The 72,089-nt window shown below is 38.3% G+C and overlaps 1 long non-coding RNA gene across 2 annotated transcripts; it reads right to left on the reverse strand.

Annotated features, from left to right (window-relative positions):
• Window positions 1-25,595: 25,595 nt before the first annotated feature.
• Window positions 25,596-28,870, reverse strand: LOC113358700. 2 transcript variants are annotated; one of them, XR_003364711.1, is made up of 2 exons: window positions 28,063-28,870; window positions 25,596-26,092 (listed from the first exon to the last, which is right to left on the reverse strand). It is a non-coding gene; the product is annotated as an uncharacterized LOC113358700 (long non-coding RNA). The 2 variants fall into 2 exon arrangements; XR_003364710.1 differs by having other exon boundaries at window positions 28,142-28,869.
• Window positions 28,871-72,089: the final 43,219 nt, after the last annotated feature.

Genomic DNA, 72,089 nt, shown 5'->3' on the forward strand with positions numbered 1-72,089 from the left:
ACTTCACAGTTTTGCCAAAACCCTAATTTTGGCTGCGCCTAAAATATGCCAAAGCCATGACGGCCCTACCACATGTCGCTGGCTGCCAAACGAAGGGTTGCAACAATCAACGGCTACCCTTCCATCTGAGATGCAGATCTCAGCCATCCAAGTTCGCCACCTAACGCATGGTAACTTCCGACCTAAGGCCAAACATCACGGTTTGGCCAAAACCCTAATTTTGGCCATGCCTAAAATATGCCAAAGCCATGCCAACCCTACCACATTCCGCAGGATTCCAAACGAAGGATTGCAACAATCAATAGCCACCCTTCAATCTGAGATGCAGATCTCAGCAGTCCAAGTTCGCCACCTAACGCATGGAAACTTCCGGACCAAGTCCAAACATTAAGGTTTTGCCAAAATCCTAAATTTGGCCGCGCCTAAAATATGCCTAAGCCATGTCGGCCCTATTACATGCCGCTGACTTTCAAACGAAGGCTTGCAACAATCAACGACTACCCTTCAATCTGAGATGCAGATCTCTGCCGTCCAAGTTCGCCACCTAACGCATGGCAACTTCCGGCCCAAAGCCAAACATCATGGTTTTGGCAGAACCGTAATTTTGGCCGCGCCTAAAATATGCCAAAGCCACGCCGACCCTACCACATGCCGCTGGCTGCCAAACGAAGGGTTGCAACAATCAACGGCTACCCTTCCATCTGAGATGCAGGTCTCAGTCGTCCAAGTTCTCCTCCTAACGTATGGAAACTTCCGGCCAAAGGCCAAACATCACGGTTTTGCCAAAACCCTAATTTTGGTCGTGCCTAAAATATGCCAAAGCCATGCCGGCCCTACCATATGCCGCTGGCTGCCAAACGAAGTGTTGCAATAATCAACGACTACCCTTCCATCTGAGATGCAGATCTCAGCCATCCAATTTCGCCACCTAATGCATGGAAACTTCTGGCCCAAGGCCAAACATCACGGTTTTGCCAAAACCCTAATTTTGGCCGAGTCTAAAATATGCCAAAGCCACGCCGGCCCTACCACATGCCGCTGGCTTCCAAACGAAGGGTTGCAACAATCAACGGCTACCCTTCCATCTGAAATGCAGATCTCAGCTGTCCAAGTTCGCCACCTAATGATGTGTTTTCAAAGTTGTTGTAGTAATAAGTTTCGTTCAAGACTTTTGAAAGCAGATTTTAGACGTAATTTTAAATAAAAATTATAGGAAACTTAAATAAAAGTGTTATGAAAGATATGGAGAAGATTGGGGCTAATTACCAATATCAAAGTGATTTATATTCTCTAATTATAATTATGCAAATCCTTCATTCAAATTGATTCTTGATATTGCAAAAGTTGATTTTTTAGAAATAACAATTATAAATCGAAAGTATGGGACATCAAAACCCTAGGCTAGCATGCTCCATCAATTCAAATAACAATTGTTTAACAAAAACTATTTTATCTATTTATTTATCAAGGCAAATAATCATATAATAATTGCATAAATTAAATAAAATAGAGATTACCACATTTCATTGGCGAAATAGCTTCCTCAGTCGCCCCAGAGGATGGTTTCTAGCTCATCATATTGGAAACACACTCAAAGTATTGATTCATGCTCAAAATTTGTTTACAAAGATGAAATGGAGAGAAAATAATGAAAATCGGGTGTTTGCAACGTTTATAATTGTTGCAAAACACTGTTACAAAGAACGATAAAAAAGAACTGTTGTTGTTGTATCTCTGCGACCCTCGTGTGGCTGTCGTTGTCACTGTTGATAAACGACTGCCTCTGGTGGTCTTTTGTTCTTCGTGTTCTCCCTAGCAGCAACAGAAAATTTTTCTCTGCAACACGATCAATCTCCTCTGTTGTTACTCTAAACTCCCCCAAACTCTCCCGACTGCAAATTCTCTGTCCCGGCAATCTATTTATACTCCTCAGCCTCATTTAATCACGTCATAATTCTCAATATTCTTCATTGAACTCGGGCAGTAAAGAAAATATTCTGGGAATATTTTCTTCCCTGATTTAGCTTCTCACGCGTTTCTACATCTGCAAAATCTCCTTATTTATCTTTGTCAAGGTCCAAAGTGTTGCTCGAGTCATAAAACATGAGCAGAACACGTTTAAATTCTCAAAAACTCATGCAATCCCGTGAACTGTTCCTCTCATGCACGTGCTTCCCTGTTTTCTTCTCACGGATTTTTCAGCCAAATTTGATCGACCAAAACACTTGTAATAGCTTTGTATATGATGAGTGCTAAAAAGTGCATATTTCTATATATTTTTCTTGGCATTTAACTCATCTTTTGTGCATTAATTCTACATTTTATCCCATATTCTGTATTTTCTTTGTTTTCAAGAATAAATATTTTTATTAACTAATTTTGCATTTTTAGGTAATAAATAAAGTTTGGATGAATAGCGGAGCGAAAAGAGCAGAAAAGTAGTGAAAAGCCGGGAGGAATTACACAAGGAAGCCGCGAAGAATGTTGTGCACAAGACCAAAAGGCTAGAAGTGGGCTTGAAGAGGAAGAATTGTTCTTAAAGAAGATATGGGCTTGGCATACCCAAGGCCCAAAACCCTCACCCAAATCCATTTCATATATCCATACCCGTTTCCTTTTCTAGCCGTCAGATTGGATCATCTCAGCATCCTATGGTCGCAGCATCGCCAGTACATCAAAGTATGAAGCTCCTGTCTAACACTACAGCACCTAACTCCATCTTGAGCCGTCAGTTTCGTTGTATCACGCATCCGACGGTCGATACCAGCCTCTTCACTTGTAGCCGTTAGATTTATCTATCATTTCCGCATCCCACAGCTCAGCTTCGCTGGACATCGAATTGGCTACACCCGCTTCACACTGTAACAACCTACACCTATACCCATCGCCAAACACTCCCCTCCTTCTTTCCATCGAACCCATCTTCTTCCTCCCACTCCCTCTGCAACTACTCCACTGTCACCACCTTCTCCATCATCACCACCATTCCCTGACACCACCAAACCACTCTACTCCACCCTAAAAGCGAAACCCATCATTTCCCCTATCTTTCTAGTCGCCTACTTCATCAATCTCGCACCTTTCCTATCTCTGAAACCCTAGGTTAGAGATTGATGAATTAGGTGAAGCTAAAGAAGAAATTGAGGTGTGGGAATGAAGCAGTGAAGTCAGAGGAAGATTGGGTCGACGTTGTGGGTAAGATTTGACCCATCAAATTAGGTGAAATCGAAACCCTAAATTCACTGTTTTGGGATTTTTTTTTGGATAAACCCTAATTTTGTAAATTAGGTATGTTTGAGAATTTGGTGTAACTATAAATAGAGTTGTGATGTGTGTGAAAGGGGGTATGCCTGGACTAGCCAGTGTGTCACCCAAGAGCACTGGAATAGCCAGTGTCTCAAGGGTTGTAGTTCAATGCTCTGTTTATGTTCAATATTTGAATTCATGTTTCAATTATCTTGTATGATGTATGTTTGTGTTAGCATGTTAGTCATGAGCTAAGTCTCACTAGCTGAGGCTCAGATGAAGCTTTAGTGGACTGTTAGGTAGTGGAATGTTAGGTTAGAAGCCTTAGTTCACTGAATTGATTGAGCAATGGGAGAAATCAGTGCTCACTAGTGCTTGTGATTGATTGTACTGTCAAAAGACAGTCAATACTAGGAGCACATCAGTTGAGCAAGCTGATTATCTTGCTATTCCCTTTTTGTATGCTTAGGATCTTAAGTTGGCCTTAACTGTCACTTAGTTCCATTAGGGATTCAACCTAGAACTACATTATTTGGCTCGGTCACAAGGGTGGATTCAAAGCCGTAGCTTAGCCCACAATTTGTTTTTACAGTCACTTGCAACTCTAATTCTGTTATTCTTATTGCTCAGTTGAGTTTTCCTTGCTGTTTTATTTAGCTTTTGCACTTCACATCTTGCTGTGCACTGAAATCAGTGCACTGCCTTCCCTGCCCTTGGCTCATAGCCTTGGTTAGATGTTTTACCATCTCTGTTTCACTGTCACTGCAGCCTTGTGACCTTGCATTTAGTTTTGCATCAATTATCAGCATAGTGTAACTTCATTGCACACTCCCAAGTCCCTGTGGAATGACCCTGTTCTTGCACACAAGCTACAACTGACCCTGTGCACTTGCAGGTATCACTGTAGGCATCCATTTATTGTCTAATTTTCTACATCTTTAAATGCCTACCAAGTTTTTGGCGCCGCTGCCGGGGACTTGGCGCTGTGTGTTAATTTGTTCTTTGCTGTTTTGTTGCATTCACTTTCATCTTCATATTTGCATCATAGTTCATTGCATTTGCATCTTTCCCTGCATTGCATACTCATTTGCATATTGTTCACTTACATTCCTGCATCATAGCTTGCATCTTTACTCACTTTCTGTTTTGAGCCAGCAGGTACCTGCCTATCCTGCTGCTTTTGCTGTGGAGCTGCTGCTGCTGCTGCTCCTGTGCTTGCTGTATTCCTGCTCTCCTGCTGAGCTGCTGTGCTTGTGCTGCTGTGGTGCTCCTGCTTGTGCCAGGCCAAGACTGCTGCTGAGCTGATGTGGCCCATGTTGCTGCCTGTTGCTGCTAACTGCTGCTGCCTTCTGCACCTGTTGCTCTGCTGTGGCCCTGTGAACCTGCAAAGCCTGCTGTTGTGTTGTTGCTGCTGCTGCTGATCTGCTCCTGCTGCTAGGCCTGAAGTGGTGCTGCTGCCATTCATAAGCCAAGCCCAACTGGGCCTTGAGTATTGAAGCCAAAGCTTAGGATGATCCAAAGCCCAACTGGGCTTTTGCAACCAAACTGAGCAGCTGGGCTGTGCTTAAGCAAGTAAGCCTAAACCCATTAAGAGAACCCAACCTGTGGGCTTCCATTTTTAATTTGTGGGCTTGTAATAATTTTTTCCATTTTTCTGTTGGGTTTGTAATTAATTTCTTGTGGGCTTGTTTGTTTAATTTCTTGTGGGCATGGTTTTAGATTGATTTGGGCCTGTTGTTTAAACTAAAGAAAACTGAACTTTTGAAAGCCCAGTTGGGCCTCATATTTTAGTTAGTAGCTAGCCAAAGCCCAACTAAATTTCTGGGACTGTGGGCTTAACATCCATTTGAAAACAAAACATTTACACTGTGGGCTTGACCCAAAAACAGAAAACGTTTTCAAAAGCCCAGTTGGGCCTCGACCTTTGGCTATTTAAGAGCCCAAATTTCAAATTGTTACCTGGGCTTGTTTCTGAACTGTGGGCCTGAACCAAAGTTCAAGTGGGCCAAAATTTCAAAATTCCAAAAACCAACAGTGAGCTTTACTCGCCAGCAGTGGGCCTGTTTTTCAAAAACGTAGCTGGGCTTCGCAAAACCCAACAGTGGGCTTGGTCTCCTTATCCCATTAAAAACCAAATGTTTTTCTCCCATAAAAACCAAAGTTTTCCAAATGTTTCCCTAAAAACCAAAATTTTTCTTTTTCCCATCAAAACCAAATGTCTCCCGACAAAACCAAATTTTTCCCAAAAGTCCAATCCCATTAAAAACCAAATTTTCTTGTAGATAGTTTCTTAGTTAAATCTTTTGTTTCTTTTGTATATATAGTGCTAATCCAATATGATCTCGGCTAAAAAAATGTTGGATTTTTGCCTTGAATAATGGAGTTCTAATTTTGCTTTCGCCGAAATCGGGTATTCTCTTTCCTTTTTCTCTACTCAGCATAATCCTCTCCATATGTTGTATTATAATTCTTTATATCTTTTGAAACATTGAGGACAATGTTTAGTTTAGGTTTGTGGGTATAAAGTAGATACCACGATAATATGCCATAATTGAAAACAAGAACTCCTTCTTTTTGAAAAAAATGAAAAAATCAAAATAAAAAATTAAAAAATGATAAAAAAACATAAAAATGGAGCTCATTTAACTTGAAATGTTGACTCTTGTGCAAATATGTAATTTTTAGGAGTCTTAGTCTAGATATTTAGGCACCCTGATTCTAGCACAATTCACATAGTGATAAGAAATTTGCACGCGCACGATCTACCAATACATGTATAGCCTCGATCTTCAAGGTGTTTGATAGGAAGTTAGATTGCCAATCACTTTAGAATACTGAATGAGACTTGACTAGCTTGTTCTTTGGTTGGCTGGGATAGAAGTTGGAGAATACGTTAAGAAAAGCAACCATAGAATTTGACCGGATGCATTCGATAAGGGCCACCTCTTGCTAAGAGTCATGTAATTATGTTTTTCTTTTTGTTCATGTATCAAAAGTGTCACTATGTTGTAAAGATCAAAGTTATTTCTTACAAAAAAAAAAAAATATTCAATCAAGTATTTATTTATTCCATGTTTTGTCATGTTAAAGACAATATTCTCTCTTGTTCCAAAAATAAAAGAGAGTAATCAATGTAAATAAGAGTCATGTAAAGAGTCATCTTTTTGTTGTAAATAGTCTTGTAATAAGCAAGGAGGGTGCAGCCATCGATGTATAACGCGGGTAAACTGAAATATCACCAACTCATTGGGTGAATATTCACAATTCTCGTAAAGCCGGACAGCTAGCTTGGCTTAGAATTCGGTTCTTAGCCTAAAAACTATCTCTTGGTGATTAGTAGTCATAACTTCAGATCTTTCTTTACACATGTGTAGATACACTTTACACTCTTATCACATGTCTTTATTTGTTATCAGTGCTAGGATTGTGCCTTTGATAGCTAGATTGACATCTCCATTTTGCTGTGAGCTTAAACTGACTTGCACATGTCACATTTGATGGAATCTGAGCTTATATTTTGACCTAGAACTTTGTAGGTACGTTCTAAGCAAACCTTCACGAGACTTCACTCGTCCACTAGGGACACTTAGTGGTTTAAAAGGCTTAGTGCATACGCTAAATGCATTTGAGAGACCAGCGACAGTGGTATAGGTAGGATTTCCTTAGTTTTGTTTTACTTGAGGACAAGTAAAATTCAGGTTTGGGGGTATTTGATGAGTGCTAAAAAGTGCATATTTCTATATATTTTTCTTGGCATTTAACTCATCTTTTGTGCATTAATTCTACATTTTATCCCATATTCTGTATTTTCTTTGTTTTCAAGAATAAATATTTTTATTAACTAATTTTGCATTTTTAGGTAATAAATAAAGTTTGGATGAATAGCGGAGCGAAAAGAGCAGAAAAGTAGTGAAAAGCCGGGAGGAATTACACAAGGAAGCCGCGAAGAATGTTGTGCACAAGACCAAAAGGCTAGAAGTGGGCTTGAAGAGGAAGAATTGTTCTTAAAGAAGATATGGGCTTGGCATACCCAAGGCCCAAAACCCTCACCCAAATCCATTTCATATATCCATACCCGTTTCCTTTTCTAGCCGTCAGATTGGATCATCTCAGCATCTTATGGTCGCAGCATCGCCAGTACATCAAAGTCTGAAGCTCCTGTCTAACACTACAACACCTAACTCCATCTTGAGCCGTCAGTTTCGTTGTATCACGCATCCGACGGTCGATACCAGCCTCTTCACTTGTAGCCGTTAGATTTATCTATCATTTCCGCATCCCACGGCTCAGCTTCGCTGGACATCGAATTGGCTACACCCGCTTCACACTGTAACAACCTACACCTATACCCATCGCCAAACACTCCCCTCCTTCTTTCCATCGAACCAATCTTCTTCCTCCCACTCCCTCTGCAACTACTCCACTGTCACCACCTTCTCCATCATCACCACCATTCCCTGACACCACCAAACCACTCTACTCCACCCTAAAAGCGAAACCCATCATTTCCCCCATCTTTCTAGCCGCCTACTTCATCAATCTCGCACCTTTCCTATCTCTGAAACCCTAGGTTAGAGATTGATGAATTAGGTGAAGCTAAAGAAGAAATTAAGGTGTGGGAATGAAGCAGTGAAGTCAGAGGAAGATTGGGTCGACGTTGTGGGTAAGATTTGACCCATCAAATTAGGTGAAATCGAAACCCTAAATTCATTGTTTTGGGATTTTTTTTGGATAAACCCTAATTTTGTAAATTAGGTATTTTTGAGAATTGGGCGTAACTATAAATAGAGTTGTGATGTGTGTGAAAGGGGGTATGCCTGGACTAGCCAGTGTGTCACCCAAGAGCACTGGAATAGCCAGTGTCTCAAGGGTTGTAGTTCAATGCTCTGTTTATGTTCAATATTTGAATTCATGTTTCAATTATCTTGTATGATGTATGTTTGTGTTAGCATGTTAGTCATGAGCTAAGTCTCACTAGCTGAGGCTCAGATGAAGCTTTAGTGGACTGTTAGGTAGTGGAATGTTAGGTTAGAAGCCTTAGTTCACTGAATTGATTGAGCAATGGGAGAAATCAGTGCTCACTAGTGCTTGTGATTGATTGTACTGTCAAAAGACAGTCAATACTAGGAGCACATCAGTTGAGCAAGCTGATTATCTTGCTATTCCCTTTTGTATGCTTAGGATCTTAAGTTGGCCTTAACTGTCACTTAGTTCCATTAGGGATTCAACCTAGAACTACATTATTTGGCTCGGTCACAAGGGTGGATTCAAAGCCGTAGCTTAGCCCACAATTTGTTTTTACAGTCACTTGCAACTCTAATTCTGTTATTCTTATTGCTCAGTTGAGTTTTCCTTGCTGTTTTATTTAGCTTTTGCACTTCACATCTTGCTGTGCACTGAAATCAGTGCACTGCCTTCCCTGCCCTTGGCTCATAGCCTTGGTTAGATGTTTTACCATCTATGTTTCACTGTCACTGCAGCCTTGTGACCTTGCATTTAGTTTTGCATCAATTATCAGCATAGTGTAACTTCATTGCACACTCCCAAGTCCCTGTGGAATGACCCTGTTCTTGCACACAAGCTACAACTGACCCTGTGCACTTGCAGGTATCACTGTAGGCATCCATTTATTGTCTAATTTTCTACATCTTTAAATGCCTACCAGTATATGTCCCAGGAACAATTCCATAAATTTTCAGCCATTTAGTCTCCCTATAACACCTCCAAATTCTTGATTGAAATTTGACAGTGATAAACATTATTTTCCCGCCAATTTTAAAAATTTGAATTTGAGAAAGATGAGTGTTGTGGACAAAAATGGGCTACATATATCCGTGGGTGACACTTAGCAAAAATGGGGGTCCGTATAGCAATTGTCCTCCAGGGGTCCAAATAGCACTTTTTGAGCAACTTTTTCCACACAATTGTATTTCTCCAAAAATACCTACACAAACATAAAAACACCATAATAAGTACAAAATCAAGCACTAGCAATAGAGACACTGAGGACAATTCAGACACAAAAATGTGTCTATCAAATACCCCCAAACTTATTATTTGCTAGTCCTCGAGCAAACCTAATCTAGAAAATAAAAATGACTACACTTAGCACGTGCAGCAAACCGTTAAACCGCTAGGTGGCCCTAGCGGCGGAGTGTTGTCTCCGGAGGGTTTACCAGAGGTGTACCCACAAAACAATTACTCCAGACCCTAGATATCTACACAGAACCTTGTAAGGCACTAAAGAATCTCCTTGGTTGGCATACTCTCATTGACTACAGGAGGAAGTACCCTGATGCGAAATTCCAATTGTTGTACACGAGTTTGCACTCAGCATAATAAAATTCATATATAAGTGACAGAGCTCTACTCAGATAGTTTCTGTACATCATAACCGGAGTCAACCAATCACATGGAAAGATTAAGAAGATGGATAAAGAGATGGTTAAAAGTGAACGGTGTTTCCCATATCTGTCTGAAGGCCTCTGCCAAGATGAACCTATCCTAATGGACTGAGATACCGGTATGACTAATATCAACACAACTGGCATATACAAGGGGACCAGTGGTCGATAAACCTAACTTTAGGTCAACACAACTGGCATATACAAGGGCACCAGTGGTCGAATTTATTGAATTTATTCCGGTTGGTCTAATGGTCTGGTCTCATATTTTTTTTTTTGGTATCTCAATCACTCTATTCCACCCTAGCAAAGGTAACAACTTGAATCGTGTTCCCCACCAAATCACTTAAAAGAAATAAAAACAGAAGGATTAGGATTCAACGAGATATGGCGAAACTACCATGTTTTTTTTTATTCTAACACCCGAGCTCTGTGCTTTTATGAATAGAGTTTTTAGATGTTTCCATCTAATCAGATTGGTTCCTCAACTCCTACAACCAAGATGTTTCCATCCACTTAGATTGGTTAGTGCCATCCTTAATAAGCATAAGTTTCTAGGATATGGAGTTTATTTATTGCAACTAAAAGCTAACAAAAAGATTCTTCCCCACCCCCAAACTTAAATCTGATATTGTCCTCAATGTTTCTAATGAAAGATCAATACCAAACAGTAAAGTAACATGAGGAATTAGTAAAGAGAGAAGTCGGAAAGATAGTACCTGGGTGAAGAGAGAAATCAAAAACTAATATACAACAACATATAATCGCCTAGATGGTCTATCAAGGGTAAACAGGGTCCTCCAGAAGGACCTCCTCAATATCACCTGTAGGAAAGGGCTCTAATAAGGGTTTCAATCTCTGACCGTTAACCTTCGAAGAACTACTACCATCCGGTGTCTCGATCTTAACAGATCCATGAGGAAAGACAGTGCGAACAATAAAAGGACCCGTCCACCGAGAACGTAACTTCCCAGGTAAAAGATGCAAGCGGGTATCATACAGAAGAACTTTTTGACCTGGAGAAAATGACTTTCTTAAGATATTTCTATCATGCACAAGTTTCATTTTGTTCTTATACTCCTTAGCACTATCGTATGAATCTCTACGAATCTCTTCCAACTCATTGAGCTGGAGTTTCCTATGGGCTCCTGCCTTGTCAAGTGAAACATTTAGCTGCTTAACAGCCCAATAAGCTCTATGTTCTAACTCCACAGGTAAGTGACATGCCTTGCCATAAACAAGCCGATAAGGCGACATTCCAATGGGGGTCTTAAACGCAGTACGGTAAGCCCATAAGGCATCAGTAAGCCTAGACGACCAGTCATTCCGATTAGGATTAACTGTTTTCTCAAATCTACGTTTTATCTCCCTATTGGAAACTTCTACCTGACCACTAGTCTGTGGATACGGGGTAGCTACCTTATGTGTAATACCATATTTCTTCATCAAAAGCCTAAAAGGTCCATTACAAAAGTGCGACCCACCATCACTAATTATAGCTCGCGGTGTACCAAAATGTGTAAGTATATTATTTTTCAAGAACTCAATCACAACCCTATGGTCATTTGTTTTACACGTAGCCGCCTCAATCCACTTTGAGACATAGTCTACAACGACAAGGATGTATAAGTTACCAAAAGAATTAGGAAACGGACCCATAAAGTCAATACCTCAAACGTCAAAGACCTCGACAACTAAAATAGGGTTCAAGGGCATCATGTTCCTACGGGAAACGGTTCCTAATTTCTGGCAACGCTCACAAGTCACACAGTAATTGTGGGAGTCTTTAAACAACGAAGCCAATAGAATCCACACTGCAATATCTTAGCAACAGTTTTCTTAGCACTAAAGTGACCCCCACAAGCATGATCATGACAAAAGGAAATAATACTGGACTGGTCACTCTTAGGTATACATCTCCTAATAATCTGGTGTGGACAATACTTAACAAATAAGGATCATCCCAAAAGAAGTGCTTAACCTCAGCTAAAAACCTAGAACGATCTTGTTTACCCCAATGTTGGGGCATTCGACCTGTAACAAGATAGTTCACTATATTTGCATACCAAGGTAATTGGGTAATAAAGAACAATTGTTCATCAAGAAAGCTATCCCTTATAGGAAGGGAATCATCAGGGGAACTAACAACTAGTCTAGACAAGTGGTCTGCTACAACATTTTCGGCACCCTTTTTGTCTCTAATGTCTGGAGAAAACTCTTGCAACAAAAGGATCCACTTAATCAATCTAGGTTTTGTATCCTTCTTAGACAAAAGATATTTCAAAGCAGCATGATCAGTATATATGATGATCTTAGAACCTAAGAGATAGGGTCTAAACTTGTCTAAGGCAAACACAATGGCTAAAAGTTCCTTCTCGGTAGTGGTATAGTTCAACTGGGCATCATTCAGAGTTTTGCTAGCATAGTAAATCACATGAAGTAATTTGTTTTCTCGCTGACCTAGCACAACACCAATAGCATAATATGAAGCATCACACATGATCTCAAAGGGTAGGTTCCAGTTGGGTGCCTGGACTATGGGGGCGGTAGTGAGTAAATTCTTAAGCTTCTCAAAAGCCTCTAAACAAGCATCATCAAAGACAAACTTAACATCTTTTGCAAGCAAATTGCAAAGAGGTCTAGAAATTAGGCTAAAATCCTTAATGAATCGACGATAAAAACCTGCATGCCCTAAGAATGACCTAATATCTCTTACAGTTTTTGGGACCTGTAAAGTCTTAATAAGGTCAACTTTGGCTTTATCTATATTTATACCCTTAGAAGATATGATATGCCCTAAAACAATTCCTGAACGAACCATGAAGTGACATTTCTCCCAATTAAGCACTAAATTGTTTTCCTTACACCTAGTCAACACTAGTGACAAATGATGTAAGCACTCATCAAAAGACGAACCAAACACTGAAAAATCATCCATAAAGACCTCTAAGAACCGTTCTACCATGTCAGAAAATATGCTCATCATGCAACGCTGAAAGTCGCAGGGACATTACAAAGCCCGAAAGGCATGCGACTATACGCAAAGGTACCAAAGGAACAGGTAAAAGTGGTTTTCTCCTGGTCTTCTGGGGCAATAACGATCTGATTATATCCAGAGTAGCCATTTAAAAAGCAGTAGCGACTATGCCCACCTAATCTCTCTAGCATCTGGTCGATGAAGGGAAGGGGAAAGTGGTCCTTCCTAGTGACCTTTTTTAATTTCCTATAGTCAATACAAACACGCCAACCCGTGGTCACTCGGGTCGGGATTAACTCATTGTTATCATTCTGGACTACTGTAATACCGGATTTCTTGGGTACAACCTGAACGGGGTTGACCCACTTACTGTCTGAAATGGGGTAGATAATGCCTGCATCTAACAACTTAAGGACCTCGTTTCGAACTACCTCTTTCATATTAGGGTTTGTAGATCTGATGCATACAAACAGTGGGACTTATACTCTTAATGTCAGCTATGGTCCACCCTAAAGCTTCCTTGTTGTTTTGAAGGACGGTTACTAGCCTACTTTCCTGGTCACTATCCAAGACGGAAGAAATAATCACAGGTGAAGTCTCAGACGGGCCTAAAAACCTATATTTCAGGGAATATGGCAATGGTTTTAGGTCCAACTTAGGAAGCTCTTCTAATGAAGAAACTAGGGTAGACTTAGAAACTGGTAGTGGTTCGACTTTAGGTTTCCATCCATTACTAGTATCTAACAAAGGGGTTGAATCTAACAAAGCATTCACCTCATTAATTACATTATCATCATCAAAATCAATCCCAAAGTGAGCTAGGCATTTCTCTAATGGATCTTCTAACAAAGTGTTTGGTAATGACTCCTCGACTAATGTTCCTATCATGTTCACCTCTTCTATGTTCGAGTCATCTAGTTCAGAGGGTAGCTTACTAATATTAAAAATGTTCAGCTCAATAGTCATATTACCAAAAGACAATTTCATAATACCATTTCAAAAGTTAATGATCGCATTGGATGTAGCTAAAAACGGGCGACCTAAAATTACCGGTATCTGGTTTTCTGGGTCACGGACAGGTTGGGTATCTAGGATAACAAAATCCACTGGATAAATAAACTTGTCAACCTCTATGAGAACATCCTCGATCACACCACGAGGAATTTTAACAGACCTATCAGCTAACTGAAGTTCATCTGGGTAGGTTTCATCTCACCAAGTCATAGCTTAAGGTACACATGATTTGGTAGTAAGTTCACACTAGCTCCTAAGTCAAGCAACGCTTTCTCAACACGGTATTTACCTATTGTGCAAGAAATGGTAGGGGACCCTGGGTCTTTATACTTAGGAGTAGTGGTATTCTGAATAATAGAACTCACCTGACTAGCTAGAAAGGCTTTCTTCTGGACATTAAGCTTTCGCTTTCGCGTACACATATAATTGAGAAACTTGGCATAAGAGGGAATCTGCTTAATTGCATCTAGTAGTGGAAGGTTGATAGTTACCTGCTTAAAAACCTCCAATATATCATTAAAATTGGACTCCCTCTTAGTTGGAACTAGCAGCTGTGGGAATGGGGCTCTAGGGACAAAGCCGGGCTAAATATGACCCTCATTGGTATCTTTAGAGACTCTATCAGTCTCCTCAGTTTCTGGTTCAGAAGGGTGAACTACAACATGTTCACTATCAGGCATGAAAACCTTGTTGTCTATCACTCTACCACTCCTAAGGGTTTTAATAGCATTCACATGATCAGATGGTCTTTCACCTATTTCATTAATTCCTCTAGGGTTGGGTTGAGTCTGACTAGGAAACTTACCTCTTTCTCTTAAAGACTCATTTATCTGACTAACCTGGGTTCTCAACTCGGAAATAGCATGAGAGTTAGCCTGACCTATTCTCTTATTTTCTTCTAAACCTTGAGTAACAGATTGCTGAAACTGCACAGTGTTACGAGTTAACAAAGCAAGAGACTCTTCTAAACTCATAATCTTCTTATCCGAAGGGTTATGAAACTGTGCCTGAGCTGAAGGATTCTTAGTATAGCCAAAACCTGGGGGAACCTGAGCATTACTAGACTGACCTTGATTCTGGCCCTTGGACCAAGAAAGGTTTGGATGGTTTCTCCAGCCAGGGTTATAGGTTTCTGAATATGGGTCAAACTTCTGTCGGTTATCAAACCTAGTGTTGTTATAAAGAGCATTGGATTGCTCTTCAACAACATGGCTTTCCCAAAAAGGCTCATTTCTTCCACTACTACCACTAGAATGACCTAATTCTAAGGCTTCTAACCTTTTGGCTATAGCTTCTATTTTGGCATCTGACTCATGAGATCCTTCTACCCTATTAACATTTCCTCTACTTAGAAGAATTGTTTTCTGGGGTTCCCTACTATTTTCCCATTGTTGGGTCTTATCAGCGATTTCATTCAAAAATGTCATCGCTTCATCAACAGTTTTATTCTCAAACCCACCTGTGCATAAGGACTCAACCATGGTTGTTGTTGAATAATATAAACCCTCGTAGAGGATCTGAACTAACCTAACCTTCTCCAAACCATGATGAGGACATTGAGATAACAAGTCATTGAACCTTTCTAAGTACCTATATAAAGATTCTCCCTCTTGTTGGGCAAAAGTACATATTTGTGTCCTAATAGACGATGTTTTATGCCTTGGGAAAAACTTATGTATAAAGGCAGAAGTAAGTTGGTCATAGGTTTCAATTGACCCAGAGTCCAAACTATACAGCCAATATTTGGATTTATCTTTTAAGGAAAAGGAGAATAACCTAAGTTTCAACGCATCATCACTTAGGTTTTTAATTTTCAGAGTACTACAAACTTCCTCAAATTACCTAACATGAAAATAGGGGTTCTCATTCTCCTTCCCTAAAAGCATTAGGAGCATCTGTAAAGTCCCAGGTTTCAGTTCATAATTTGCCTCGGTTTCAGCTAACTTGATACAAGACGGACGAGAGGTCCTAGTTGGGTTTAGCAAAGCTTGAAAAGTTGCCATTTCCGGCACTACCAAAGGACTAGGAGTATTAGGGGTACTTTCCTCACGAAGAGACAGATTCTCAAAATTGAAGTTTCCAAAAACAGGGCTCTCAAAAGAAGAGTCTTCGAGCTCCCCACCTTCACAAGAAGAACTACTAGGTTTGTCACTAATCAAACGACCTAGAGTGTTTCTTTTCCAAGCCCGTTTAAAAACTTCAGGCATACACTAGAAAAACAAAATCAAAAAGAAAGTCCTAAAAAGGAAGGGATGTTCTATGCAAACACAAACAAGGCTGACTCCACCACAGCAAACCTACTGATTTCTAGCAAACAAAAAGCATGATGGCTCCACTTAGATTGTTTCTAGACCAGCTTTTAATCCTTCGAACGGGAATTCGTTACAATTTAAGCAAACCCCTCTGGAATCAATCCGAGTTAAAGTAAGTTGAATAGAGGCGAGGGAAGATCGGTGGAGCTTTGATACCCAGGGCCTCACCGGTATTACAAGGCGGCGCAGTCACGCATTCAACTTACAAAAACCGTCAAGAACTTCGAAGTATGCTTAAAAGAGTAACCAATATTTTTCGAATGACATTCCTGTTAAGCTCGTTACCCTATCGGTCTCGTTCTAGTCAAAATTTTAAGCTTAGGTTCGCGTTTGGTGTCGTTTTCCTAAGGCGGGCAAGAAGAGAACGGTGATGAAATCCGAACTCTTATCTTGTATGGCCAGTTCTTGCCCTTTACTAGGAAATTAAAACAATCGTTTTCAAGTCCTCAACATATATGCATAAGAAGGAAGAGAAGTAACTCGCTGACAGGGGATCCGCGAGTGTTTCGACAAACTTACCTCCCGCACCAGACGGGGTATGAACCTTTGTAGTCGACTCGGGCCACGACTCCTATGTCATGTACGAACCCGAGGGGCCGAGGTGATATTGTAATCAACGTCCTTCTCTGCAAACAGTTTATATTTAAACTACCCTTACGTAGGGTTTAAAAAAATAATGTCCCAAAATTTAAAGTCCAAAGTCCAAAAATATAAAGTGCAAAAGAAAAAGAAAGTCTAAAAAAATAAAAATGTCTTCTTTTTTCTCTCTTTTTTTTTTAAAATAAAAAAAAATCTTCTTCTTTCGCTTTGCCTTTTACTCGAAGTCTTTAAGTGTTCACCAAAAGCTTTCGCAAAATTTTCTTTCGCTCCAAATTCCGAATTCTGTAAGAAAAAGACAAAAACCCAAAAACGTAAAGAATAACAAATAAAAAAAAAACCTTAAAAAAAAAATCTAAAAACTCTAGCCTAAAGACAAGTCCGCGTCGGTGGCGCTAAAAATTTATATGACTTTCAAAGTTGTTGTAGTAATAAGATTCGTTCAGGACTTGTGAAAGCAGATTTTAGACTTAATTTTAAATAAAAGTTATAGGAAACTTAAATAAAAGTGATATGAAAAATATGGAGAAGACTGGGTCTATGGATTCCACTAATTACCAATATCAAAGTGATTTATATTCTCTAATTATAATTATGCAAATCCTTCACTCAAATTGATTCTTAATATTGCAAAAGTTGTTTTTTTAGAAATAACAATTGTAAATCGAAAGTATGGGACATCAAAACCCTAGGCTAGCATGATCCATCAATTGAAATAACAATTGTTTAACAAAAACCATTTTATCTATTTATTTATCAAGGCAAATAATCATATAATAATTTCATAAATTAAATAAAATAGAGATTACCACATTTCATTGGCGAAATAGCTTCCTCCGTCGCCCCAGAGGATGGTTTCTAGCTCATCATGTTGGAAACAGACTCAAAGTATTGATTCATGCTCAAAATTTGTTTACAAAGATGAAATGGAGAGAAAATAATGAAAATCGGGTGTTTGCAACGTTTATAATTGTTGCAAAACACTGTTACAAAGAACGATAAAAAAAATTGTTGTTGTTGTATCTCTGCGACCCTCGTATGGTTGTCGTTGTCACTGTTGATAAACGACTGCCTCTGGTGGTCTTTTGTTCTTTGTGTTCTCCCTAGCAGCAGCAGAACAATTTTCTCTGCAACACGATCAATCTCCTTTGTTGTTACTCTAAACTCTCTCAAACTCTCCCGACCGCAAATTCTCCGTCCCGGCAATCTATTTATACTCCTCAGCCTCATTTAATCACGCCATAATTCTCAATATTCTTCATTGAACTCGGGCAGTAAAGAAAATATTCTGGGAATATTTTCTTCCCTGATTTAGCTTCTCACGTGTTTCTACATCTGCAAAATCTACTTATTTATCTTTGTCAAGGTCCAAAGTGTTGCTCGAGTCATCAAACATGAGCAGAACACGTTTAAATTCTCAAAACTCATGCAATCCCGTGAACTGTTCCTCTCATGCACATGCTGCCCTGTTTTATTCTCACGGATTTTTCAGCCAAATTTGATCGACCAAAACACTTGTAATAGCTTTGTATAAGTCCCAGGAACAATTCCATAAATTTTCAGCCATTTAGTCTCCTTATAACACCTCTAAATTCTTGATTGAAATTTGACAGTGATAAACATTATTTTCCCGCCAATTTTGAAAATTTGAATTTGAGAAAGATGGGTGTTGTGGACAAAAATGGGCTACATATAGCCGTGGGTGACACTTAGCAAAAATGGGGGTCCGTATAGCAATTGTCCTCCAGGGGTCCAAATAGCACTTTTTGAGCAACTTTTTCCACACAATTGTATTTCTCCAAAAACACCTACACAAACATAAAAACACCATAATAAGTACAAAATCAAGCACTAGCAATAGAGACACTGAGGACAATTCAGACACAAAAATGTGTCTATCACCTAACGCATGGCAACTTCCGGCCCAAGGCCTAACATCACGGTTTTGCCAAAACCTTAATTTTGGCCACGCCTAAAATATGCCAAAGCCATGCTGGCCCTACCACATGTCGCTGGCTGCCAAACGAAGGGTTGCAACAATCAACGGCTACTCTTTCATCTGAGATGCAGATCTCTGCCGTCCAAGTTCGCCATCTAACGCTTGGAAATTTCCGTCCCAATGGAAAACATCATGGTTTTGCCAAAACCCTAATTTTGGCCACGCCTAAAATATGCCAAAGCCATGCCGGCCCTACCACATGTCGCTGGCTTACAAACGAAGGGTTGCAACAATCAACGACTACCCTTTCATCTGAGATGCAGATCTCAGCCGTCCAAGTTCGCCACCTAACGCATGGCAACTTCCGGCCCAAGGCCAAACATCACGGTTTTTCCAAAACCCTAATTCTGGTCGCGCCTAAAATATGCCAAAGCCATGCTGGCCCTACCACATGCCGCTGGCTGCCAAACGAAGGGTTGCAACAATCAACGGCTACCCTTCCATCTGAGATGCAGATCTCAGCCGTCCAATTTCGCCACCTAACGTATGGAAACTTCCGTCTCAAGGCCAAACATCACGATTTTTCCAAAACCCTAATTTTGGTCGCGCCTAAAATATGCCAAAACCACGCCGGCCCTACCACATGCCGCTGGCTTCCAAACGAAGGGTTGCAACAATCAACGGCTACCCTTCCATCTGAGATGCAGATCTCAGCTATCCAAGTTCGCCACCTAAGGCATGGCAAATTCTGTCCCAAGGCCAAGCATCACGGTTTTGCCAAAACCCTAATTTTGGCCACGCCTAAAATATGCCAAAGCCATGCCGGGCCTACCACATGTCGCTGGCTGACAAACGAAGGGTTGCAACAATCAAAGACTACCCTTCCATCTGAGATGCAGATCTCACCCGTCCAAGTTCGCCACCTAACGCATGGCAACTTCCGACCCAAGGTAAAGCATCATGGTTTTGCCAAAACCCTAATTTTGGCCACGCCTAAAATATGCCAAATCCATGCCGACCCTACCACATGCCGCTGGCTGCCAAACGAAGGGTTGCAACAATCAACGACTACCCTTCTATCTGAGATGCATATCTCAGCCGTCCATGTTCTCCACCTAACGCATGGCAACTTCCGTCCCAAGGCCAAACATCACGGTTTTTCCAAAACCCTAATTTTAACCGCGCCAAAAAGATGCCAAAGCCATGCCGGCCCTACCACATGTCGTTGGCTGTCAAAAGAAGGGTTGCAACAATAAACGACCACCCTTCCTCCTGAGATGCAAATCTCAGCGTACAAGCTTTCCACCGAACGCATGGAAACTTTTTTCCTAATTCCAAGGCCTAATTTTGGCCGCACCTAAACTATGCCAAAGCCCTAGTTTTGTCCGCGCCTAAACTACGCCAAAATCCTAGCTCGGCCGCGCCTAAACCATGCCACTAGATGCAAACGAAGGGTTGCAACAATCAACGTCCACGCTTCCTCTTAAGATACGAATCTCAGCCATACAAACTTTCGACGATACGATTTGTGGCAATCTCTTGGCCATGATGCCAAAACCCTAATTTGGCCGTGCCAAGAGCATGCAAGCGCTGCAACCATGCCGCTGGTTGCCAAACGAATGGTTGCAACAATCTAAGGCTACCCTTCCTCTTGAGATGCATATCTCATCCGTATAAATCTTCCACCAAACGATTCATGGCAATATCTTGGCTGCGATGCTAACTCTTGGTCACGGCACCAACCTGGCTACGATGCCTATTCTTTGGTCACGACACCAACTTGGCTACAAACACCAAATCCTTTGGCAACGCCACACGTAGCAACATGCTACGCGTTTTCCACTAAAACACTCGAGACATCAAAACATGTAACAAACTGGGGGATGCTCATCAGGGTATTGGTATGGCGGTTTACAGCGTGCGGCGTACACTACGCCCGTTACATCAAAGTGTCATAAGGGTGAGGCGGTTAGTAAATACAAGAAGTAATGGTGAAACGTTTCCTTTATTATGGAAACATCAATTCCAGGCGTTACCCGTTACCATTTTCTTCCATTTACTCAACCGTTTCCACTTCTTACGAGACCAAGGTACGTTTCGTTGCGACTTGTATAAATAAGTCTCACCTATTTCCACCAAAGACAAGTTTTGGTCAGGAGAATACAACACTCAGAAATCACTTGTTAGCTTTCCCACATGTTAGCTTTCCACTCTCTGATACAAGTCGTCAAACAACTACTCTTCCCGAATCAATTATTCTGGTCTCAACACTCTCCTCGCTTCCCTCCCTAGACCAACCCTTCTCCTTCACTTTGTGACCGAAGCAAGTCTGGAACGACCATTTATTGGTTTAGGCCGGATTTGTAAAGATTGATCTCTCCAATCAAATTACTCCCTTGCAGTACATTGTTTAGGGTTTAGACTCGTTTCTCACCCACACACTCAAAATTACCAAAATCAGGAGAAACTGTTTTCACCCGCAAACAATTGGCGACCACAGTGGGAGATTAATCTCTCAGTTAAAATATCAATTTCCAATTCCCAATTTCATTCTTCAAACCAGATTTTAAGATGGTGAAAGCAAACGATCTGCTCGGGGATCAATGGCTCAGTCACCAAACGGCTCAGTTACCAGTTATCACATGACAAGGGGTGACTGGGGACTTCTAAGACGGTGAAAGCAAACGATCCTCTCGGGGATCAATGGATCAGCCACCAAACGGCTCAGTTACCAGTTATCACACGACAAGGGGTGACTGGGGACTTCTAAGATGGTGAAAGCAAACGATCCGCTCGGGGATCAATGGCTTAGTCACCAAACGACTCAGTTACCAGTTATCACACGACAAGGGGTGACTAGGGACTTCTAAGATGGTGAAATAAAACGATCCGCTCGGTGATCGATGGCTCAGTCACCAAACGTCTCAGTTACCAGTTATCACACGACAAAGAGTGACTGGGGACTTCTCGCGGTCAGGACGGCGTTGCCCATAAAACTATGGCGGACATGCCTATGGCTAGGGTTTGCACCAACAACAGAAGAGCAAATAGAAAGAAGAAACACGGAGATACGTACCTGGAATATATATGCCTGCTTTATTGCTACCAATATGTCGCTAGCACCAAGACATAGAAACGAAGCCAATAATACGAGTGCTAACAGCTTGTGCCCTTCCAGCGCCGGCAGCTTGCATCTTTTTCAGCGCTAACAGCTTGGTCCTTTCAGCACCGGCATCTTGCGTCTTTTCCAGCGGTAACAGCTTGCGTCCTTCCAGCGCCGGCAGCTTGCATCTTTTCCAGCGCCAATAGCTTGCGTCCTTCCAGCGCCGACAGATTGCATCTTTTACAGCGCTAACAGCTTGCGTCCTTCCAGCGCCGACAACTTGCATCTTTTCCAGAGCTAACAACTTGCGTCCTGCCAGCGCCGGCAGCTTGCATCTTTTCTAGCGCTAACAACTTGTGTCCTTCCAGCGTCGGCAGCTTGCATCTTTTTCAGCGCTAACAGCTTGCGTCCTTCTAGCGCCGGAAGCTTGCATCTTTTTCAGCGCTAACAGCTTGCGTCCTTCCAGCGCCGGCAGCTTGCATCTCTTCCAGCTCACAACTTGCGTCCTCCCAGCACCGGAAGCTTGCATCTTTTCCAGCTTTAACAACTTACATATTTTCAACGCCATCAGCTTGCACCCTTCCAGCGTAACTTCGCCGCCCATAGCCGATTGCACCAATAGCTCCGCGTCCCAAGCCGAGCCAACGACGTTGACGGATCACCAAGCCAAGATGGCGCACGCCGACTCCAACAAATCGCGTCCTACCCAACAGCGCCATGTACCATTCCTTAGACAGCCGGGGCAGCGCCATCCCCCTTTCCATAGCCAGCCAGAGCACCGTCTCACGGAACACGTTGCAGTGCAACCGCTACCGATCAGTATCCAAAGTTGCAGCGCTGACGCCAACACTCAATGGTCAAACCAGATTTTTGCAAAGCCACGGATGCAAGGATCACAGATTCTTCATGCCTCCTGACAAAGTGATATTAATACGACACTCGTCGACACCAGGGACGCAGAAGATATCCCTTCATGCGTTACACATCCGATCACCAGAGCCAGACTCGCTTCCCCCCCTCCCAACGTTTCTTCAAGTGTGACAGCTCCAACCATCACCAGAACCGCTGCTACTCCACCATCAGGACGAGAGATTGGAGGAGACATAAGAAGCCGACCTCCTTTTACCGCTATTGATTTGATGGAAAGATGAAAGGATCTCGTAAGGCTCAGACATACATGGCTACAACTCAGAAAGAGATTCTTATTTTCTTCAAGACACTAACAGAGCGTCCACCACAAGAGTCACGTCAACCCCCGATGGAGATGGCAAGGAATACTGTTAACATCCGTTGCAGGCACTTCAGCAGGACGTGCGTTTATAGACGAAGAGGCTCGCGTTGCTCTTGAACGCCAAGTATAAGGGAGTCATCAATCCAATTTCATCACACGTGAAGATCAAGAACGACTTCTCCAAAATCGAGGCAAAGAAAATCAGCAACCCTCCTGAGTTCACAAAGACTCTCTTCCTGTCAGGAGATGCATGATTTCCGGGGACTTCACCCACAAAATCGTGTCGTGTATGATGAAACACTTATATGGGATTCTATATTTCCCCAAGGGGAAGCATCAAGACATATTTATAGTCCTCAACCGCACTGCATCATGAAAGAAGTTGTTTCCAGCCAGAGAAGCCCTTCCCAAACCTCAACCTCTCCTGGAAAGCACGATTGATAGATGAAACTGGGGACTCTTAACCACTATTCGCTTGAAGGGTGTCCAGCTTGACAGCACGCTAATTGACGCAGCTGCCCCGCTTCAACGTCCTCCAGCAGTGTCTCCGCTTCAATGTTCGCTCCAGAAGCCGCTCCGCTTCAGTGTTCTCTCCATAAGCTGTTCCAGGATCTGAAGTCGAAGCTTCAGCATTTGGCTCCTTAAGTTTCAACGTCCTCTCCAAGAGACGAAGCCACTTCAACTCTGCTCCCTCCTTCCAAGGACCGTACCGTGGCCACCACTCCTTCCTGCAAAGGGTCGTGTCACCACACTCCCCATGTCAAGGATCATGATCGCAACCAGCTAATCTTCGTGGTCATGGCCACCTTTTGATCCATTCCGCCAAAACTTGTGATCATGGACAGTTTGCTTGCTTACACATCCAGCCAATCCTTTTACTTCCATGGATGCCCATACAATTCCAGCCAACCTACTTTGTTCCCACGACAATGTAGTCTCTTCTGATTACATCTGCTACCAAGAACTGTCTCCGCTCATTTGTTGATACCAGCCATAGCTTCACCGCAGCAGCAATCACTACAAAGATAACCCGTACTCCTCCATATTTTAGTTTCATGTGGAAGAAGTAACAAAATCACCAGTATAAACGCACAATGCTGATGTATTTATCATGGTGTGGATAGGAAAAAACGGTTTGCTGTTTTTTTAGGGAAGTGGAGAGTCGAGCGTACGATCGAGATTCCTCAACCGAGCAAACTGTTGAACCTCACACAGATGCACTACAAAGGGATTGCTTAGATTCGAGAGATCAATTTGTAGGACTTCGGCCTAAACCAATTCAATGGTTGTTCTAGAGTCAATTCGGTCGCAAAGAGGGAGATGGGTTGATCTGTATGAGGAAAGTTGAGAATTGTGCGGGATCAAGGATTGTGGATGTGTTGAAGGTTTCTGCAATAATAGTGAACTGCTGAAGTTGAGTTCTGTGAATAAGTTTTAATCGAGTTGTTGACGAATGGTGATTGATGATAATGATGATAATCGGTTGTCCTAGATTTGTACTTATTTATACTGCAAGAATGATGAACACCTTGATCCCTGTAAGTGTGACGGTTTCTTAAGTGAAAGAGTGGGAAAGTGGAAGATCGTGGTGAAACCAGTCCCAGGTCGTGCGGAGACATGGTTGATCATTCTCCCACTACTTTGATAACTCCTTCAACCGTTTGCACGACTTACTCACATTCTAATCGTGGATGTATCCACGTGCCGTAGGCCACCAGACCAAAACCCTAAGTGGAATCCCCCATTTGTGACGTGATTGATGTCTCACGAATCATGGAGTCTGCATGACAGACGTGTATTTAATTAGTCACGTTGAGTGACTTAGACAATGAGTCTAGGTTTTGTTGAATTGAGCATGAATGACGAATTGTTCAGTGGAACATTGAGCAAGTATTGCTCGACAAATTACTGGATATCGATGGTTGGATCAATATTCGATCAAATGAACAAGTATTGCGAATTACTGAATATTGATAGTTGGATCAACAATTGAGAAATTGCTCAATTGGACGGATTACTGATAAATTACTGAATATTGAAAGTGGATCAATATTCGAGCAACTGAGCAAGTATTGCTCATTTTAGCAAATTATTGATAATTTACTGCATTTTGATGGATTGAGCAAGTATTGCTCAATTCAACAAATTATTTAGGGATGTCGTGACCCAGTAAAAATATTTTAATTAAAATATCGATAGATTAGCAAATATTATATAATTATCCGTGTGTTGTTTGCTGGATCAACATAAATTTATTCAGTCCCATGTTCCAATGGACTGTGGTTGAAGTACATTCAGCCAAGACTTGGCTTTCTCTTTTAAAGAGAAAGGAAATACTCTCGGTTTAAGGGACTCTTCCGGCATTTGGTCGAAATGCAGAGTCCCACAAATATCTTCAAAATCTCTAACATGTTGGTAGGGGTTTTCAGCATCAACCCCTCTAAATACAGGCAACATGTGAATTGTGCTTGATTTCAGGTCAAACTGGCCAGCATCAGCTGGTAGAATTATGCAAGAGGGCTGGCTTGCCATAGTTGGGTACATGTATTCCTTCATACTACGGTCCTGGTTTACTTCGTCACCCATTATGTCGGATTGGTCAGGACTATCTACTTCAGAACTAGGTATGTCAACAATTTCCTCTTGGATAATTCTAACAAGTCTATTTGTTTGGTCTCTAAAGGACACGATCATAGCCTAGCATACATACTAGTTACGTTCCAGAGACAAGAATTAACAGTAGGTGCCAGAACCAGGCCACAGATAATGATAAGTAGGAAGACAGATTCAGAGATTCATAATCATAAGAGTTTAGCACAGCTAACAACAATTTAAGCTAACCAGCGTATAGCTCAAAAATCACAGGATCATGCCTTTGTACACAGATTCAAATAGTTATACTGCCTAGACAAGTAGTAATGCACAGAGCACAGAATAGCACACAGATTCAATCAGTTTCAGGGATGAAACCATGCACAGGTTCTGTTGTGGTTGAGAAATCAACAGTGGAATAACAAATTTAGCAGGTCATTACATCACTCAGTTGTCACAGGAATATGCACAACAATACCAACAGTTAAAGAGGTTTTATGATGGTGAAGCGTTAACTAGCTCAGCAACAAGATGGTACGTCAATCACATAAACAATTAGAGTGGAAAGGAGTTGAAGAACAGACCGCCGGCGCAACACCGGGTTTAGACAAATCCACAAATTGTCCTGCTCCGTTTTCTTCCTTTCCTTGTTTCGCAGAGATAGTATTCGCAGGCACCTGCTGGCTCAACAAGAAACTTTCAGTACTCAGAATTTCACAGGTAGTGCAAAGATTTTCAGAGCTGATAGTTAACGTCTAGAATTGCAGAACAAAGGATGTGAACTGCACTGATGTAGATAGAACATGCAGCTTTGTACAGAGATCGAAAGAGAACGGGAAAAAGAGAAAGTTCAAAATGCAGGGATGCTTGATGGATATTATACAGGGATGTGAGACGTTCAACCAAGAGGTTAACTTTCAGCACCAAAATCTGCCACTACCACAGCTGAGTTTTTACAAGGTTAAGCTACAGTTTCAGACTCATGAATTAATCGACACAGTTCACAGGGATAACGGTTTATACAAAAACTGGCAAGCTACAGCATATAACGACAGAACGTTTTGGTTATGCAAGATGTATGATGATGATGCAAGAGACTGAAAATTACAGCAGACTGATTAGCTACTAAGAAATTTAGAAACTACAACAACAGGATATATAAACAAATGGTTTAACTTAAACTACAACACAACAGCAAAGTTACGGATGCAGGATGAATGAAATCAGAACTGTAGAAACCTAACTTATACTAGAATGCTTACACTACAGATGCTCTGAAAGTGAATAAGAACTACAAAACAGCAGAGGCTAAAAACAAATTACAGGACTAAGTTATTTTACAAGACTACGATGCTGGTAACTTAACTAAAAAGATGAAAATATGCAGATAAAACTAATATTTATAGGGCTAAAATTAAGAATAAAATGGAAATTTAACAGTCACTATCTAGATTACACAATGCACTTAAGGTAAAGAGATGGCTACTGACAATGACTAAGTTATACTAAATGCATGCAAACAATCTTAATGAAGAGTGACAATGCAGATTACAGAATTACAAAAATTTAGAAGTGACAGATGGAGGGAATAATATGAGATGCAAACTAACTACCAATCTACAGATTATAAATGGTGTAGAAGCTACTAATCCTAATTGAAATAAGATGCAGGACAAACAGGGATGCAAGTGAACAGAGTGATTGAAGCTAACTACAACTAACTAGATGCAGATCATATAAACAAATGGGTTACACTACTGAGATGGAATATAAACAACTAAGTTACACTAGCAATGGCAGAGAAACAGAAACTCCAGATACTTATATACAAGAGTAAGCTAAAAATCAGTAAAGAAAAGATGGAAACTTCAGCTACACCGCTACCGAGTCCCCGGCAGCGACGCCAAAAACTTGGTAGGATTGTAAAGATACCTACGACTATGTCAAACTGCAAGTGCACGGCGTCTATGGTAGACAGGGAAAATACAGGTCGATCCCACGAAGACAAGGTGGGTGTAGAGTCGATTTCGAAGTTTCACAATACTGATTCAAATATAAAGTGCACAAGAGTTGTTTTGTTGTGTCGATACGAGAAGATGATAATGGAGATTACAACAGTAAACTAAAAATGCAACAATAAAGATGTTAACACAAAGAATGGAGGCACTAGGATTATCGAATCCACCACTAATTCACACTATGTTATTCAAATAATCATACCATTCTTGTCCTTGTAACAGATAAGGGAGATGTGTCAAATCTACCACTTACCTAAGGTGTTTCACCAATGGATATATCAATCGCAACTAAAGTATCAATCTGGAGCACTAACTTTCTAATTAAGCACAACTAGTCAAGGGATTCATAACAGTCTCTAAGGCATGAGCTGCAGCACTATCAACACAGGGTTATCCTAACTACAATGGATGCCTGACATACACTGTGAGAGAAAAGTATTGAAGCACTAAGATTGAATCTATCCTAGAACATTTTAAGCATTCAAGAACAGCACAAGAAGTATGAAAAACACAGAGACAAGCTAGGGTTTCATCTAAACCCTAGCAAAGTAATTTAGAACATGATTAAGATGACTAAAACGCAATTGAATTTAGATAACTAATTGGTCCAACTGAAATTGGATTCTTACATAATTCACGGAGAACCCTATTTATACCCAATTCTCTTCTCGAACACTAGAATTTTACAATTAGAAGATAACCACTCACTCAAAACGCGTTTTCCCGACAAACCCCTTCTGCAATTCGACTTTCCAGCTCTTTGATTTGATGTTTGATTTTGAAGATAACCCTAGCTTCATCTCTCTCAATCCTAGATTCTAAGGTTACTGTTTGGAGAAGAAACTATGATGGAGATAGATAGAGGCTAGGATATTGATTGATAGTGGCTAGGAAGGTTGCTGAGATAAAAAAATGGTCGGTTAAAAAGTTGATTGATGGGGGAAGGCGAACTAAGAGGTGCAGGTGAAGTGATGGTTTTTGCAGACGGTAGAGAAAATGAGTATGAAGAGGAGGTGGTGTTTGGTTGTTGCTCGAACATGCTCAGAATGATAATTTGTTGAGTGTTCGTTCGAAACCCTAAACTTCGATCGTTCGAAACCATATGGAACTAATGACGTCCATGTGATGCCCACTTGCTCGAGTGAGCGTACACCAGGGTCCTCAGTTGACCGGTTAGTGAAGGAATGACGATTAAATGTTGGTTTCATCATTTATTGAAATAGTGCTCGATTGAGCATTAGGTGATAAAAACCTAATTATGGAAAAATCTAAATATGGAATTTCAAAGGAAAGAGCGGTCCTGGTGATGCATGGAAAGTCTCTTGTGAAAGTGATGGAAGCAAAGAAGTAAACTGGAGAAAGCCAATATTATGTATGCAAAAACAGGGAAGTTTCCTGCAGATGTTTTTGGAGTTATTAGTCTACCAAATTGCGTTTTCTTGAGCACGAATCATTGGCTAGGAAGAAGAATGGTGAACCGCGAAAACCGCCACTATCATTCCCTAATTCGCTGGTCCCACTAAACCCACCCCCAGCTGTCCTCCGTGGGGTTCACTGGGATCCATTAAAAATGATCTATGAGTGCTTATCCGACGTTCGGTTTTTGGATGGTTTTACCCACACAGTCTGTTTAGAACCACTGAATTTTTTATTCGGTTACCTACTTTCTTCTATAATTTGGAACAAAGACTCTTGACTAACCGTGTGTTTGAACCACACGAAAACTACCAAGACACGACAACTTCCATAAAATGGGATCCCCTGTTATCCTCTACGGGCCCTACCGGAACCATATCCAAAAATCTGTGAGAGAAAAAAGTTGAACTCGGCTTTGGTGTGGTCTGGTGCGGCGGTATGTCCAGAACCATTCAATTTGGAAATCCACTGGATTTTCACTTGTTATTTTCGGGGAAATTAGGGGGAGACCCAAAATAAATAATATTTTCATTGTCAGGCCCACAATTAATTTTGGGTACCGTGACACCCATAATTATTTTCGTGACACCTATAATTATCCGAAATTATTAAAAATATCTACATGACGGTTTATGCATCCGCATGATGGGTTATGGATACTATTTTTTCAGGGATAACTCGTTATGCATCCTAAATTTTCAGGGGTATAATTGCCAACGCAACTTGGATATAACATATCTAAAAATCCGTGCCTTGGAATTTTACAAATTTTATGTCGTTGGAAATCATTTTAAGAGAGCTACACAACGAGTACAAACAACAATATCAAGTTTTTGTTTTTCACGAAAAAAATCGGAAATGATCATCATTTTAGGCAAAATTTTCGAAAACTTGATACATAACCATTATGTAGCCACCAAAAAGGATGCATAACGCATTATGCAGACGTATAACGAATTATGCGACATTTTCTCCACTGTATAACAAGTTATGTAACCATTGCTTTAGTGCATACATAAAAAAAATAGATGCATTGTGCATTTATTTTCTCGATGCATAAAAGATTATGCAACAATTTTCTCGATGCATAATACATTATGCAGCCGTATTTTCGGATGCATAACAGGTTATGCCTCTATTCTCGCGACTGCATGACATGTTACGCTGTCTTTGTTTTTGTTGATTTTAATAGTGACAAAAAAGTTGTTGCATGATGTATTATGCAACTGCTTTCTGGACTGCATAACAAGTTATGCAAAAACTTTTGTAGATGCATAACAGGTTACGCAACCGTTTTCAGGCATTTTTACAAACACCCTTTGCGCATCTTGTTGGTAATTCAGAGACAACAATTTTGTCGTTGGATGAGTTCTCTTTAACCTGCAATTTTACATTCACTCGTAACCCATCATTCATTTTCTTTATAAACTCCTCACTTCTTTCTTCTTGACTTCAAATCTCTTTATGGCAGCACAAAGCAATCACAGACAACATCTTCGACGAAAATTGTTGAAGAAACTAACCAGGTTGTGTGATTTGAAACAGTAAGAACACAACGAACGAACACCATACAACCTAAATCCTTCTCAGATTCGATTACACCAGCCACAGTTATCTTCTCAATCACATCAATAGTTTCTCGATCTGATTTCAGATCTGTAGTTTTAGATTGTAGAAACTGAAATTAAAAATTCGGGGCGCGTGAAGAAATTCAGTAGAGAAAAAGAAAAGAAATTGAAGAAGAATTGGCTACTTCCAGGAAAGTGGAGTCGTATCTTAGTGGGAAGTCAAGCGTAACACTTAAAAGATTTCTATACGTGCCACAGCGCACTATGGGTTTTGTAATGAGAAAATAAGTCTTCTAAGAGCGTCCACAGTGGGAGAGTAAACCCAAATATTTGGTCTTTTGAACAGACGTAGTGGAACGTACTATCGATCAAATTTTGATCAACGACTAAAACCCAGAGTATATTTGGTCTTGGACCAAGACTAAACCCAGATATAGTCGAGCTTTGATATACTTCACGCCCCACCACCAGGCGGACATATAGTGCACGTCTCAATCAGGCGTTGGTATAGTCTACGCCCCACACCAGGCGTTGGTATAGTTTACGCTCCACATGGGGCGTACGTAAAATCTACGCCCCATTTTTTTTTTTTTAATTATTTTGTATGGGGCGGGCATTATACCCCCGCCCCATTCTTTGTTTTGAAAATCAATTTAGTGGGGCGGGCATTATACCCCCGCCCCATTCTTTGTTTTGAAAATTAATTTAGTGGGGCGGGCTTTATACCTCCGCCCCACTTCTTTCATTTTTTTTTTTTTTTAAGTGCACGTCCCAATCAGACGTTGGTATAGTCTACGCCCCACACCAGGCGAACGTATAATGTACGTCTGACCAAATTTAGTCTTTCCACCGTAGCGTCACACACCATACTAAACCCAAAATTTGATCTTTTTTTCCCTCTTTGGTCTTTGGTTATACTCGCACCACTGCAGTTGCTCTAATCCCTGAGAAAAAGAGCGATTTTGTGGTTCCTATCCGATTAAAATAGCCAATTAATATCGATTAAACTAACGAGTATTTTTTATTTTTAAATGGACAATTAATATCGATGATAATGTGCAAAACATCTCTTCCGTCAACTCTTCCGGGTTCTCTCGGTTACATACTTACATTTTTAGCAAATAGTACAAAGAACCTTCTAATACTACAATTATTGTACTATACCGAAATTTGTCATGATTATTACAAATAGATTTTGTTCTGATAGATTTCCTCATTATACTTTACTGAATAGCCAACGATAACTATATGCTAATTTGATGGGGCTAATATTTTTTGTTCTTCTTGTTACACCTGCAAATGGTATGCTACAGAAAAAGAACCAACAGTTAATGTCTTCAACTTTGGTTTCCTCACATATATCATGTGATTTGTCTAATTGGTCCAAGAAAACAAATATAGAATAGGATTTCAAATTGAAAAAGTTGGTCCGTAAAACTCAAAAAATATTACTAATAGTTTGTATTCCATCTTTGAGACTTATATATATGCATGATAATATAGAAAGTAACTAATAAACATCACTTTTCCATGCTAGCTTCATGAAACTTAAACGAAAAGATAACCATTCTCATTGATGAATGGTGAATTTAAGTTGTGTACACATTCATTCAAAGAGGATTAGTCTATAATTTTCATTTGATTGGTTAGATGGCTAGCAATTGGTCTCACTGTCACGTATATTAAGAATTTCACTCTCGTTACATGTATAACTACTAAAATTAAATCGAAAGATAACAAATTAAATATTGCATGATAATTTTTTATCTTTTTGGTCTGATCAAATTAGAAAATTTATTAAAAAAGAGGTACTTAAGAGGGGTATCTCAACCCAACAATTATAACGAAAGGAAAGAAGGGAGTCAAAAGAGATTCCACTGCTCAAGAAAATAAGCAAAAAATTTACGGAAACCGGTGTAGGGAATCTCATAAAGAAATCACCATATTTATCGTCTGCCTTAACATCTTTGTATTCGATTCCGCCAAAAAGAACGCTTGTAATTTGATATCTCTAATGAGACTCACCAAGATTTTCTTTTTGTTATCGAAGATTCTTACATTTCGTTCTTACCATATGTACCACCATATATAGCAACCGGATGTTGTTCCATATTCGACTAAGTCTCTCATCTCCCCAGTTAAACTTCCAAGCCTTTATAGATGTAGTGACACTAGGGTCCCACGTGCAACGAAAGTGACACCCTCCAACAAAGTAATCTCATATTCTCTGGAATCTCCAACATTTATAGAACAAGTGCGAGCTCGTTTCAATATCACATCAGTACTCGTTAGCAAATAGCAAGCTTCAGACTCCTCGTCCACAGGAAATAAATAGTCATGCATACGCATCTAATAAAATCTTAAACAAAGTTTTTAATTAACACTAATCTTTCAAGCTAATGATATTGGATTAATAACATCAATAAGATTTTGGAAGTATCGGGAAGTGAGTTAGTTGCCAAAATTGAAGAGCGTCTGAAAATGAAATTGTGGTTTTAAAATCTGCAAGGCAATTGAAACTATAGAAAACCTGTCTCATTCCGTTAAAGATTCAAAAAAAAAAACATTTATTTGAGGAAATTATTGTGGCTTTCGGGCCATTCCATGTTATTTTAACAATGTTGATTGTACATGAGTCTCATATTCGGATAATCTTTAGCATTATGGGATATTGGGCACGAACCGATATATATTTACTATATTCTTTTTTTGAGGCCACTTTATTTTGCTTTTCTTTATTTGCCTCTACAAAATAATGAGAAGGATTCTCCAAATACAGAAACATAAATGAAATTAAGGTTCTAGCTTTGTTCATGATGCTTTCCCTATAAAGGCAAATCTATTTCGAAATATGGATGGTTTTCATAAGACTTGTGTTTTATGTCATTCTAATCAACCTGAGGATGTAGATCATTTATTCCTTCACTGTTTTTTTTCTCAAGCTATCTGGAGAAAGTTTCTTCCTCAACATTTTTCTTCCATAATGCAGCGTACTACTGTTTTTTCTTGGATACAGAATTGGCAGAATCAAGCTTCTACTATTCAGATTCTCACTAATGCCACGATTATTCACATTATAGTTTGCATTATGCATTTCATTTGAAAACGTAGATGCAAAGTCATATTTGAGAACATCACCCCTAACCATACTCTGTCAGCTGTCAGGTTAATTTTTATATGAATTATCATCATTTAGATACTGCTTCTGACAATGTTAATCATGCTATTAGAGTTAGGTCTTCAGAGCATCATGTTTGGCATCCTCCTTCTTTGAATGTGTTGAAAATTAATATTGATGCTTCTTTCAACTCTAAAGATTTGCTAGCTGGTATATTGGTATAATAGTTAGAAATCATGCAGGGAGATATGTCATGGGAAAGGGATCAATAAAAAGAGCATCCAATGTTCATCAGGCAGAGACTTGGGAACTTTTAGAAGCAATGGAGTTAGAAAAGATTAATAGCTGGTATGAGGTTATCTTTGAGACTGACAATGTTAATATTAGTTCTTATATGTGTTGGGATTTGTTCCGTATACAAAACTACATGGATGAAATTGGACTTTAGGTAGCAGTTTTTGGAGCAGAAAACAGTGATCTAATGCTATCAAAACCGTGGCTAAAGGCCTATTTCGGGATTAAAGTGTCTACGAGGTTTGTTTGGATTAGGAAACTTGTATGACGGTTTGGAGGAGTGTTTTCCAAGTTTAGGGGTTTTCTAATTAATGTCTGAGTCTATTTTTAGGAGTTCTAAGACTTGGGGAGCAAGGATTTGTCTACTATATAAGAGGGCTTATATTGTGAGTAGAAATCTATTCTCTTGTAGAATCCTCTCTCTTTATGAGAGTGTTTGGGTCACAACCATTGTGTCCTATAATGATTGGTGATGGGGGGAAATCCATGTGAGAAGAGAGACTTGTAGTGAGAACGGGTATGGGAGAAATCTAGGGTTTCTAGGGTTCATATGGGAGAAACTAGAATTCGTGATGTTCTTCGTGTTCTTGTCTAAAGTCGAAGCAACCATGGCGGTAGAGGTTTATGGAAGAAGAAGAACAAAGGAAGAGGTAAACTCTTCGTAATATGTCTTGTTGTTTCTAACGTTTAGCGCTAGTAGGTTACACAACTAGTTGATTATATGAAGTGTGTCGATGTAATAACTTTTTATGACAATGAAGATTCGGGGTGGTTTTGGCCATGGATGTAGCCTACAAAGGTGAACCCCGTAATATTTATGTCGTGTGTTTGTCTATTATCGTGTTGATTATATATTCGTGCTAGTATTATTCGATCATGCTTATCTAAAGTAGGATGTTTCATGGAATTGACTTTTACGAAAATATGCCGGTTCGAGATGAACGTAACCTCGGTTTCCCGACAATATGAAGAATCACTCTACTCTCCCTCCCTGACAGAGTGTTCCTCTGCTTAGGAAATGTATAAAAATCTATAATCTTAATGTAGTGTGGCAGTGTATTTTTGTTTATAGAGATTGTAATAAACCATCTGATGCCTTAGCTAAGGCTGCTAGAAAACATAATCTTTGTGAGGAATGGTGGAATGATCCACCGGACTTGTTAATTTCTCACCTGGATCATGATGTAAGATCAGTTTCTACGTAGTAAAGTTTGCTTTGTTTAAAAAAAAAGCTGTAGTGGATTTGTGATAGCGGAGGATGCTCCAGCTGGTGGTGGCGGGGTGTAAAAAATTGGTACCGGTAGATCAAAGCCAATAAACACGTCACACGCTTAGAACGCGGCACATTTTCAAGAATTTAGGACATAAACACGTATATATATGTTCGATGACTATGATATAATTATTTTGTACATACACTGAAAATTTCGATTGTTATGTCATTTATTCGAAACCTAATTAAGACTGTATAGAATAAATAAGGATTAGCACATTCCATATGTGAACACCTTACAGGCTTACACCCATGGCCATGACTATCACCATGATCCATCTATACACGCGTCTAAGATTCCAGGGGTACTTTTGGTAAGTGGTGAAACAAATCTGTGCCGACAGCTCGGTACTTCAACTTGATTTCATCTCCTCCGTCGTCTTCCCCCAACTCTCTCCTCCTCCTCCACTACCAACAGCTTTCGTCCCTTCCAAATTGAAGGATTAAGCATCCAACATTTTGATTACAAGTCAAAGCAAAGCAAAGTAAAAGAAGGGAAAAACCTTTGGAATTGTGGTTTAAACGAATATTTTCTTTTAATTTTTAAGTGATTTTACCCTAAATTCAAATTATTTTTCCTAATTTGTTTGGATTTTTCTTTGTTAACTCCTCCCTGTTTCGTAAGTTTAAACTTCCATTAGAACATCTTTTTTTCTTTTAATAGGAAAGGAATTTCATTCAACCATTACTAACTAATACAGAGTTTTCCTCTAGTGAGGGCCTCTAAGCTGGGACATCATCATCCCATAATTTAAACTGGACACTAGTACTAGTATTTTTTTTACTACTTCATGTGCTATACTATTTGCTTTTCTTGGAACATGAGAAACAAACCGCTTATTGATTTTTTTTTAAAAGATAACGATAATGTCTAATTATTGAACTAGTTGTCCAGTTTATGGGTCCTTGAGTTCCATTCAACGCACTGATTACATTAAAGCAATCTCCCTCAAGATGCAGATTTAGGAGACCTTTCTTCTTTGCCAATTTTACTACCTCATATGTAGCTAATGCCTCAGCTTGCTCCTCATTTTCAGCTACCAACGGTATACTCCATGCCCCTTGAATTCCACCTGCATCATCAATTATTATTAGTCCAGTTTTCATTCTTTTAGTCAACTTATAAAAAGAGGCATCAAAATTAACTTTATAATATCCAGACTAAGGAATAGTCCACAGTATCCCATTAACAGAGGGACTAGTCAGACTTCTGTTTGACTCTAATCTTCTTCTATTCTCTTTTCAATTTACAATATCGTTCTTTATTCTTGTCACTAGATTATCTACCTGAATTGGAGCAGAATCAAAAATTACAGCACACCTCATCTTCCATGTGTGTTAGAGAGTGTATCATGCAATAAGTATCATATCATACATATTCCCATTAGTATTACCTAAAATTCCAGCATTTATCCAACTTACAATCCGGTCATTCAAAGTATTCGTGTTAAGCTGTGACAAGAATAAAGGGTTCATAGCAGACCAAACCTGTTTAGTAACATTACAATTCATAAGTAAGTGATCATGTGTTCCAGGCACACTATCACATAAAACACACATAGAATCTATGTTATTAATAAACTTTGATAATTTATCCCTAAAAGAGTGGCAACCCTGCAACATTTCCACAAAAAATATAAAATTTATGGTGGAAGGTCTAACTTCCAAAATGTTTTCATCCTTGATTATTTAGACATGCATTAGTCACCTGGAGATTATAATCTTTATCTGCAGCCTTGTAAGCACACTTAACAGTGAATATACCATCATTGGAAGGTTTCCAAATGACTCTGTCCTCACCGCTAATAGGTATTCTAATTTTCATAATTTCTCTAACTAATTCACTATCAAAGAGAGCATTTAATAATTCAATATTCCAGTCAGAACTATTAGGTAATATTAGTTGATAAACAATACTCAGACTAGATGGAGAGAAAGTACTTGATAATAGATTGTCTAACATGGGACCCACTTGTTCTTTCAAATTGAGATTTTAGTACCATTTCTTACCTCCCAATAATAATTCTCCCTAATCAATTCTGGACCTCTACATATTCCCCTCCAAGCCCATGATCCACCTTCCCCGATACAATGAAGTGGGTTATGGTCAAGGAATTATGATGCGTTATCCGAGCCTAAGGAGAACCAGGATCGGTTTCTCGAAGCTAACTTAGCAAGGAGTGCCTCATTTAAAACCAAAGTTTTTTCTAATGTTCAGACCTCCCTGTTCTTTAGATGTTGTTACGACATCCCACTTCCTAATGAACAAACGTTTTTCATCATGTTTTTTGTTCCACCAAAAGATCCTTTGAATCCTATCTAACCTGTCTGTAAGTTTCTTCGACATAGGAAGCACATCAAGGTGGTGAGAAGAAAGAGTACCAAGAACAGATTGCACGATGACAGTTCTACAAGGTTGGTTAAGATTCTTACCTTTCCAGCATGCTAGCCTCACTGGAAAAACACCAGATAAGTGGATAAATGTCTCCATTTTGTTCAACTGTATCAACAAAGGAACACCCAAATACTTATCCTTTAAAGATAAAGTTTTGATATTTAGAATCTCAGTTATCCTATGTTTGACTGCACTACCATTTCTGGGCTAAAAGCCATCCCAGATTTATCTAGGTTAATGGACTGACCTGAGTATCTACTAAAATTATTTATGATACTATCCAGAGTCTTGGCACCCTTAATAGTTGCTTTAGAAAATAAGATACAATCATCATCAAAGACAAAATGTGTAACAGGAAAGAAAATCCTACGAGTTTTAACCCCTTGGATTAAGTAATCATTCTCAGATTAATAAAACTGGCCAGATTAGGGAATACCCAAATTAATTGAGGTATACAAATTTTGTTCCTAACCAACACAATGGGGTAAGGGGTGTCTAAAAAGTATAGAGTTACCTTATTGCCCCTTTTTCTTAGATTGTGACACGTGTCTTTCATTTATTTATTTTATTATTATTACTATTATTTTAGAGCATTGCTCGGTTCAACCCGCCAAATCTTAAAAGTCGCTTGATTAGAATTATTAGAGTCAACTTTGTTATGTTAGACTAGGAAGTCTAGAAATATTGAGACATACAAGTATTACTCTGAAGACATGGAATATTCTGAAGACATATCGACATCAGAGAAGATATTATCCTTCTACTTGAGGTTAGTAATACAAGAGTTGACTTGTTTTTCATTTCTATATCACTGCTTCCAAGTCGTTTAGATTGAAAACATAATATGCGAAGTTATATACATGAAACTCTAGTATTAGATACTTGATCATCTTATTATGATCAAAGTGTCAAGGAAGAATATATAGGTTGTTTTACAACTTAGGTATATTGGATTACGAAGTATAATGCTTATCTTTTGAACTTCGTAATTTCGACATAGACATAATTTTTATAACTTGTTTATAAGATTGTGTAATGAACCTAGGATTGGTTTCATGCTTAGAAAATTATGCATGATTGCATGAGTTTTAAAAAGTAAACTTACGAACTTGTTTCATAGTTGAAAGTAATCAATATGATTGGTGGTCCGGTTTTTATTGGAGATATAAGGAAGGACCGATCCATTCTTATGTTGGGAACCCTGTTATTACCGATCCTTACCTATGTTGAGTCAGGTGAGTCGGTAGTATCCTAACCTATATGGGAATCAAGATAGAACCGATACTTACCTACATTGGGAGTCATGGTAGAACCGATCCCCATATGCAAAACTGATTTCTCTAGTCACATACATTTGGGGTTTGTGTAATTTTGGAATTTGGTTTGGAAATAAGGAAAGTCCAATAAATTGACATAGTGAATAATTTAAACATGTGCATAAACCTTATATTTATTGTTCAAAGATATTCCTTGATACTTAAGGTGATGTGAGGTGCCAAACATGAATGTTTGAGATTCTTTTTGTTAAGATTTTTGAATATATATACGTTGTTTTTCTAGCAAGAAATACATACCTATGGAAGACATATTAGTCAAAAATCTTGTATGCTAGATAATATTGAATGGTATCCAATAGGGATTTCGGTTATCCTGTTGGATATTGGTTGAATTAGACAAAATAGAATCTAGGTGCTTTAGTGCATATCTTGAGAATATTTTCGGTTATAAAAATTCCTTATTTCCAAAACTACCTTGGTCTATAAATTGTGATGTTTGTTCTTCTTACAAAATTATCATGAGGAAGATACTTGATGTTGTAGTCACTGTGGTAGCCAACTAATAGTATTACTTATAATACTATCTTGGATAGAAGAGTAACCTAATTAGGCAAAATATCTTACGTTCCGCTAGTTTAAAGACTTCTTTGGGATCAAAAAGCGTCTACTAGTAGCGTTGGTGGTAAACTAGAATCAACATTGTTAAATTAATTTTCAAGTTATTTATTTGATTGACTAATGGTTGTTAACTCTTGACTACACATAGTTTGGTTATTCTTGAGAGACTTCTCTTGTGACATAAGGCCACTCAAATAGGAACAATAAATCGGAGGTAGTTCAAATATGTCTTTGGATATGATATTGACTTGTCATCATAAATTGTTAATAAACTCCGTTCTACGCGTGATCGATCATAACTTGGAATTAAGTTTGGTTGGGCAGGGACAATAGATATTGGAAAATTGAAGAAAATAATACTTCTTATTGGTTTCGTATCTTTCTGATTTGTTTCGTGCACAAACTTGATTGGTTGGTATTAATGGTAGATTTTTGACGAAGGCTAAGGTTGTAAAATTTTAGTTTTGTATATTTTGACCTAACTTCAGATAAATGTATAAAATTCATTTTTATGAATTTAGACATGAAAGATCATGTCATGATGATCTCTAACTGAGTGTGCAGCCTCTTCAGAGTATGCATGAATATGTAATTATCCAAGTCTCTCAGTTGAGCTTTCAATATTATGCATGTTTCATCATTTATACTGAGCAATTCTAGTATACACTTCTGTGTAGAATCGAGAATGATTGGACGGATTCTAAATGGATTAACCAATATTATATAGAAATAATGTCTTCATGATGTCGCAAATGTTCTCTGACTATACAGAATAAATGTTCAGAAAAAATATGAATCCTCTACATCTTCTACCTCGACTCTCGAATAAATTGTAATGCCCCTAGACAGATTGCCTGCTAGTATATGGACATATATTAATTAATTCTAATGCATTATTCTTAAACTGAATTCTTAGAAAATATTTTATTCTCACGATAATATTTTATTCTCACGATAATATTTTATTACTTGAATTCACGGCTTTTCTCGGTTGAATCTCATGGATTAGTAATGGATATTCACCTTTCGAGCATATGGGCCACCATCGAGTAAGCATCGAGAATATGGCGCGGGTGTACTTAGTAATAATGTAAAAGCAGACACTCAAAATATGGGAAAATGAGGTATGGAGGGCTAAGCAGAAAAAAAGGAAAATAATAATAATAAAAAAAGGCGCGAAACTAGGCTCATTGGCCGGCTATCCATGCCGAGGCCGTGGCCGGTCCCACACCTTTCTACTTCTTTTATCTTATATTATTATTTCATATTTCTTGACTCCCTCATTCGAAAAAACCCTCAGATCTCCATATTCTGTTAAATATTGTTCAATTATTCAAAAAATCAATAAATCAAATGGTCCCACGACCGTTAGATCTTTTTTTACCACTAAAGATTAAAATATTATTATTTTAATATTCTAAAAATGTTAGACGTTCAAGCTAGAATCCTACTTGCTCATTCAAGCAAAATTGATACTTTCAGTCAAGCTTAAACTCTTTTGAAAAACAAAATATTGTACAAATGTCCGACAAAAAATACCAAAACTTTCAGGATTGGAAGTCGCCGACATGGTTTTTCGTGCAACACCATGGCCGAACTTGGCATGTCCACTTGGCCACCATGGAAACTGGTCCCACATTCCTTAATCCATATTTTGGATAATCCTCCACATGGGATAATCATCCATATTTTAGATAATCCTTCATATCTTGGATAATCCTTCATATCTTGGATAATCCTCCATAAACCGCCTAACCGGTCCCTCCACCACCAATGGTTGTTCTTCATACCCATTGGTTGGTCGGTCTCCCTACCAAGGACAGTCCTCCATCTCCTGGACCCATGGTTTCCTAAAATTAGGTTATTAGACTCGATAACAATTTTGATCGAGTCTGCGTATAAATAATTTTCATATTGATCCAACTATTAATATTTTAATTAATATTTAATGTTCTACCAATATTTTTGTTGCTCGACTGTCCAAGAAGAAACATGACATTGGACGATTGGCCAGCCATCCAATATTTCATTGGACGACCGTCGAGTCCAATACTTACTAGTACTCGAATTCATACTTTGTCATTCGACAACTCATGACATGGTGGATCAAGAATGGGTATTCTATAATAACTCAAAGGAAGTTAAGTTCTACTACAATGTTCTATGACTGTACAACTGGGATTATGCAGCACAATCAAATATTCAGTAGCTAACTCTAATGGAGGTAATGGAATGAATGGCTTTGTTAGAAAGAATAAGGAAAGAATGGGTTTGTTCAAAGGGGTATTGGGTATTGTGCAAAATGTTTTGGGTTTAGACCATTGGTTCATTAGTTTTTCACATTTTTTGGGATCTTTGGATATTGTTTTGAGTCAAAAAATAGTGGGGGTTCCATATCATATGTTTTACCATTTTTGGTTTAAATTAGAGGAACTATAAAAATGAAGGTGACAAGTAATTCACTAAGAATGAACCTAGACAAGTATATAAATCGTGAGACTAAATTTTAGTCATGGATATTTTGTTGCTTATAATTTGGAAGATAACTTCTCATAAAAGGTAACTTTGTTCATTCAAATTTTTTTAATCTTTTGAAAAATAAATTCGTGAACCTATTATCTTTAGAAACGCAAACAAAAAATTGTTGACTCTTGCATTCATGTCGCTAAATAACTTACATGCTTGTTTTGTTGATGTTTTTCTACGATGTATGATTTTTTATAGTCGTAAGTAGAAATATATACTTTTTTTGTAAGTTAAAGGTGAGAATCTATGTAAACCAAGCATGGAAAACTGTGTAGTTTCTACAATAAAAGAAAGCATATAAGTTAGATAAGTTATCATTTACATTCTGAAAACAACTTTAAAGTAATTTATGATTCATTCGAATGATTTCAGAATTGATGAAGTGAAATGCACAATACTCTTTGTTTTGTATGCATAGGTGATTTGTTGAATTTTTATTCTAACTTATGGGATGAAAATGAAATTGAGAACATGCTTAGTTTACTATTTGACATGAACAACTAGAGTGAAGATGGTGTATGTTTTTGAAATGAATTTTTTATTTATTTGAATCTATTTCATTTCAATGAAAATAGAATTTTAAAAGAGATAGAAATATATGTAGTCTAACTGTAAATTAGTTTTCACTCATTTGGTTCAGTGCTATTGCTTTTAAGAGTGTGTGTGATTGCACTAGACATGAGTATGGTAGCTCAGTATGCTTCTTTGCTACTTGATCGACTATATATATATATATAAGTATTTTTTGTAGTGGGGCTGTAATATATTACTTCCATAGTGGGGGTTTTATATTCAGATTTACCAATCCTAGTATGGAAAATTGGTAAAATTTTGAGAAGGTTATGAGGTGTTTCAAACACACCTTACACCTAGAAATACACTATTTAAATAGTTACCGCAATATTTTAAGTATATTGCGAAGCTGATTGGACATCCTTTCAGATGAACTAGGGGATGAAGTGATTCGATTCTCTAATAGATAGAGATAGATAGTTGAACAGACATATTAATCCAATGTGATAGTACCGCGGCTATTGCAAGAATTGAAATTGTAACGACATATATAAGAGTTGATATTATAAGAATGGATTATATAGTGTCTAAAAGAGTTTTCATTAGTCCTTTGACGAAAGGATTGATAAGAAGATGTGAATACATCTTAGGGATGAGGTTGATGCCCATTGAGATTGAGTTATTTATGATGCGGTTACCAACCTATAACTCAAGATCTCAAAAATAGGTTCAAAAGGGTAACACTTACCTATGGAGTGAGATCCCAAAATATAGGTTCAAATGGGACACCAAATCATAGATAATATGGAGATGCGAGAATCATGTTTTCGAAGAATTCATCCCACGACATGATATCCTGAAGCGAGTAAGGTTGAGTTTACTTTTTAATTTTTTAACTTGTAAACTTTTAATGATGTTTATATCTCTATTTAGTGTGGGGTACTTTCAGGAGTACTCTTGATAAACTCACCTATATGAATGTGAAAGTATGACCGCTTTCTATGAGAATACGAGCAGTTCTCTAGATCATTCATTAAACTGGGATACAAGCGCAAGGCCTTAATGCACTGGCTTTAGACTTTACACTAGTATAGTCATGTGTGTTAAGCAATCTTTTTATCTCCTAGAGTTCAAGACTTATGTTCACTCTAAGTCATATTTTAAGAGAGCTTATTAACAATATGTAAAGGTTCAAGTCGCCAGACACCTTTGCTTATGCACAACTCTATACGTTCTTGCTCAATGTTTTAAAAATATAAGTGGGGGATTGTTGGGAATATATGTTTAAAACATAAATTGAATTCCCAATAAAAAAATTTTAATAGTAATTAAGTTTTTCATAAAATAAAAATTAATTTGTTAACATTAATTTTGACGTTATATATTTGTGGTCTTTAATGGTGTTGACTCCAGCATAATAACATTTTAATAACATTTAAATGTTTTGAAACTCTTGATTATAAATCAGAATTTTGGTTGGAAAAACAAAATGAGAGATGAATGTTCTTTAATGTTTTAGTTTTTTGATGAATAGAAGAAGAAGAGTTTTAGAAGCCTTTTTCATATAGAGAGTTTCCCTTTATGTCTCTTGGGTTGTCAAAGAAAAATGAATTTTTGTGAGAAAGAAAAACAAGTGTATGATCATCCTTGGTTTTTCTATAGAATTCTGAGCAAGATTGAAGTGTAAAAGTTTCACATCCTCTCACCGTGCAAGAGTGATTGTGTAAGAGATTGATCTCGGCTATTTTATCCTGAAAACGACGCGTCATTGAAGAACTGTTTGCACAATCTTGGGCAGAGCAGCGAAACGTCTTAAAGAAAGCGACCTAGTCCGCGACTCAGCCATAACGTTATTTGTTTTGTGTTTGATTTTATTTGTTGTGCATGCATAATTCAGCAATTGTTCCAACAGAATCTCTTTCCGCGATTACAAATATAATTACACATTGAATTGTTCCATAAGCGACTGTAAAAGGTTACAATAGTCGTCATCTATGGGAATTATTTTTGTTTTAACCTATTTTCAGATGAGAAACAAAAATATTATAAATCTCCATAGTGGCTAAGTAAATGAATGAATAGGTAGATAAACAGTACCTGGATTATGATTACGTTCCAGACTGAAGCACGTATTGTAGCAATGGCAAGTAAAGTACATCCAAGAACCCCAACTATCTAGTGTAGAGCCGAAGAGAAATATTGAAACTACCAGGTCTAAAAAAAAGAATTTGAATTGTTTAAAGCCGTTAGTAACTCAAAGCTATTCACCGGGATGAGAAGGGAGGGACAACATTATACCTCATATTCACATAGCTTTAATCTTCTTTCACATGCCAAATCACAGAAAACACTTTTTTTTTTCACGGTAAAATAACAACAGCCCTAGATTCACTATAATAAAATTAATAGATCTATTATAATAAAACTAAGAAACATAACTCCTAAAAGACAACTTTCTTATGTTATCTCCTGAAGATGAAAACAAATAAAGTCTTTCGTTTCGACAACCAGGCAAACACCCCAAAGAAAATAATAATAATAATAATAAAAAAATTACTGTATCAGTTAATATTATAAAAATCCAGCGAAGCGGGTGAGTTTGTAGCTGACTAAGACAAAGCCAATCGGATTTTTGCTGAAAGGTGTCGACCTAATTGGTATTATAGTAAATACCTAACAACATTTGCCCTAATATTCCGAATGTCATATATTTGTGTATTAATTTAATCGGTTCGCGAGTTATAACCCCAACTAGGGCTGCACATACCCGACCCAACTCGCCGACCCTACCCGACCAAAAATACCCGCACCCGATTCAACCCACCTAGGCATGGGTCGACTATGGGTGAGGCACGCCAGAACCCACCTATCTTGGGTCGATTGCGGGTAGAAACTTCCGTCACCCGAACCGACCCACCCACCCGCCAAAAACTAACATAGGATTCCTGACCCTTAGATTATCTAATTCTAACCTAGGATGAATTATCAGAGCCGTTGAATTGATGAATAAAAGACCTAACCTAATCGCATTTTCCTTCTCTTCTCTTCCGCGGCCTCTTCTCTCCTTCTCAGACAGACTCCAACTCCATTCTTTTTTCTTCGCTCAGTCTTAGATTCGCTTTGTGGATCATCGGCATCACCAGAAGCAAACCAATAACAGAAGGTAAGATTAGGAATCGTTATAAACTTGTAATCTTTTGATGATGTGATTTCTTGTAATTTTCAATTTAGGGTTTATCTGTTTAGGGTGTTGTTTTTTAATTTCAGTTTGGAATGAATTGGTATGATGTTAGAACTCAGTAATGAAGAGTTTAATCAGTAGATTCAAAGGATTCTTGAGAAACCCAAATTGGTTATTGAGAAACCAAAATTTGGGTTATTGAGAAACCCAAATTGGTTTTGCTTATTTTACTGATTCATTGAGATAGTTAGATGAGACGAATACAACTTGTTTGTATAAATGATAATATCAGGGAGAAGTCTTACTGTGGACCTCGTTGTTAATGTTTATGTGTTTTTAGAGGTGTTATTTTTCTAAGCTGCAACAATGAGTATTTGGAATTACTCATTTATGTTCAGAACCAGTACTTTGATTTTAAATTTTAAATCAATCTCAGTTCTTTAGTGCAACCTAGTTAATTTATTTGGTATTTGAACTAAGTCATGAGTATGGTGTTCAATTCAGTATGGTGTTAGTACTTTCAATTGTTGCAAATATTCAATTGAGTATGATGTTAGTATGGTGTTTGATTGCAATGTGTTTTACCGATGTAACTTGTTTCTTTTGTGCAGGTTACCATGGTTGAAATCTCAGAAGATGATTTTTCTTATAATCTTCCAATTATACATGGAGTGGCATCACAAATGGGACCTCCCCCTCCACGTCCACCGCGTTCTGGACAAGTGCATGGACCATCAGCAGGGACAGGGAGTACCGCTGGCTCATCTACACCAGCTTCTGAACCTTCATATGCTTGTGCCGCAGGTGAAACATTAGCTAATAATCCTAATGCTGGTGTGAAGAGATCAAAGGTATGGGATCACTATGATATGTTCAGAGCGCTGAATCTGGTAATATTTGCATCCCTATTCTCACATTATCTAAGTGTCATCATATATGCTGGATCTGCTTCTTAAGCTATGTTACATGGTCATTTTAATCACCCTCAGTTTTTTTGAGGTTTTGAAATAATATTGGTTAAGAACGTTGCTGTAAGAGAAGTACAATAAAACTGTAAAGCACGCGTAGCTACCGTGTACTATTTCATCAAATTAAAGTGACTGTCCTTTCGGTGTACTGATGGGCAGTTTGTGTTGGTACTTGCTGTTGTTCTGGATGGATAAACTAAAATGTTCATTTCGCTTGCAGAGCTATTTTACTTGTTTCAATAAATTCATCTACCCTTTCATTCATTCTAATTGTTCATTTCGCTTGCAGAGCTATTCGGTGACCTTGCTGCTTCTTCCATCGTCATAGATGATTGATTCCTATTGGCTTAGACAAGGTAATGACGCCAAGGGTCATTGTCAGTAGCTTGATCTTTCTGAGTTCATCTTTGTTACTGTAACTAATTTACAGACTTCGTTTTATTTCAGGCTTTCAGCGCATTCGGAGGTAAAACATCCACAAATTTGCAGCGAGTCGATGTTGGTCGCTTTATATGATATTAGGCTTTAGTATAGTAGGCAATACTCAATAGTAATGCACTCTTTTATCTTTTGAGCTTTGAACAATTGAACTCTGATCCTTTTTATTGTTAGCTTTATCAACTTTGGAGTTTGCAACTTTGCATGAACTTTATTATGTAATGTCATTTTATTTTATGGTGGGTAACCCACCCACCACCCACCCAACCAAACCCGCCGTAATGTGGGTCGGGTGAAAACCGACCCACTGTGGTGTTGGGTCGGTTGCGGGTGACAACTTCTGTTACCCGTCATCAGTGGGTTGGGTGGTGGGTGAGGCCAAAACCGACCCAAACCGACCCATGTGCAGCCCTAACCCCAACGGTGTCACTATCCATCTATAAAAAACCCGTCAAAAAAAAACCAAAAAAACAAAAGTAACACAAAAAACCCAAAGAATTTGATGAAACCAATTTTGAAATTTGGGGTTTTTGTATCAATTTTAAATTTTTTGGAGTTTTTATACTAATTTTGTTTAAGATGGAGTTTTAATGGATCCTAACATTTGAATGGAGTTTTTGTACCGGTCACCTTGGATTTTTATGACTTGTTCTGTAATTTAATTGTACGATATTTTTAGAAGAAATTTTCAAAACGTTTTTTTCTTCTTTTTTCGCTATGGCATAACTGCACGTTCGAAGTTGGGAATGTGAATGAGTCATCGACAGTCAGTCCGCAATAACTAGTCTGACATACCCGTCATTTCCTTTGATAGGTGACATGCTAAGATAACACCGTGAATTTCAACAACCAAATGGATATTTTGAGCACAAAGAGGATACAAGAGGTGGGAATCTCTAGCAACAACTGCAGCATTAGACTCGCAGCCATGAACATCTCCATCAAAGTTTATTTTCACTATCCTAGCATCAGGTGGTCTCCAGTACTGAGGCATAGGTTTGCATATTAAAGCTGGCTCCACTTGACTCAGTTCGTCAAGATGAAATTAATGAGGGATAAGAATCCATTTTTTCTTAATTTATGAAAACACCATCTTCAGAATAACAAAGACGAGTTTATGAACTTCGTATCTTCCTAGTCAAAGATAATAATAATCCTCTCTAATAGAATAGCTTAGTGATATCCCATCAATTCTAGTAAGGAGAAAGTTATAAGTTTAATCCACAAAACCGTAAAGATTTGTAATAGATTAGTTGTATGACGGGTTTGGAAATGTTGAGTCTGGTTTTCACTCTCTAGAAGTGGATAGCCCCTCCACCAGGAGTAAAATTAGTAAAATTGGTTAACATATTTTCATTAAAAAAAAGAGCTAGAGAGTTTTTCAATTTATACAAACACCGAAACACAGAACACAAAGAGTATAGAAGAAAAACAACACGTGATAGGTTGTATAATCTGTAATACAGAGATAGGACCAATGATCATTGGACACATCAGTTAGACACTGATAGAGAAGCAAATTAAAAACTATACTATGAGCATATTCAATGGTGTTTGGATATGTATATATGTGGAGATAAAACGGAAAAAAGTTTTAGCATGGCCCATAATAATTTTAGATACATATTTATGTTTTCAAAACCATCTCCAATGGAGTTTGGATATATATATATATATATATATCTAGTTGTCTTCTTTTTATAAGTCAAATCCTATAAAAGCAGTTTCACAAATATAAAAAAGATGAGGTGGGTATGGATGCGAGTCTCTAAAAATAGATACTCTCATCCAAACTCAAATTGCCAAATAAGATAAATTTTTTGCTTATACCACTACCACTAAAGAAAATATTCTTCAAAATAATCTCTAAAATCCTAGGTGGCATGAGTTTTTTAGATATCCAAACTCCATTAGAGATGCTCTAACATACACAAAGTGTAACAGGAGTGTAAAACAGAAGAGAATAATATTCTTTACTAGCTTCCCTCAAACTGAAGGGGAGAAATCACTTGCAGTTTGCTTTTCAGAAAAGCAAATCTAGTACCTGCAAGTCCATTTGTAAAATATCAACCAGCTGCTGAATGGTTGAAATATAAGATATTTTCAGGAAGTTTGACAGTACAAGTTCACGGATAAGTGACAGTTTATAGCCAAATGCTTCGTATGACTACACAAAATCGGATTTGATTCAAGACATATTGAGCTTTTTTATGACAAAATAACTAAGAAATGTAGGGAGAAGTATATATAAATGCTTGAGTAGTTGACAGACTCACAAAATCTCAGCAGCCGTGGAAGCTAAGCACATGTATTCAGGCTCAGTAAAACTTCTTAAAATAGTAGATTGTTTCGTAGTTGAGATTGGATTATTACCAAAAAAATATGCGGAAACCACTTGTAGATCTTCTAGTATTAGGATCACTCCTACAATTAGCATCAGTAAATCCATATATAGCTGTAAGACCTTTTGCATATAAAATTTCATGACAAATTGTACCTTTGACACACCTAAGTATTATTTTAGCTGCAGTTAGGTGTGATGTTGTAGGAGAATACATAAATTCACATACTTGATTTACAACATGTGTAATTCCAGGTCTTGACCAAGTTAAGTATTCCAAATCCAACAAGAGATTGTATTCTGTTGGATTTGAAGTAATTTACCATCTTTAGCAATTAGTTTAGCACCAGGAGGATATGGATATCTATAAGGTTTAACACCAACCATATTACACTTTTGAAGTAGATCCAAACTATACTTAGTTTGACGTAATAAAATACCAGAGTTACTTCTTTTTACTTCCACTCCCGAAAAACAGTTGAGGGAACCTAAATCTTTGATAGGGAAAAACTTTTTGAAATATGAAATCACATCATTACAGTAAGTATAAGAATTACATGTAATTAGAATGTCATCAACATACACCAATACAATACGGATTCTTGAGCCTATTTTCTGAACAAATAAAGAAGTATATGCTAAGGAAGGAGTGAAATCCAATCGGACTAGAATATCTAATACTTTTCATACCAGTCCCTAGGTGCATGTTTAAGTCCATAGATAGACTTATGTAGTTTGCATAAATATTCAAGAAGTTCTTTGTCTTAAAACCTAGGTGGCTGCATTATATATACTTCTTCTTGCATATCCCCAAGCAAAAAATCATTGCTGACATCTATTTGTTTAATATCCCGATTAAAATTGATAGCTAGAGAATAACAATTCTGAGACTTGTAGGTTTCACCAATGGACTGAAAGTTTCAGTATAATCCAGTCCCTCCATTTTGGCAACTAGTCTGGATTTTTACTTACCAATAGTACCATCTGGCTTGTTTTTTTTAATTTGAAAACCCATTTACATCCAACTAAATTTTGAGATGGATGTGGGGGTAGCTTTGTCCAAGTATTAACATCTTATAATGCCTTGTATTCAACCACCGTAGACTATCTCAATTTAGGATATTTGTTTGCTTGATTGTAACAGGTTGGAATTAGTGGTGAAACTGCAGCCAAGAAAGCAACAGGAATGACATGTTTTGTTGCAAAAAAGGTTTTGGCTTGAAAATTCCATATCTAACCCTTGTTGTCATAGAATGAGTAGAAGTATTGATAGATGTTACTGAAGCATCTGAATAAGTAATAGTAGACAAATGAATAACATAAGAAACACTATCATGGACGAGACACTCGCAGAAGTAGAATCACCATATACATTAGTAAGTATTAGAAGCAGTTTTTTTATTGGATGAAGTAACTAGAATATCCGGCGAAGCTGGCAAATAAGACTATATGGTGAATTCACTGCTAAAGGATCATATTCTTCATTAAACACCACATGTATTATATATATATAATCTTCCAGTTATCCAAGCATCTATAACCCTTGTGATTGACATTATAACCCAAAAACATACATGTAACGCTTCTAGGTTGCAGTTTATTGGTTGTATAAGGTTTTAACCATGGAAATCACAAGCAGCCAAAACTTTTTTAAGAATGATAATCTGGTAACTTCTGAAATAAAACCTGATAAGGAGAATAAGATTGAAGTAGATTTGTAGGTAATCTATTGATTACATAGTTTGCAGTGCATCTATCCAATAATGATCTGACAAACCAGATTGAAGAAGAAAAGCTCTAGTAATATCTAGTAAGTGTTTATGTTTTGATTTAACAACTCCACTTTGTTCAGGATTATGGGGATAAGAGAGTTCATGACTAATACCAGCAATAGTAAGATAATCACCTAATTAATTGTTAACAAATTCTCCTCCACCATATATTCTTATAATTGAAATATGTGTAGATAGAATATTCTCCGCAAATGACTTGAAATACTGAAAAACAGTCATCACTTTTGTATTAAAATGGATAAACCCAACACAATCTTGAAAAATCATCAATTGTACACTACAGGAAAAATAACGATCAACTACCTCGGAAAAGATTTGTCGTACAATATACGACGACGTTTATCTATTGGTTGGGGGTCTGGTGGTGGTGGTGGTGGAAGGTCCACAATTCTTTGAAACTCTTCAATAATAGTCGTAAGCACAGTTGTCGTTTCATTTTATACCACGCTTGGCTCAGTTGTTTCTTTCAAAATTTTCTCTTTATTCCTAATACAACTCTTACCTGGGTTGTGAAAATAACTCCTACACTACACTTGTTGTGGTTGTAGAAAATTATGTAACAACCATGGTTAGAGTTGGATGTCATTTCTTTGACAACTTTTATTTGAGTTGTAAGTCATCACTACATGAAAATATACATTTTTTCACAACTTCTGTCTAGTGTAGTCATAATCTCTAACACAACATGCTCATAGGTTGTAATATTTGAAGTAACAACTTCTGTTTGCATTATATGAATGTGTAACTACAACATTTGTTAGGAGTTGTGTATAAAATTGTTTTGGAAAAAGAAATTATAGCTGAAACTGAATTGCCGAAAGTAATTCACATTCACATTTACCTGCTAGTGTAACACATTTATATTCATTCAAATGACCATTTATTTAAATTATAATGAAATGAAACCTACATTCACAAATCCAATTGACCATTTAAAATCAATATTCATTGTAAAATTCATAACTTAATTCGATTCATCAATTAGACATTTAAGAAAAAATATCCAAGTCTACAAGTCCTAGCTAATTGGTTCTAATGTGTCTCAGATACAAGTGCAAAGCAAACCAGCAAATCCTGAATCTCCACAACTTATAGTCTGTTTCTTTCTCAGATTGGATAGACGCAGTTGGAGGTTACTTGGTAATTAACACCTGTGAAATTTCCAAGAGATTCAAACAAGTTAGTTTTCACGAGAAACACAAAGCAATGAAAACTCCACTCAAATTTCATCTTATACTTGGAAAATATCTCAACTTTACCTCTCCAGCAAATCCTGAATCTCCACAACTTATAATCAATCCTGAATCTCCACAACTTATAATCTGCTTTTTGCCCAGATTGGATAGACGCAGTTGGAGGTTATTTGGTAATTAACATCTGTAAAATTGCCAAGATATTCAAACAAGTTATTTTTCACGAGAAACCATAAATCAATAAACAACTCCACTCAAATTTCATCTTATACTTAGCAAATATCTCAACTTTACCTCTCCAACAATACAAAAAAGAGGTTATCGGAAATATGACGATTTAGGTAAAGTAAAATTCATTCCAGGCATTGACTCACTAAACAAAACTAATCTCATTAATAGATAAATGAATATTAAGCATCTCCGATACATAATAAACGATTTTGAACAAGGTAGTGCTAGCGAAGCTCAAAAAAATCTACTAGCATTTTACAGAGCCAAGATGACCCAATTAGAAGCAGAGCAGTAGAGTGTATTTTTTTCTTGATGTTGTTGTAAAATATCAGGACATCATGCTTGGGACTCTAAATAGTTGAAAAGTCATATACAAAATTATTGATGCTGAGAAAAAATCTATGTTTGCTGAGGGTTTCAATGCAAGGACTTTACGTTGTATTAGCTTCCATTTTATATAAGAAACAACGATTCCCAACAACTTGGTTTATTCATTTACATTCTCTTAAAAAGGATATATATAACTTGAAAAATCAATTAGACTTGCTGATATGTTGTTAAATAACTAGTTTAAAGAGTTGCATAGAAAAATATTGTAAAGACTTTTGTTGGAAGTTCATTATCGCCGACCACTAGATAACTGAATCCACAACTTAAAGGAAGACATGACCCAGCTTTAGATGACCAACAACATACAAAAGTTCATTTTCCCTCAATTTTCCTGTGCATGTCCCCAAGCCAAATAAGATGTTAATCCAAATGAACAGACAAGATATGCAGTTGTGGTGTGTGTGTTGGAACATTTTTCACCACATATCAAAACACATCCAATGTCGCAATACCCCAACATTTGATAAAACAAATCCTAGCATGTATTGAATCAGTTCATAGTTCAAAATCAACAAATAGTAGTACTAAATAACTCAAAGTTAGCAATTAACAATTCATGAACTGCCCAAAATAATACATGAGAAGGCAACAAAAAGAGATCTAACAAGTATGAATGGTGTAAACAGCAACGCTACCATAACTCATGTACTGAGATTGATTAATTTTTAGTGACAAATTCAACATTTGAGTGACAAAACTGACTACATTGCAGTAAAAGTAATGAACGAAATAAAGCTAAGTTTTATAGTCTTACTACGATAATCAAATTTTGGTTGGACTACTGTTTTTACCACAAAATATACTCCATAATGTGCTATCCCTTCCCTTGATGGTAAATTTTGTGGTGAAGCTCAAAAGCCCATCGAAAGCTTATAGTACTCTAATAGTCAATTAGTTGAAACTGAAAAAATAGGAGGAGGTGGTGGTTTCTCGAGGTGATGAAGGTTGGGATGATGTGGTGGTGATGTTTAGGTTTTAGATGATCTTTTGAGGGCTGGGTTCATCTTTATTTCTCTGTCTCATGGTGGTATTTAGGTAAAAGTTTTCGTTTTGCAGGGGGGGGGGAGCTCGAAAGAAAAATGTAGAATATGGAGTTCATCTTTCGATCTGGTTTTTGGAGCGGGAGAAGAAAAACTAAGGGGGTAATTGGGGATCGAATTTGTTAAGTTTTTCGATCTGTTTTCTTCTTTTTTTTCCTGAGGGAGGCGCAAGGCTAGAGACATTAGAGACGAAGAAGATATGAGAGTGAAGTGAGAGAACTTTCGGTGATGTTCTATATAAAAATCTTTTAACGGTGATAAAGGGTGGTCATACGGATTAGGGATATCTTTGGACAGTACAGTTTTGACTAGGAATTTTCAACCAGATCAAGGTAAATTTGTTTTTTTGTGTTTTCATTTTGTGTTTTTGTGCTTTCTCTTTGTACTTCCGATTTGAATTTCGACTAGTCATACAGGTCATGAAGTAGCTTTAGTTCACACTGGTAGACTCAAGAAGCATATAAACTATGAACCAAGAAGTTCCAGAAGAGTTCTGACTTCAAACTTAGCAGGATACATCATCGAAATCAATAAATATGAAGCTCAGTGTTGATTTGAACTTCAAATGTGGTATAACGGCACACAAACTATGAACCAAGAAGCTCCTGGAGAGTTCTGACTTCAAATTTAGCAGGATACGTCATCGAAATCAATAAATATGAAACTTAGATGTTGATTAGAACTTCAAATATGGTATAGAGGCATACAAACTATGAACCAAGAAGCTCCAGAGGGTTCTGACTTCAAAATTAGCAAGATATATCATCGAAATCGATAAATATGAAACTCAGTGTCGATTCGAACTTCAAATGTGGTATAACAACATACAAATTATGAACCAAGAAGCTCTGGGAGAGTTCTGACTTCAAACTTAGCAGGATACATCGTCGAAATCAATAAATATGAAGCTCAAGGTTGATTTGAACTTCAAATGTGGTATAATGGCACACAGACTATGAACCAAGAAGCTTCGGAAGGGCTCTGACTTAAAAATTAGCATGATACATCATCATAATTGAAAAATATGAAACTTAGATGTTAATTCGAACTTCAAATATTCGAACTGAGAATTCGAAAACTTCGTAAGAACGATGAATCTAACCATTCATAGGTAAGATTTCATGTAATATTCTCTGAAACCTTAAACAAATCCTTTTCTGGAGACTACGAGAAAGAAAGTGGCTCCGAGCTCGAAACTTGAACGAGAGTGGACTAATTTATGTCGGAAAATTCGTAATAACGATGAACCTAACCATTTACAGGCAACATTCCATGGAATATTCTCTGAAACCTTAAACAAAACCTTTTCTGGCGACTACAGGAAAGAAAGTGGCCCGAGCTCGAAACTTGGCCGGGAGTGGACTAATTTAAGTCAGAAACTTGGTAAGAACGATGAATCCGACCATTAACAGGTAAGACTCCATAGAATATTCTCTGAAACCTTAAATAAACCCTTTTCTGGCGATTTCGAGAAAAAAAATGACTCCGACCACGAAACCTGGCCGGGAGTTGACTACTATAAATTGAAAACTTCGTAAGAACGATGAATCTAACGATTCATAGGTAAGATTCCATGGAGTATTCTCCGAAACCTTACACAAACCCTTTTCTGGTGACTACGAGAAAGAAAGTGGATCCGAGCTCGAAACTTGGCCGGGAGTTGACTACTATAAGTCGGAAACTTCGTAAAGATGATGAACTTAAACATTCATAGGAAAGATTACGTGGTATATTCTCTGAAACCTTAAACAGACCCTTTTCTAGCGACTACGGGAAAGAAAGTGTCCCCGAGATCGAAACTTGGCCGGGAATGGACTAATTTAAGTCGGAAACTTCGTAAGAACGATGAATCTGACCATTTACAAGTAAGATTCCATGGAATATTCTCTGAAACATTAAACAAACACTTTTCTTGCGACTACGTGAAAGAAAGTGTCTCCGAGCTTGAAACTTGGCCGGCAGTTGACTACTATAAGTCGTAAACTTCGTAAGAATAATGAAACTAACCATTCAAAGGCAAGATTCCATGGAATATTCTCCGAAACCTTAAACAAACCCTTTTATGGAAAATACGATAAATAAAGTGGCTCCGAGTTCGAAATCTGGCCCGGAGTTGACTACTATAAGTCGAAAACTTTGTAAGAACGATGAATCTAACCATTCATAGGTAATATTCCATGGAATATTGTTCGAAACCTTAAACAAACCCTTTTATGGCGACTACGAGAAAGAAAGTGGCTTCGAGCTCGAAACTTGGATGGGAGTGGACTAATTTCATTCGGACACTTCGTAAGAACGATGAACCTAACCATTTACAAGCGAGATTCTATTGAATATTCTCTAAAACCTTAAACAAACCCTTTTCTGGAAACTACGGGAAAGAAAGTGGATCCGAGATCGTAACTTGGCTGGGAGTGGACTAATGTATCGGAAACTTCGTAAAAATTATGAATCCGCCCATTTACCGGTAAGACTGCATGGAATATTCTCTGAAACCTTAAACAAACCCTTTTCTGGCGACTTTGAGGAAAAAAATGGCCCCGAGTCGACTACTATAAGTCGGAAACTTCGTAAGAACGATGAATCTAACCATTCATAGGTAAGATTCCATGGAGTGTTCTCTGGAACCTAAAACAAACCCTTTTCTGGTGACTACGATAAAGAAAGTGGCTTCGAGCTCGAAACTTGGCCGGGAGTTGACTATTATAAGTTGAAAACTTCGTAAAAATTATGCACTTAACCATTTATAGGCAAGATTACATGGAATATTCTCTGAAACCTTAAACAAACCCTTTTCTGGCGACTACGGGAAAGAAAGTGTCCTGAGCTCGAAACTTGGCTGGGAGTGGACTAATTTAAGTCGAAAACTTGGTAAGAACGATGAATCTGACCATTTACAAGTAAGATTCCATGGAATATTCTTTGAAACCTGAAACAAACCCTTTTCTGGCGACTACGGGAAATAAAGTGGCTCCGAGTTCGAAACCTGTCCAGGGGTTGACTACTATAAGTCGAAAACTTTGTAAGAACAATGAATCTAACCATTCATAGTTAATATTCCATGGAATATTCTCCGAAACCTTAAACAAAACCTTTTCTGGCGATTACGAGAAAGATAGTGGCCTCGAGCTCGAAACTTAGCCGGGAGTTGACTAATTTAAGTCGGAAACTTCATAAGAACGATGAATTCGACCATTTACAGGTAATATTCCATGCAATATTTTCTGAAACCTCAAACAAACCCTTTTCTAGCGATTCCGAGGAAAAAAATGGCTCCGAGGTCGAAACCTGGCCGGGCGTTGACTACTATAAGTCAGCAACATCGTAAGAAATATGAATCTAACCATTCATAGATAAGATTCCATGGAGTATTCCCCGAAACCTTATACAAACCCTTTTATGGTGACTACGAGAAAGAAACTAGCTTCAAGCTTGAAACTTGGACGGGAGTTGACTACTATAAGTCGGAAACTTCGTAAAAATGATGAACCTAACCATTCATAGGCAAGATTCTATTGAATATTCTCTGAAACCTAAAACAAACCCTTTTCTGGAGACTAAGGGAAATAAAGTGGCTCCGATTTTGAAACCTGGCCTGGAGTTGACTACTATAAGTCGAAAACTTTGTAAGAACGATGAATCTAACCATTCATAGGTAATATTTCATGGAATATTCTTCGAAACCTTAAACAAACCCTTTTATGGTGACTACGAGAAAGAAAGTGGCTCCGAGCTCGAAACATGGATGGGAATGGACTAATTTAAGTCGGACACTTCGTAAGAACTATGAACCTAACCATTTACAAGCAAGATTCCATTAAATATTCTATAAAATCTTAAACAAACCCTTTTCTGGCGACTACGGGAAAGAAAGTGGATCCGAGCTCGAAACTTGGCCGGGAGTGGACTAATATAAGTTGGAAACTTCGTAAAAATTATGAATCCGACCATTTACCGGTAAAAATCCATGGAATATTCTCTGAAACCTTAAACAAACCCTTTTCTGGCGACTTCGAGGAAAAGTCGAAAACTTTATAAGAACGATGAATCTAACCATTCATAGTTAATGTTCCATGGAATATTCTCCGAAACCTTAAACAAACCCTTTTCTGGCGATTACTAGAAAGAAAGTTTCCCCGAGCTCGAAACTTAGCCGGGAGTGGACTAATTTAAGTCGGAAACTTCATAAGAACGATGAATTCGACCATTTACAGGTAATATTCCATGCAATATTCTCTGAAACCTTAAACAAACCCTTTTCTCCTGACTACGATAAAGAAAGTTGCTTCGAGCTCGAAACTTGGCCGGGAGTTGACTATTATAAGTCGAAAACTTCGTAAAAATGATGAACTTAACCATTCATAGGCAAGATTCCATGGAATATTCTCTGAAACCTTAAACAAACCCTTTTCTGGCGACTACGGGAAAGAAAGTGGCCCCGAGCTCGAAACTTGGCCGGGAGTGGACTATTTTAAGTCTGGAACTTCGTAAAAATGATGAATCTGACAATTTACAAGAAAGATTCCATGGAATATTCTCTGAAACCTTAAACAAACCCTTTTATGGCGACTACGGGAAAGAAAGTGGCCCGAGATCGAAACTTGGCCGTGAGTGGACTAATTTAAGTCGAAAACTTGGTAAGAACGATGAATCTGACCATTTACAAGTAAGATTCCATGGAATATTCTTTGAAACCTAAAACAAACCCTTTTGTGGCGACTACGGGAAATAAAGTGGCTCCGAGTTCGAAACCTATCCATGGGTTGACTACTATAAGTCGAAAACTTTGTAAGAACGATGAATCTAACCATTCGTAGTTAATATTCCATGGAATATTCTCCGAAACCTTAACCAAACCCTTTTCTGGCGATTACGAGAAAGAAAGTGGCCTCGAGCTCGAAACTTAGCCGGGAGTTGACTAATTTAAGTCGGAAACTTCATAAGAACGATGAATTCGACCATTTACAGGTAATATTCCATGCAATATTTTCTGAAACCTTAAACAAACCCTTTTCTAGCGATTTCGAGGAAAAAAATGACTCCGAGCTCGAAAACTGGCCGGGCGTTGACTACTATAAGTCGGAAACATCGTAAGAAAGATGAATCTAACCATTCATAGGTAAGATCCCATGGAGTATTCCCCGAAACCTTATACAAACCCTTTTATGGTGACTACGAGAAAGAAACTAGCTTCAAGCTTGAAACTTGGATGGGAGTTGACTACTATAAGTCGGAAACTTCGTAAAATTGATGAACCTAACCATTCATAGGCTAGATTCTATGGAATATTCTCTGAAACCTAAAACAAACCCTTTTCTGGAGATTTCGGGAAATAAAGTGGCTCCGATTTTGAAACCTGGCCTGGAGTTGACTACTATAAGTAAAAAACTTTGTAAGAATGATGAATCTAACCATAGGTAATATTCCATGGAATATTCTTCGAAACCTTAAACAAACCCTTTTATGGCGACTACGAGAAAGAGAGTGGCTCCGAGCTCGAAACATGGATGGGAGTGGACTAATTTAAGTCATACACTTCGTAAGAACTATGAACCTAACCATTTACAAGCAAGATTCCATCGAATATTCTCTAAAACCTTAAACAAACCCATTTCTGGCGACTACGGGAAAGAAAGTGGATCTGAGCTCGAAACTTGGCCGGCAGTGGACTAATTTAAGTTGGAAACTTCGTAAAAATTATGAATCCGACCATTTACCGGTAAAAATCCATGGAATATTCTCTGAAACCTTAAACAAACCCTTTTCTGGCGACTTCGAGGGAAAAAATGGCTCCGAGCTCGAAACCTGGTCGGGAGTTGACTAATTTAAGTCAACTCCCATCGTAAGAACGATGAACCTAACCATTTACAGGCAAGATTCCATTGAATATTCTCTAATACCTTAAACAAACCCTTTTCTGGCGACTTCGAGGAAAAAAATGGCTCCGAGCTCGAAACCTGGCCGGGAGTTGACTACTATAAGTCGGAAACTTCGTAAAAACGATGAATATAACCATTCATAGGTAAGATTCCATGGAGTATTCTCTGAAATCTTAAACAAACCCTTTTCTGGTGACTACGATAAAGAAAGTGGCTTCGAGCTTGAAACTTGGGCGGGAGTTGACCATTATAATTGAAATTTCGTAAAAATAATGAACTTAACCATTCATAGGCAAGATTACATGGAATATTCTCTGAAACCTTAAACAAACCCTTTTCTGGCGACTACGGGAAAGAAAGTGGCCCAAGCTCGAAACTTGGCCGGGAGTGGACTAATTTAAGTCGAAAACTTGGTAAGAACGATGAATCTGACCATTTACAAGTAAGATTCCATGTAATATTATTTGAAACCTAAAACAAACCCTTTTCTGGCGACTACGGGAAATAAAGTGGCTCCGAGTTCGAAACCTGTCCAGGGGTTGACTACTATAAGTCGAAAACTTTGTAAGAACAATGAATCTAACCATTCACAGTTAATATTCCATGGAATATTCTCCGAAACCTTAAACAAAACCTTTTCTGGCAATTACGAGAAAGAAAGTGGCCTCGAGCTCGAAACTTAGCCGAGAGTTGACTAATTTAAGTCGGAAACTTCATAAGAACGATGAATTCGACCATTTAAAGGTAATATTCCATGCAATATTTTCTGAAACCTTAAACAAACCCTTTTCTAGCGATTTCGAGGAAAAAATGGCTCCGAGCTCGAAACCTGGCCGGGCGTTGACTACTATAAGTCGGAAACATCGTAAGAAAGATGAATCTAACCATTCATAGGTAAGATCCCATGGAGTATTCCCCGTGACCTTAAACAAACCCTTTTATGGTGACTACGAGAAAGAAACTAGCTTCAAGCTTGAAACTTGGATGGGAGTTGACTACCATAAGTCGGAAACTTCGTAAAAATGATGAACCTAACCATTCATAGGATAGATTCTATGGAATATTCTCTGAAACCTAAAACAACCCCTTTTCTGGAGACTTCGGGAAATAAAGTGGCTCCGATTTTGAAACCTGGCCTGGATTTAACTACTATAAGTCAAAAACTTTGTAAGAATGATGGATCTAACCATTCATAGGTAATATTCCATGGAATATTCTTCGAAACCTTAAACAAACCCTTTAATGGAGACTACGAGAAAGAAAGTGGCTCCGAGCTCGAAACATGGATGAGAGTGGACTAATTTAAGTTGGACACTTCGTAAGAACTATGAACCTAACCATTTACAAGCAAGATTCCATCGAATATTCTCTAAAACCTTAAACAAACCCTTTTCTGGCGACTACGGGAAAGAAAGTGGATCCGAGATCAAAACTTGGCCGGAAGTGGACTAATTTAAGTTGGAAACTTCGTAAAAATTATGAATCCGACCATTTACCGGTAAAACTCCATGGAATATTATCTGAAACCTTAAACAAACCCTTTTCTGGCGACTTCGAGGGAAAAAATAGCTCTGAGCTCGAAACCTGGCCGGGAGTTGACTACTATAAGTCGGAAACTTCGTAAGAACGATGAATCTAACCATTCATAGGTAAGATTCCATGGAGTATTTTCCGAAACCTTAAACAAACCCTTTTCTGGTGACTACGATAAAGAAAGTGGCTTCGAGCTCGAAACTTGGCTGGGAGTTGACTATTATAAGTTGAAAACTTCGTAAAAATGATGAACTTAACCATTCATAGGAAAGATTACATGGAATATTCTATGAAACCATAAAAAACCCTTTCCTTGCGACTACGGGAAAGAAAGTGGCCCCGAGCTCGAAACTTGGCCGGGAGTGGACTAATTTAAGTCGGAAACATCGTAAGAACGATGAACCTAACCATTTACAGGCAATTCCATTGAATATTCTCTAATACCTTAAACAAACCCTTTTCTGGCGACTTCGAGGAAAAAAATGGCTCCGAGCTCGAAACCTGGCCGGGAGTTGACTACTATAAGTCGGAAACTTCGTAAAAACGATGAATCTAACCATTCATAGGTAAGATTCCATGGAGTATTCTCCGAAACCTTAAACAAACCCTTTTCTGGTGACTACGATACAGAAAGTGGCTTCGAGCTCGACACTTGGCCGGGAGTTGACTATTATAAGTTGAAAACTTCGTAAAAATGATGAACTTAACCATTCATAGGCAAGATTACATGGAATATTCTATGAAACCTTAAAAAACCCTTTCCTTGCGACTACGGGAAAGAAAGTGGCCCCGAGCTCGAAACTTGGCCGGGAGTGCACTAATTTAAGTCGGAAACATCGTAAGAACGATGAACCTAACCATTTACAGGCAAGATTCCATTGAATATTCTTTAATACCTTAAACAAACCCTTTTCTGGCGACTTCGAGGAAAAAAATGGCTCCGAGCTTGAAACCTGGACGGGAGTTGACTACTATAAGTCGAAAACTTCGTAAAAACGATGAATCTAACCATTCATAGGTAAGATTCCATGGAGTATTCTCTGAAACCTTAAACAAACCCTTTTCTGGTGACTACGATAAAGAAAGTGGCTTCGAGCTCGAAACTTGGCCGGGAGTTGACTATTATAAGTTGAAAACTTCGTAAAAATGATGAACTTAACCATTCATAGCCAAGATTACATGGAATATTCTATGAAACCTTAAACAAACCCTTTCCTTGCCACTCCGGAAAAGAAAGTGGCCCCGAGCTCGAAACTTGGCCGGGAGTGGACTAATTTAAGTCGGAAACATCGTAAGAACGATGAACCTAACCATTTACAGGCAAGATTCCATTGAATATTCTCTAATACCTTAAACAAACCCTTTTCTGGCGACTTCGAGGAAAAAAATGGCTCCGATCTCGAAACCTGGCCGGGAGTTGACTACTATAAGTCGGAAACTTCGTAAAAACGATGAATCTAACCATTCATAGGTAAGATTCCATGGAGTATTCTCTGAAATCTTAAACAAACCCTTTTCTGGTGACTACGATAAAGAAAGTGGCTTCGAACTTGAAACTTGGGAGGGAGTTGACCATTATAATTGAAATTTCGTAAAAATGATGAACTTAGCCATTCATAGGCAAGATTACATGGAACATTCTCTGAAACCTTAAACAAACCCTTTTCTGGAGACTACGAGAAAGAAAGTAGATCCGTGCTCGAAACTTGGACGGGAGTGGACTAATTTAAATCGGACACTTCGTGAGAACGATGAACCTAACCATTTACAGGCAAGATTCCATTGAATATTCTCTAATACCTTAAACAAACCCTTTTCTGGCGACTTCGAGGAAAAAATGGCTCCGAGCTCGAAACCTGGACGGGAGTTGACTATTATAAGTCGAAAACTTCGTAAAAATGATGAACTTAACCATTCATAAGCAAGATTCCATGGAATATTCTCTGAAACCTTAAACAAACCCTTTTCTGGCGACTACAGGAAAGAAAGTGGCCCTGAGCTCGAAACTTGGCCGAGAGTGGACTAATTTAAGTCTGAAACTTCGTAAAAATGATGAATATGACCATTTACAAGTAAGATTCCATGGAATATTCTCGGAAACCTTAAACAAACCCTTTTCTAGATACTTCGAGGAAAAAAATGGCTCCGATCTCGAAACCTGGCCGGGAGTTAACTACTATAAATTGGAAACCTCGTAAGAACGATGAATCTAACCATTCATAGTTAATATTACATGGAATATTCTCTGAAACCTTAAACAAACCCTTTTCTGGCGACTACCAGAAAGAAAGTGGCTCCGTGCTCGAAACTTGGACGGAAGTGGACTAATTTAAGTCAGACACTTCGTAAGAACGATGAACCTAACCATTCATAGGCAAGATTCCATTGAATATTCTCTAATACCTTATACAAACCCTTTTCTGGCGACTTCGAGGAAAAAATGGCTCCGAGCTCGAAACCTGGCCGGGAGTTGACTATTATAAGTCGAAAACTTCGTAAAAACGATGAATCTAACCATTCATAGTTAAGATTCCATGGAGTATTCTCTGAAACATTAAAAAAACCCTTTTCTGGTGACTACGATAAAGAAAGTGGCTTCGAGCTTGAAACTTGGGTGGGAGTTGACTATTATAATTCAAATTTTGTAAAAATGATTAAATTAACCATTCATATGCAAGATTACATGGAATATTCTTTGAAACCTTAAACAAACCCTTTTCTGGCGACTACGAGAAAGAAACTGGATCCGTGCTCGAAACTTGGACGGGAGTGGACTAATTTAAATCGGACACTTCGTAAGAACGATGAACCTAACCATTTACAGGCAAGACTCCATAGAATATTCTATGAAACCTTAAATTAAACCCTTTTTTGGCGACTTCGAGAAAAAAATGTCTCCGACCAGGAAACCTGGCTGGGAGTTGACTAATATAAATTGAAAACTTCGTAAGAACGATGAATCTAACGATTCATACGTAAGATTCCATGGAGTATTCTCCAAAACCTTACACAAACCCTTTTCTGGTGACTACGAGAAAGAATGTGGCTCCGAGCTCGAAACTTGGCCGGGAGTTGACTACTATAAGTCGGAAACTTCGTAAAAATGATGAACTTAAACATTCATAGGAAAGATTACATGGTATATTCTCTGAAACCTTAAACAAACCCTTTTCTAGCGACTACGGGAAAGAAAGAGACCCCGAGATCGAAACTTGGCTGGGAGTGGACTAATTTAAGTCGGAGATTTTGTAAGAACGATGAATCTGACCATTTACAAGTAAGATTCCATGGAATATTCTCCGAACCATTAAAAAAACACTTTTCTTGCGACTACGTGAAAGAAAGTGTCTCCAAGCTCGAAACTTGGCCGGCAGTTGGCTACTATAAGTCGTAAACTTCGTAAGCATTCAAAGGAAAGATTCCATGGAATATTCTCCGAAACCTTAAACAAACCCTTTTCTGGCAAATACGATAAATAAAGTGGCTCCGAGTTCAAAACCTGGCCCATAGTTGACTACTATAAGTCGGAAACTTTGTAAGAACGATGAATCTAACCATTCATAGGTAATATTCCATGGAATATTGTTCGAAACCTTAAACAAACCCTTTTCTGGCGACTACGAGAAAGAAAGTGGCTTTGAGCTCGAAACTTGGAGAGTGGACTAATTTAATTCCGACACTTCGTAAGAACGATGAACCTAACCATTTACAAGCGAGATTCCATTGAATATTCTCTAAAACCTTAAATAAAACCCTTTTCTGGCATTTACGGGAAAGAAAGTGGATCCGAGCTTGAAACTTGGATGGGAATGGACTAATTTAAGTCGGAAACTTCGTAAAAATTATGAATCCGACCATTTACCGGTAAGACTCCATGGTACATACTCTGAAACCTTAAACAAACCCTTTTCTGGCAACTTCGAGGAAACAAATGGCCCCGAGCTCGAAACCTGGCCGGGAGTCGAATGCTATAATTCGGAAACTTCGTAAGAACGATGAATCTAACCATTCATAGGTAAGATTCCATGGAGTATTCTCTGAAACCTTAAACAAACCCTTTTCCGGTGACTACGATAAAGAAAGTGGCTTCGAGCTTGAAACTTGGCCTGGAGTTGACTATTATAAGTTGAAAACTTCGTAAAAATGATGAACTTAACCATTTATAGGCAAGATTACATGGAATATTCTCTGAAACCTTAAACAAACCCTTTTCTGGCGACCAAGGGAAAGAAAGTGGCCCGAGCTCGAAACTTGGCCGGGAGTGGAATAATTTAAGTCGAAAACTTGGTAAGAACGATGAATCTGACCATTTACAAGTAAGATTCCATGGAATATTCTTTGAAACCTAAAACAAACCCTTTTCTGGCGACTCCGAGAAATAAAGTGGCTCCGAGTTCGAAACCTGTCCAGGGGTTGACTACTATAAGTCGAAAACTTTGTAAGAACGATTAATATAACCATTCATAGTTAATATTCCATGGAATATTCTCCGAAACCTTAAACAAACCCTTTTCTGGCGATTACGAGAAAGAAAGTGGCTCTGAGCTTGAAACTTGGACGGGAGTGGACTAATTTAAGTCGGACACTTCGTAAGAACGATGAACCTAACCATTTACAGGAAAGATTCCTTGAATATTCTCTAATACCTTAAACAAACCCTTTTCGGGCGACTACGGGGAAGAAAGTGGATCCGATATCGAAACTTGGCCGGGAGTGGACTAATTTAAGTCGAAAACTTCGTAAAAATTATGAATCTGACCATTTACAAGTAAGATTCCATGGAATATTCTAGGAAACCTTAAACAAACCCTTTCTGGCTACTTCGAGGAAAAAAATGGCTCCGATCTCGAAACCTGGCCGGGAGTTAAAAAAATGGCTCCGAGCTCGTAAAAATAATGAATCTGACCATTTACAAGTAATATTCCATGGAATATTCTAAGAAACCTTAAAAAAACCCTTTCTGGCTACTTCGAGGAAAAAATGGCTCCGATCTCGAAACCTGGCCGGGAGTTAACTACTATAAGTTGGAAACCTCGTAAGAACGATGAATCTAACCATTCATTGTTAATATTACACGGAATATTCTCTGAAACCTTAAACAAACCCTCTTCTGGCGACTACCAGAAAGAAAGTGGCTCTGTGCTCGAAACTTGGACGGGAGTGGACTAATTTAAGTCGGACACTTCGTAAGAACGATGAACCTAACCATTTACAGGCAAGATTCCATTGAATATTCTCTAATACCTAAAACAAACCCTTTTCTGGCGACTTCGAGGAAAAAATGGCTCCGAGCTCGAAACCTGTCCGGGAGTTGACTACTATAAGTCGGAAACTTCGTAAGAACAATGAATCTAACCATTCATAGGTAAGATTCCATGGAGTATTCTCTGAAACCTTAAACAAACCCTTTTTTTGTGACTACGATAAAGAAAGTGGCTTCGATCTTGAAACTTGGCCGGGAGTTGACTACTATAATTGAAAACTTCGTAAAAATGATGAACTTAACCATTCATAGGCAAGATTACACGGAATATTCTCTGAAACCTTAAACAAACCCTTTTCTGGCGCCTACGTGAAAGTGGCCCCGATCTCGAAACTTGTCCGGGAGTGGACTAATTTAAGTCGGATACTTCGTAAAAACGATGAATCTAAACATTTACAAGTAATATTCCATGAAATATTCTCTGAAACCTAAAACAAACCCTTTTCTGGCGACTACGAGAAATAAAGTGGCTCTGAGTTCGAAACCTGTCCCGGGGTTGACTACTATAAGTCGAAAACTTTGTAAGAACGATGAATCTAACCATTCATAGTTAATATTCCATGGAATATTCTTCGAAACCTTAAACAAACCCTTTTCTGGCGATTACGAGAAAGAAAGTGTCCCCGAGCTCGAAACTTAGCCGGGAGTGGACTAATTTAAGTCGGAAACTTCATAAGAACGATGAATCCGACCATTTACAGGTAATATTCCATGCAATATTCTCTGAAACCTTAAACAAGCCCTTTTCTAGCGATTTCGAGGTAAAAAATGGCTCCGAGCTCAAAACTGGCCGGGAGTTGACAACTATAAGCCGGAAACTTCGTAAGAAAGATAAATATAACCATTCATAGGTAAGATTCCATGGAGTATTCTCCGAAACCTTAAACAAACCCTTTTATCGTGACTACGATAAAGAAAGTGGCTTCGAGCTCGAAACTTGGCCGGGAGTTGACTATTATAAGTCCAAAACTTCGTAAAAATGATGAAGTTAACCATTCATAGGAAAGATTCCATTGAATATTCTCTGAAACCTTAAACAAACCCTTTTCTGGCGACTACTGGAAAGAAAGTGGCCCCGAGCTCGAAACTTGGCCGGGAGTGGACTAATTTAAGTCTGAAACTTCGTAAAAATGATGAATCTGACCATTTACAAGTAAGATTCCATTGAATATTCTCTGAAACCTAAAACAAACCCTTTTCTGGCGACTACGGGAAATAAAGTGGCTCCGAGTTCGAAACATGTCCCGGGGTTGACTACTATAAGTCCAAAACTTTATAAGAACGATGAATCTAACCATTCATAGTTAATGTTCCATGGAATATTCTCAGAAACCTTAAACAAACCATTTTCTGGCGATTACGAGAAATAAAGTTGCCCCGAGCTCGAAACTTAGCCGGGAGTGGACTAATTTAAGTCAGAAACTTCATAAGAACGATGAATTCGACCATTTACAGGTAATATTCCATGCAATATTCTATGAAACCTTAAACAAACCCTTTTCTCCTGACTACGATAAACAAAGTGGCTTCGAGCTCGAAACTTGGCCGCGAGTTGACTATTATAAGTCGAAAACTTCGTAAAAATGATGAACTTAACCATTCATAGGCAAGATTCTATGGAATATTCTCTGAAACCTTAAACAAACCCTTTTCTGGCGACTACGAGAAAGAAAGTGGCCCCGAGCTCGAAACTTGGCCGGGAGTGGACTAATTTAAGTCTGGAACTTAGTAAAAATGATGAATCTGACCATTTACCAGAAAGATTCCATGGAATATTCTCGGAAACCTTAAACAAACCCTTTTCTGGCTACTTCGAGGAAAAAAATGGCTCCGATCTCGAAACCTGGCCGGGAGTTAACTACTATAAGTTGGAAACCTCATAAGAACGATGAATCTAACCATTCATAGTTAATATTACATGGAATATTCTTTGAAACCTTAAACAAACCCTTTTCTGGCGATTACGATAAAGAAAGTGCCTTCGAGCTCGAAACTTGGCCAGAAGTTGACTATTATAAGTTGAAAACTTCGTAAAAATGATGAACTTAACCATTTATACGCAAGATTACATGGAATATTCTCTGAAACCTTAAACGAACCCTTTTCTGGCGATTACGGGAAAGAAAGTGGCCCGAGATCGAAACTTGGCCGGGAGTGGACTAATTTAAGTCGAAAACTTGGTAAGAACGATGAATTTGACCATTTACAAGTAACATTCCATGGAATATTCTTTGAAACCTAAAACAAACCCTTTTCTGGCGACTACGGGAAATAAAGTGGCTCCGAGTTCGAAACCTGTCCATGGGTTGACTACTATAAGTCGAAAACTTTGTAAGAACGATGAATCTAACCATTCATAGTTAATATTCCATGGAATATTCTCCTAAACCTTAAACAAACCCTTTTCTGGCGATTACGAGAAAGAAAGTGGCCTCGAGCTCGAAACTTAGCCGGGAGTTGACTAATTTAAGTCGGAAACTTCATAAGAACGATGAATTCGACCATTTACAGGTAATATTCCATGCAATATTTTCTGAAACCTTAAAAAAACCCTTTTCTAGCGATTTCGAGGAAAAAAATGGCTCCGAGCTCGAAACCTGGCCGAGCGTTGACTACTATAAGTCGGAACCTTATACAAACCCTTCCATGGTGACTACGAGAAAGAAACTAGCTTCAAGCTTGAAACTTGGACGGGAGTTGACTATTATAAGTCGGAAACTTCGTAAAAATGATGAACCTAACCATTCATAGGCAAGATTCTATGGAATATTCTCTGAAACCTAAAACAAACCCTTTTCTGGAGACTTCGGGAAATAAAGTGGCTCCGATTTTGAAACCTGACATGGAGTTGACTACTATAAGTCCAAAACTTTGTAAAAAATGATGAATCTAACCATTCATAGGTAATATTCAATGAAATATTCTTCGAAACCTTAAACAATCCCTTTTATGGCGACTACGATAAAGAAAGTGGCTCCGAGCTCGAAACATGGATGTGAGTGGCCTAATTTTGGTCGGACACTTCGTAAGAACTATGAACCTAACCATTTACAAGCAATATTCCATTGAATATTCTATAAAACCTTAAACAAACCCTTTTCTGGCGACTACGGGAAAGAAAGTGGATCCGAGCTCGAAACTTGGCCGCGAGTGGACTAATTTAAGTTGGAAACTTCGTAAAAATTATGAATCCAACCATTTACCGGTAAAACTCCATGGAATATTCTCTGAAACCTTAAACAAACCCTTTTCTGGCGACTTCGAGAGAAAAAATGGTTCCGAGCTCGAAACCTGGCCGGGAGTTGACTACTATAAGTCAGAAACTTCGTAAGAACGATGAATCTAACCATTCATAGGTAAGATTCCATGGAGTATTCTCCGAAACCTTAAACAAACCCTTTTCTGGTGACTACGATAAAGAAAGTGGCTTCGAGCTCGAAACTTGGCCGGGAGTTGACTATTATAAGTTGAAAACTTCGTAAAAATGATGAACTTAACCATTCATAAGTAAGATTACATGGAATATTCTATGAAACCTTAAACAAACCCTTTCCTGGCGACTACGGGAAAGAAAGTGGCCCCGAGCTCGAAACTTGGCCGGGAGTGGACTAATTTAATTTGAAAACATCATAAGAACGATGAACCTAACCATTTACAGGAAAGATTCCACTGAATATTCTCTAATACCTTAAACAAACACTTTTCTGGCGACTTCGAGGAAAAAAATGGCTTCAATCTCGAAACCTAGCCGGGAGTTGACTACTATAAGTCGGAAACTTCGTAAAAATGATGAATCTAACTATTTACAGGCAAGACTCCATAGAATATTCTCTGAAACCTTCAATAAACCTTTTTCTGGCGACTTCGAGAAAAAAAATGTCTTCGACCACGAAACCTGGCTGGGAGTTGACTACTATAAATTGAAAACTTCGTAAGAACGATGAATCTAACGATTCATAGGTAAGATTCCATGGAGTATTCTCTGAAACCTTACACAAACCCTTTTCTGGTGACTACGAGAAAGAAAGTGGCTCCGAGATCGAAACTCGCCGGGAGTTGACTACTATAAGTCGGAAACTTTGTAAAAATGATGAACTTAAACATTCATAGGAAAGATTACATGGTATATTCTCTGAAACCTTAAACAAACCCTTTTCTAGCGACTACGGGAAAGAAAGTGGCCCCGAGATCGAAACTTGGCCGGGAGTGGACTAATTTAAGTCGGAAACTTCGTAAGAACGATGAATCTGACCATTTACAAGGAAGATTCCACGGAATATTCTCCGAACCATTAAACAAACACTTTTCTTGCGACTACGTGAAAGAAAGTGTCTCCGAGCTCGAAACTTGGCCGGCAGTTGACTACTATAAGTCATAAACTTCGTAAGAATAATGAACCTAAACATTCAAAGGCAAGATTCCATGGAATACTCTCCGAAACCTTAAACAAACCCTTTTCTGGCAAATACAATAAATAAAGTGGCTCCGAGTTCGAAACCTGGCCCGGAGTTGACTACTCTAAGTCGAAAACTTTGTAAGAACGATGAATCTAACCATTCATAGGTAATATTCCATGGAATATTGTTCGAAACCTTAAACAAACTCTTTTCTGGCGACTACGATAAAGAAAGTGGCTTCGAGCTAGAAACTTGGATGGGAGTTGACTAATTTAATTCGGACACTTCGTAAGAACGATGAACCTAACCATTTACAAGCGAGATGCCATTGAATATTCTCTAAAACCTTAAACAAACCCTTTTTGGGAACTACGGGAAAGAAAGTGGCCCCTAGCTCGAAACTTGGCCGGGAGTGGACTAATTTAAGTCTGGAACTTCGTAAATATGATGAATCTGACCATTTACAATAAAGATTCCATGGAATATTCTCGGAAACCTAAAACAAACCCTTTTCTGGCTACTTCGAGGAAGAAAATGGCTCCGATCTCGAAACCTGGCCGAGAGTTAACTACTATAAGTTGGAAACCTCGTAAGAACGATGAATCTAACCATTCATAGTTAATATTACATGGAATAATCTCTGAAACCTTAAACAAACCCTTTTCTGGCGACTACGATAAAGAAAGTGGCTTCGAGCTCGAAACTTGGCCGGTAGTTGACTATTATAAGTTGAAAACTTCGTAAAAATGATGAACTTAACCATTTATAGGAAAGATTACATGGATTTCTCTGAAACCTTAAACAAACCCTTTTCTGGCGACTACGGGAAAGAAAGTGGCCCGAGCTCGAAACTTGGCCGGGAGTGGACTAATTGAAGTCGAAAACTTGGTAAGAACGATGAATCTGACCATTTACAAGTAAGATTCCATGGAATATTCTTTGAAACCTAAAACAAACCCTTTTGTGGCGACTACGGGAAATAAAGTGGCTCCGAGTTCGAAACCTGTCCAG

Source organism: Papaver somniferum, chromosome 3 (assembly GCF_003573695.1).
Source record: "Papaver somniferum cultivar HN1 chromosome 3, ASM357369v1, whole genome shotgun sequence".
NCBI classification, from domain to species: domain Eukaryota; kingdom Viridiplantae; phylum Streptophyta; class Magnoliopsida; order Ranunculales; family Papaveraceae; genus Papaver; species Papaver somniferum.